General features: G+C 35.4%; 3 protein-coding genes across 10 annotated transcripts; all 3 read right to left on the minus strand.

Moving 5' to 3' along the window:
* Positions 1–17,047: 17,047 nt before the first annotated feature.
* Positions 17,048–23,721, minus strand: LOC110646639 (uncharacterized). 6 transcript variants are annotated; one of them, XM_021800140.2, is made up of 10 exons: positions 23,558–23,720; positions 23,374–23,442; positions 21,734–21,822; positions 20,916–21,108; positions 20,261–20,310; positions 19,964–20,054; positions 19,038–19,867; positions 18,394–18,621; positions 18,250–18,318; positions 17,048–17,436 (listed from the first exon to the last, which is right to left on the minus strand). In XM_021800140.2, the coding sequence occupies exons 2-10, from the start codon at positions 23,375–23,377 to the stop codon at positions 17,302–17,304; spliced, it is 1,689 nt and encodes a 562-aa protein (XP_021655832.2). In that variant the 5' UTR covers positions 23,378–23,442; positions 23,558–23,720; the 3' UTR covers positions 17,048–17,301. The 6 variants fall into 6 exon arrangements, with proteins under 6 accessions (XP_021655832.2, XP_021655836.2, XP_021655837.2 ...); XM_021800144.2 differs by having other exon boundaries at positions 23,369–23,442; XM_021800145.2 differs by having other exon boundaries at positions 21,734–21,858; positions 23,369–23,442.
* A 1,183-nt stretch (positions 23,722–24,904) lies between these two features.
* Positions 24,905–28,116, minus strand: LOC110646637 (uncharacterized). 3 transcript variants are annotated; one of them, XR_002493201.2, is made up of 9 exons: positions 27,642–28,114; positions 27,471–27,567; positions 27,256–27,371; positions 27,132–27,176; positions 26,556–26,581; positions 26,155–26,290; positions 25,902–26,014; positions 25,371–25,519; positions 24,905–25,277 (listed from the first exon to the last, which is right to left on the minus strand). XR_002493201.2 is itself a non-coding variant. In XM_021800139.2 (8 exons), exons 1-7 carry the CDS (start codon positions 28,012–28,014, stop codon positions 25,902–25,904), a joined length of 897 nt encoding a protein of 298 aa, XP_021655831.2. In that variant the 5' UTR covers positions 28,015–28,116; the 3' UTR covers positions 25,260–25,519. The 3 variants fall into 3 exon arrangements, 2 of the variants coding, with proteins under 2 accessions (XP_021655831.2, XP_021655830.2); XM_021800139.2 differs by having other exon boundaries at positions 25,260–25,519; positions 27,471–27,558; positions 27,642–28,116; XM_021800138.2 differs by having other exon boundaries at positions 25,260–25,519.
* Positions 28,117–28,610: 494 nt separating this feature from the next.
* LOC110646636 (putative white-brown complex homolog protein 30) lies at positions 28,611–39,565 on the minus strand. The gene is made up of 15 exons (XM_021800137.2): positions 39,392–39,565; positions 38,996–39,281; positions 38,832–38,908; positions 38,168–38,443; positions 36,701–36,764; positions 36,446–36,592; positions 36,219–36,253; positions 35,390–35,463; positions 33,910–34,787; positions 32,173–32,469; positions 30,794–31,279; positions 30,370–30,518; positions 29,777–30,066; positions 29,536–29,669; positions 28,611–29,129 (listed from the first exon to the last, which is right to left on the minus strand). The coding sequence occupies exons 2-15, from the start codon at positions 39,226–39,228 to the stop codon at positions 28,973–28,975; spliced, it is 3,297 nt and encodes a 1,098-aa protein (XP_021655829.2). The 5' UTR covers positions 39,229–39,281; positions 39,392–39,565; the 3' UTR covers positions 28,611–28,972.
* Between the last annotated feature and the right edge of the window lie 32,524 nt (positions 39,566–72,089).

Raw genomic sequence — 72,089 nt, forward strand, 5'->3', positions numbered from 1 at the left:
ATGAGTTTAGACACAAGACCCGGTCCGATTGGTGGCCGGATCGGCCGGATTTCGACCGGGAAGACGAAGCGGCGTGCTTGCGTGTCGCGTCGCTTCCGTTTTCCGGCGTTCCAAGAGGCGGCCGGTGGGCTGGGACGGCTGGGGATGGGCGCCGGTGAGCTGGGGTGGCAGGGGAGGCGGCGGTGCGGCAAGGGGAGGACGGAGGAGAGAGAAAATGGGAGAGGAATAGAGGAGGGTCGGGACGCGCGCGGGGAGAAGAAGGAAGAAAAAGAAAAGGCCGGTCCGATTCGACCGGTCCGATCCGGTCCAGTTCGATTCGGTCGGTTTGATTCAGAATATAAAATTTTGAATTTTTACTCTGCCTTGGGACTGAAAACAGGGTCCAAAATTTCTGAAAAAATTCTAGAAAACTCAGAAAAATTTGTAGACTCCAAATATATTTTTAGTTTTGCCACGTGGTTTTTAAATAAATTTTTAAAAATCATCAAAATTTATATTTTCGGAAAATCGAACCCCATTTTTAAAATCCGAAAAATCTCAAATAATTTCTTAAAATTTAAATAAAATTAAAATATCAATAATACTCATAAAATAATAAATTTAAAATTTTTTTGGGGTGTTACATTCTTCCCCCCTTACAGAAAATTCGTCCTCGAATTTTATAAAAAGCAGAATAAAGTACATGATTACACATGGAACAGATAAGGGTACTTGCTACGCATGTCACGTTCTGACTCCCAGGTGCACTCTTCCACTGACTGACTTCTCCACAAAACCTTAACCATAGGGATCTGTTTTGATCTCAGCTGTCTCACTTGGTAGTCCACTATGGCTACAGGTTGCTTCTCAAATGTCAAGTTCTCTTTTAGCTCTATTACATTCGGCTGTAGTACATGAGAAGGATCTGGAATGTATTTCCTGAGCATGGAGATGTGAAACACAAGATGAACATGAGAAAGTTTGGGTGGTAGCTCCAACCGGTAGGCAGCTGCTCCAACTTTATCAGTAACCTCAAAAGGTCCGATATACCGAGGTGCCAACTTGCTCTTCTTTCCAAATCTCATGACTCCTTTCATTGGAGAAACTTTCAGGAATACATAGTCGCCTACTACAAACTCCACATCCCTCCGTCTGGGGTTTGCATAACTCTTTTGCCTACTGAAAGCTGTTTTCAATCGTTCCCTGATTAAAGGAACTACCTCTGAAATGTACTGCACTAGGTCTACATCATGCACCTTCGCTTCTCCCATTTCCGTCCAACATAGAGGAGACCTACGCTTTCTTCCATATAGTGCCTCATAGGGTGCCATCCCTATGCTGGAATGGTAACTGTTGTTGTAGGTAAACTCCACCAAAGCTAGTTGATCATCCCATTGACCTCCAAAATCCAAAACCCTCATGCGAAGCATATCTTTCAGTGTTTGGATTGTCCTTTCGGACTGTCCATCTGTCTGAGGGTGGAAAGCCGTACTAAAGTTCAACTGTGTGCCAAGTGCCTCCTGCAACTTTCTCTAAAACCAAGAAGTGAACTGGGGCCCTCTGTCAGATATTATGGAAGCCGGAACTCCATGTAATCTGACTATTTCTTGAATGTAGAGTCGGGCGTACTGTGCCACAGAATATGTAGTCTTCACAGGCAAGAAGTGAGCTGATTTGGTTAGACGGTCTACAATTACCCATATCGAATCATATCCTTGCGTTTTACGAGGCAACCCAGTCACAAAATCTATAGTAATCATTTCCCACTTCCATTCTGCAATAGGGAGCTCTTGCAGCTTCCCTGACGGTCTCTGATGTTCAAACTTCACCTTCTGACAAGTAAAACACTTGGACACAAAGTCTGCTATGTCTCTCTTCATGCCATTCCACCAATAGCTATCCTTCACATCATGGTACATCTTGGTGGAGCCTGGGTGGACACTGTACAGTGTATAGTGTGCCTCTCGCATGATTTCATCTCTGAGATTGTCCACATCGGGCACACATATCCTAGAACCTTGCACTAGGGCGCCATCATTGGCAAATCCAAATTCACTACCTTCACCTTGCTGTACTCTTTCTATGATCTTCATCAATTGTTGGTCTCTATGCTGGGAAACTCTAACTCTGTCTCGCAAGTCTGGCCTCACTAAAAAATGAGCCAACAATACCCCCTCATCTGAAAGATCTAGAATTAAACCTTGATCCATCAACTCATGTATTTCCTGAATCAACGGTCTTTTCTCTGCTGAAATGTGCACCAAACTGCCAGAAGATTTTCTGCTCAAAGCATCTGCTACTACATTGGCCTTCGCAGGGTGGTACTGGATGGTGCAATCATAGTCTTTCAGAAGCTCCATCCATCTCCTCTGTCTCAAGTTTAAATCCCTCTGTTGGAAGATGTACTTCAAACTCTTGTGGTCGGTGTATATCTCGCACACTTCACCATACAGGTAGTGTCTCCAGATTTTTAGTGCAAAGACTACATCCGCCATTTTCAAATCATGGGTGGGATAGTTCTGCTCATGCCTCTTCAGCTGTCTTGAAGCATAAGCCACTACTTTTCCATTCGGCATCAAAACACACCCTAGGCCAACTCTGGAGGCGTCACAGTACACGGTGTATCCTTCACCACTCATAGGTAGTGTTAACACAGGGGCAGTGGTTAGACACTCCTGAAGCTTCTGGAAACTCTTCTCACAGTCATCTGTCCAAATGAATGGAACGTTCTTCCGAGTCAACTTAGTTAGGGGAGCCGCTATCCTGGAAAAATCTTGTACAAAACGCCTATAGTAGCCAACTAGACCCAGAAAACTTCGCACCTCAGTGACTGTTGTAGGCCTAAGCCAATCAGTTACAGCTTCAATTTTCCTGGGATCCACTTGAATACCTTCACTAGAAACCACGTGTCCCAAGAATGAGATGCTTTCTAGCCAAAATTCACATTTTGAAAATTTGGCATATAGCTGGTGCTCCCTCAAAGTATGCAACACCATCCTCAAGTGCCACACGTGTTCCTCCTCGGTCCGAGAGTATACCAAAATGTCATCTATGAATACGATGATAAAACGGTCCAAAAATGGCTTGAACACCCTGTTCATCAAGTCCATGAAGGCTGCTGGTGCATTAGTGAGTCCAAAAGACATCACCAAGAACTCGTAATGACCATATCTTGTCCTGAATGCCGTTTTGGACACATCCTCATCCCTGATTCTCAGCTGATGGTAGCCTGATCGTAGGTCTCTCTTGGCAAAGAATCTAGCCCCTTGGAGCTGATCAAACAAATCATCGATCCGAGGAAGTGGATACTTGTTCTTTACAGTCACCTTGTTCAGCTGTCTGTAGTCAATACACAACCTCAATGACCCATCTTTCTTTCTCACGAATAGAACAGGAGCACCCCAAGGCGAAGTGCTCGGACGTATAAAACCCTTGTCTAAAAGCTCCTGTAGTTGCTCCTTTAGCTCTTTCAATTCTGCTGGTGCCATCCTGTAAGGTGGCATGGATATGGGATTTGTACCTTGAACAACATCAATGCAGAACTCTATTTTCCTTTCTGGTGGCAACCCTGGAAGCTCCTCAGGGAAGACATCCATAAATTCTGTGACAACAGGAACATTTTTTATGTTCACACCTTCTACAAAGGTATCTCTTACCAATGCCAAATACCCTTGACATCCACACCTCAACATTTTTCTAGCACTAATTGCTGACACCAAATTATATGGAGCCACGCTCCTGTCACCATCAAAGCTAAACTCTTCAACACCAGGTATGTGGAAATACACCTTTTTGTTCCTGCAGTCTAAAGTGGCATAATGAGTTGCCAACCAATCCATCCCCAAGATTACATCAAAATCTATTACTGGTAGAGGAACCAAGTCTGCTGGGAGGATCTTTCCGTCCACTACTACTGGGCTACCCGGAAAAACCATATCTACATCTATGTTGTCACTAAGTGGGGTAGCTACCGACAAAGGGCATTCTAAAGTTGTAGGGTTTCTACCCAACCTCATGGCAAACACAAGGGAGACAAATGAGTGCGTAGCACTCGGATCTATTAAAACACGAGCCTCATAGGAACAGACCAGAAGAATACCTGCCACAACTGCATTTGAAGCCTGAGCATCCTGATGGGTCAGGGTGAAAACCCGAGCTTGACTCCTACCCTGAGTGGCAGAACCCTGATACTGACTTCTACCTCCTGATCTGCCTCCAAATCCACATCCCCCTTGTCCTCGGCCCTGTTGGCCACTGAACTGACTGCCTGTCATGCTGGAAGCACTCGGATACAACTGACGAGGAACATTTGCAACAGAACCCTGTGACCCCATCTGTGGCTCGCTGAACACGGGGTATTCCCTAGCAAAGTGACCTGGTTGGCCACACCTGAAGCATACTCCTGAACCCATCATACAAGGTCCTGAATGTCCTCTTCCACACTGTGCACAAGGTGCCAAGGAGGATCCTGAACCAGATCCAGAACTGCTGTACCCTGAACTGTGACCACTGCTGGATCCGTACCCTGGTCTGAACCCTCTGGATTTGTGTCTAAAACCACTCCTCTTATTTTTGCTTCTTCCTCTGTAATTAGTTTGGCCACCACTATCCGTAGTACCCATATGGGGAACACCTGAAGAACCTAATGTTCTGTTTTTCTTTGCTCTTCCGCTGTCATCCACAGCATAGCTAATCTCAATCTGTCTAGCCCGATCAACCACCACATCAAAAGACTGATCCGACATCATGGCCAGGTTTGCATACCTCCTGTCCAGCCCCTTTAGGAATCTCTTCACTTTCATAGTTTCTGTAGCTACTGCTGTAGGGGCATACCTGCTCTGTTCCAGAAATTCTGTAGTATATTCATCTACAGACCTGCCATTCTGTCTTAAGGCCTCAAAGGCCCACTGCTTTTGATCTCTGAAACTTTCTGGCACAAACCGGTAAATGAATAGTTCCATAAACTGAGTCCACGACAAACCCTCCATCCGAGGTAATATGTAGTCATTCATCCATTGTCTAGGCATAGGCCCCATGACATGCTGCATACACTCTATAAGTCTTCTATCAGTCAACTGCAATTATGTTCCTGCCTGTCTGCAGGAATCCAAAAATCGGTATGCATCGTTTGACACATCATAAGTACCAGGCACTAACTTCTTGAAATTGATTATTTGTTTGTAAGGTTCCCCTCTTGGTGCGGTGGACTGTTGCTGCTGTGGAGGGTGGACCATATACTGCGTCATCATGTTGATGGTTCTCTGTAACCCAGCTAGAGTAGCTGCCATGGAGTCCATGGGACCCTGTGCCATGAAAGACTGATCTTGAACTGTTGGCAGCTGCTCTTCTACTTGAGCAGCTCTAGGCCTCCTACCCCGCCTCCTCGGGGCAGGTGCCTCACCCTGTGCTGACACCTCGTCAAGCAAATGCAGTTACAGTGCGATGGCGCTCTCACCTTCTATGCATTTTCCTGAAATTCAGCAGCATTAGCCTACAAAATTCAAAACTACACATTACACAGCTCTATAGACTCATATTTACACACAATATATGAAGCAGAAACTAGAAGCAAGGATGACAATGTAAGACGAATGTGGACCCTATTTTCCGCATGTGACTCCTAGTAGACTCTTCCCAACACTTTAGATGAACATTCCCTAAGAATCTGGAGCCTAAGCTCTGATACCACATCTGTCACGACCCAACCTATGGGCCGAACCGGCACTAGGACCTGGGCCAGCCTAAAGCCCCCGAGGCCCGTAGTAAGCCTAACTATTCATTAACCCAACTCTAAGGCCCATTGGGCCCAATTTCAAAAAATCAACCGGATAGAGTCCGGGCATAAAATGGACCTTTTAACGGGGAGTTATTAACTCACCTGACCTGCAAACACAATATATATCAATTGGAGAGCTCAGTTCACCCTCCACATACTCATAACATCATAAAATAAATGGGAGCTCTGCTACCTCATCCAGTCCATCAACATGCATAGAATAATAAGTTTACAGGTCCAAAATAACAATTTATATTACAGACCCAATTCAAATGAATATTTCTAACACATGCGGAAATACTAGAAGTTTATAGAATTACAAAAACATAAATAGATGACCTGCGAGGGAGAAAAGCAGGTTAACCTCAAAAATATCCTCCTGTGGCCTGGAAAAATATTGAACAGGAGTGAGCGTTCGACTCAGAGAGTAAAATATCAATTTTAACCATAATCTCTATAACTATCTAAAACTAATGCAACCTGTAGAGTGAAATGCAACATCAACAATATTTTCACATCATAACAGCAAAAAGATAATTTAGTGCACTCACACACCCAGTAATATCAATCATAATATATATATGGGAGCTGATCCCCTATACAGCTCTCTTAAATCCAACCTGTGCCAACGAAGAACTCAGCTCGGACTTCCACTTAATAACCAAATCGGGGTCCCAGCGAAGAACTCAAGCCATGTCTACCCTGAAGGACCAGGTCCCAGCGAAGATCTCAAGCCGTGTCTACCCATCCTATCCATAGTCCACACCACATCACACGCACACTAACGTACGCACACTGCTCCAAATTACCACAACAACATTCATGGCACTTTAACAGTTGTGAATGCAACATAAAACGTGCCTAGAGTTTAACTACATAATTATATACATATAAGTGATGCATGGGCATGCTTGAACATATAATAATATCGAAATTACAATTAAAATTAATATTTTACTCACAGACTTGACAACGGTCACTGTGGCGGCTGAGCGGAGGAAGAAGGCTGTCTCGGCTCACTTGACAATTACATTACAATTATTTAATACAATTGACTCAATACAAATCATGAAAAGACCAAATATGTCCTAGGTCGTGCCGAAAATCCGGTAGAATCTCCCCTATACCTAGGACCTACCCAACCTATAAAAGGGCTCAAAACACACTTCTATATTCACAACCCATATATCCACAACTCAATCACATCACACAGCCCCTCCTGGGCCCATCAAATCATTCATCCATCACAAGATGTAAAATTTCAATTTAGTCCTTATAATTGATCATTTTTGCAAAATCTGCCCAAATAAGCTCCAAAAATTCTAAAACTTTGCCCCGCGATCCTTAGCAATATTTCTAGGCTATTGCAAAAAGAATCATAATTTTCTAAACTACCACGAATATTTTTTGGATTTTTAATCCTATTTAAGCACTAGAAAATTACGAAAAAGCAAGGTTCGGGTTTACCTTTGCCGATTCCAACTCCAGGGACGCGCTCGGAACGTCTGACAATGGTGGGGTAGCCAAGACCTTGATTCAATTCGGAGACTTTTTCTGATAGCCGGTCTGTCTGGCCGGAAATTCACAGACCCGGACAACTGTCGAATTTCTGCGAATTGAAGATACCTACACGAAGCCCACAACACGGGGGTTAGTATAAAATTTTTACGGAATGCTTGGAAAAACACTGCGAAGTTCCATGGGACCCACCGAAAAACAGTGTCAGAAAATTTTGAAATTTATATCCCTGCGAAGCTCTCGACGAGTGGAGTGCTCTGGTACTCTCGGTTTTCTCGTGGGGTTTACGGTTTGTGAGAAATCTAGCCCAAAAATCAAAATGGGCTAAAACTTTCCGGGCAAAAATTGGACAAATTGCTCGATGGATTTTGGTGTTCTTGGTGTCTATGGAAAGCTCTTGACGAGTAGATGAGTTTAGACACAAGAACCGGTCTGATTGGTGGCCGGATAGGTCGGATTTCGGCCGGGAAGACGAAGCGGCGCGCTTGAGCGTCGCGTCGCTTCGGGTGCCGTTTTCCGGCGTTCCAGGCTGTGGCCGGTGGGCTGGGACGGCTGGGGATGGGCGCCGGCGAGCTGAGGTGGCAGGGGAGGCGGCGGTGCGACAAGGGGAGGAGGGAGGAGAGAGAAAACGAGTGAGGAAGAGAGGAGGGTCGGGACGCGCGCCGAGAGAAGAAGGAAGAAAAAGAAAAGGCCGGTCCGATTCGACCGGTCCGATCCGAGCCGGTTCGATTTTATCGGTTCGATTCAGGATACAAAATTTTGAATTTTTACTCTGCCTTAGGACCGAAAACGAGATCCAAAAATTTCGAAAAAATTTTAGAAAACTCAGAAAAATTTGTAGACTCCAAATATATTTTTAGTTTTACCACGTGGTCTTTAAATAAATTTTTAAAAATCATCAATGTTTATATTTTGAAAAAATCGAACCCGATTTTTAAAATCCGAAAAATCTTAAATAATTTCTTAAAATTTAAATAAAATTAAAATATCAATAACACTCATAAAATAATAAATTTAAAATTTGTTTGGGGTGTTACAACTATGCTGATGTTTTCAAAGATCTTAAAACGTTACCACCCTCTTGAAGTCATGATCATAGAATTATATTGAAAGAAGGTGCAACACCTGTTAATGCTAAACCATACAGGTATCCTGTGATGCAGAAGAATGTGATAGAAAATATGATTGATGAAATGTTGCAGACTGGAGTTATACAGCATAGTCAGAGTCCATTTGCAAGTCCTGTGGTTCTAGTGAAGAAAAAGGATGGGTCTTGGCGTATGCGTATTGATTATAGGGCTCTAAATGATATTACTGTAAAGGATAAATTTCCTATACCTATCATTGAAGAACTTTTGGATGAATTGGGCAATGCTACAATCTTTTCGAAAATTGATTTGAAATCTGGGTATTGGCAAATCCAAATGCATGCTGATGATGTTCCAAAAACAGCTTTCAAGACTCATGAAGGGAATTATGAATTTCTTGTCATGCCCTTTGGCTTAACGAATGCTCCTTCCACCTTTCAAAGCCTTATGAACAACATTTTTAGACCATTTCTCAGGAAATTTGTTTTGGTCTTCTTTGATGATATTCTGATTTACAGTGCTACTAAAAGTGATCATATTTTGCATTTGCAACAAGTGTTGAATGCTATGAGAGCAAATCAATTAGTAGCCAAGGAAAGTAAATGCTCCTTTGGTTTTGCTCAGGTGGAGTATTTGGGACACTTGATTTCAGCACAGGGTGTTCATACTGATCCAAACAAAATTGCAGCAGTTAAGAATTGGAAGACACCGACTACTATCAAATAGCTCAGAGGGTTTTTAGGCCTTACTGGGTATTATAGAAGATTCATTAAGGGATATGGTCATATGGCTAAGCCTCTCACAGATCTTTTAAAGAAAAGCTCTTTTAATTGGACTGACCAAGCACAATTTTCTTTTCATGAATTGAAGGAAGCACTTATATCAGCACCTGTATTAGCTTTGCCTAATTTCCAAAAAGTGTTTGTTGTAGAAAAAGAAGCCTCAGGAGGGGGTATTGGTGTTGTTCTTATACAAGAGGGTCATCCAATAGCTTATATCAGTAAAGCTTTGTCTCCAAAGAATCAAGCTTTACCAGTATATGATAGGGAAATGCTTGCCATTTTGTTTGCAGTCAAGAAATGGGAGCATTATCTTCTTCCCAAGCACTTTATCATTAGAACGGACCATCAACCTCTCAAGTATTTAGTTGAGCAGAGGGTGACAACCCCAAGTTAGCAAGCATGGCTAGCAAAATTGCTTCAGTTTTATTATGAAATTGTTTACAAGAGAGGCCCAGAAAACACAGCTGCGGATGCTCTTTCTAGAATGGCTACTGAGGAAATTTATGCTATTACTACTATTGTATTACCTGCTGATTTACTACAGCAAATTCAACAAACATGGCAAACTGATCCTCATTTGCAGTCTCTAATCCTTGCCAAACAACAGGATTCTTCTTCTCACATTCAATATAATTGGATCAATGGTTGTTTAAGAAGAAAAGGGAAGTTGGTTGTAGGGGATAATGCTTCCTTGAGGTTGCAACTACTTAAATTTTTCCATGATTCTCCATTGGGTGGCCATTCTGGTGTTCATGCTACATTTAAAAGAATGAGTGCAGTAGTTTATTGGAAGGGGATGCTTAAGGCTGTGAGGCAGTACATTAGAGATTGTGCTATTTGTCAACAATACATGTATGAGGCTATAGCTACTTCGGGGCTTTTGCAACCATTACCACTTCCTCATAGTATTTTCACTGATTTGACTATGGACTTTATTGAAGGGTTGCCTAAATCCCAGGGGAAGTCTGTGATATTGGTGGTAGTTGATAGATTATCTAAATATAGCCACTTCCTAGCCTTACCTCACCCATACACTACTACTATAGTTGCCAAAGTTTTCTTTGATAATATTTACAAGTTGCATGGGTTGCCACACACAATTACAACTGATAGAGGTTCCCTTTTTCTCAGTATTTTTTGGAAGAAGCTATTTGCATTACAAGGGGTCGGATTACAATATTCAACAGCCTATCATCCTCAGACTGATGGCCAAACTGAGGTGGTCAACAAATGCCTTGAAACATACTTGCGGTGTATGGTGGGAGAGATGCCTCACAACTGGTCTTCATGGCTTTCCTTAGCGGAACTTTGGTACAACACTTCTTACCATACAACCATTAAAATGTCCCCTTTCCAGGCTTTGTATGGAATTCCTCCACCAGTGCATATTCCATACTTTCCTCATGATTCAACTGTAGAGGCTGTTGACATTTTATTATGGGATAGGGAGGCTACTATCAATTTGCTGAAGCATCATTTGGATCGGGCTAGTAATCGAATGCAGCAACAGGCCAACAAGCATAGAACTGACAAGGAATTTAATATTGGTGATATGGTTTTTGTTAAGTTGCATCCTTATAAGCAACAATCTCTTAATTCTAGTTTTGCCAAATTTCAACCTAAGTACTTTGGTCCATATCCTATTCTGGATCGTGTTGGTAAAGTTGCTTATAAAGTTCAATTGCCTCCTGAAGCTCTAATTCACAATATTTTCCATGTGTCCCTATTAAGACCAGCTTTTGCCACTGTTCATGCATCTTCACAATTACCTCCCTTACCATCACTGGTTTCAGCCTACCCTCAGGCTATTTTGGACAAGAGGATACTTAAACGCCAAAATGCTGCTGCTACGCAATTATTGATTCATTGGAAGGGACATTCTCCTGCTGATGCTACTTGGGAGTTTGCGGAAGAGATGAAGCTTCAATTTCCAGTTTTTTTCCTTGAGGACAAGGAAAGCTAAGAGGGGGGTATTGATGCGAAGTTGTTGTGTAAACAGAAGATACGATGGCGTTTTGATTGAAATGAACAAGTGAGATGTTGAAGATTTTAGTGAGTGTAGCATTCTAATAAAAGCAGGAAAGAAGTTATTCTGTTTAGGAATTGTATACGTGGCACGAGGAGAACAGATTAGTTAGTTTCTGTAGGGAATCAATTAGCTGTTCTGTTTTGTGTAAGCTCATATATTGAGCTTAACTCCTATAATTGGGGTGTGATTGAAATAATAACTGTCTTTTTCTTCTGGATCTATTTTTCTTCTGTTCTTCTTCTTCTCTTCTATTAAAAAAATTCTTTTCTTTGCAATAGCCATGAACCCGAAAGATGTACAATGAACATAGAGAAAACCTTGATGTAACAAGAAAAAGAATAATAAAGCACAAATGTACCGTAAGGAATGAGCTAAGCTGCCACTAGCATTAGCAAACAATCACCATGGTCTTCTGCCTTTAATCTAATTGGATATGTAAGCTTAATTTTGTAATATTTGTTCAAAATTATGATGAATTGAAGATTTCAGCAGCTTCTGTACTTTTCGTACAGTAGTGTTGGTTTAAACAGTAGTAACATAGTCTTTGACTCTTTGCCTTACATATGAATATGGGATGTGTTTTTGGTATCTCTGCATTCTGGTGGGCTATGGCTTATACTGGGAAGGAAATTCAATATATATATATATATTATCTTTGGTTGAAGAGCCAGAGAAGAGGAAAAGAGGAAAAGTATGGAAATCCACATTTTGAATCTTACAAGAATCATTCCAACCCCAAGATAGTCATAACAACATTCAGCCTATGTTTGGGAGCAAGAGAAAATGGGGTGGAGAAATGAAGGGGAGTGAAAGCTGGGGGAAAGAAGTTTATTTTCTCCTGATTGGGAGGTCAGATGAAAGAGAAGGGAAGGAGAAATCTGACACAAAATTTTCACCTGGGCCCACCTTTTGTATTCTTCCCAGTCAGGGAGAAAGGACAGGGAAAGTGGAGATTGAGTTCTCAATTAACCTTTTTAAGCTCTTTAAATCTGTGTCATATTAAGGTTATAACTGTGATTTTATTAAATTATAAAAATCTCTTCTACCTCCCCCCTTCTTTTCTATACACTCTTTTTCATTCTCCACCCCACTTTTTCTCCATACACAGGGTAAATGTTTATCTCTGACTCCATCTCCTTATCCTTACCAACCAAAACCAAGGGCTCTAGGTTCTTTCATAGTTATTGTAGGTTCAACTGTTATGTATCTTCTGCTAATACTTATTAAATAAACTTGTTTTTTTTTTGCCTATTTAAGTATTGAGCTACTCTATAAAGCAATTTTATCATTTTTGAATGGGTCTGCCGGTTCAATATAATTTAGTATTTGAGTTACGATGATATATATATATATATATATATATATAGAATTTATATTTTAGATTACATATGATCTGTGTTTGATGATTTTTTTTTCTCATTTATTTATTTTACTTTCAGATGGATTGATTTCCTTTCCTTTTCAGTAACAGGAAGAGACCTGGATTGACATCCTCTCAGTGCGTATGAAAAGGAAATGAGAGGGAAAGGGAATGTGAAAAATATGGAACTAGGAAAGTATCTTTTCTTTTTTGGTTTTTATTTTTGGGAAAAATTAATAAATTTTCAGTTTTAATTCGGTGATATTAGAGTTTTTTTTAATCATAAAATTTCAAATTTTAATCTCAATTAGGAAAAAAAAATCAAGATCCTAATAAAACCTACTCAAAAATGTATATTTGCAAGTACTTACTAACATTAATCTATATATATATATATATATATATATATATATATATATATATATATTCTCTTTAGAATTCTTTGTTCTTGGCAAGAATGGTCCGTTTTAATGTACAAAGAAAATTAGTCTTTGATATCACCTTATTGAAAAAAAAAAAAATCTTTCAAATCATTTTCACACAGCACTTTCTACTGAATGAACTCACATACATGTAGATTTCCGTCTTGTAGTGTGGAAAAGACAAATGGAAAAGTAGAAGGGAAGAAAGGGAACACATATTTCTCCATTTCCTGGGTAGGTTGTATGTGCTGAAGCAAATTTTGCGCAGAGACGTTCAAAAGCCAGCACATTGGGCTCATCCCCTGAAAACAATTTTGCTATACAGTGATCGACTCCAAGGTAAGAAAGTGACCCATTTCCCATTTTTTAAATAATAATCATAATAATAAGAGGCAGATATAACATTCGGATGTACTCTAGGTTCAGCTGTATCTTACACTGCTGTGAAGTCATGAGTTGTTTGTCTTCTGAACTTGCTATGATTCCAATGTGGCTCAAAATCATAAGATGAATTATTGGTCTGAACTCTCGAGTTGGACAAGAAAATGGGTTGGATTATAAATTGGTGAAGCTGGTTTTATTGCTTGACAAGTGGTACTTGCAGGAGGAGTCACTGGTGTATAGAAAAAGCCAGTGAAATCTATTAGGTTAGTCCAGAGGGTACTCATGGAACATTGCATGACTATAATAATCTTAAATATATCTATGTAAGAAAGTTAATCCTAGAACACATAAATTAACTCTGAGATATCTTAGAGATTTAATATTACTGAATTAAAACTGATTGATAAAATAGGTATGAAATAATGATATTTGGTATGGGCTGTAGTTTTTTGTTGCTTTCCCTCATTTGTTACCACAAAAAGAGAAGGTAACAGATTTAAACTTCAGAGTTGATTGATCATATCATAGTATGAGTAATGAATCCTATTTAACTGTTCCTTCTCTCCACTGACTGCTGATGTTGCCAATAGGCACTACTAGTGCAAGGCCGAGGCAGCAACCACCCCACCCTAAAATTCTTCCAAAGCCCGGAGGCCACCGTGTGCCACTCCAGTGATTGGACTCTCTCTCTCTCTCTCTCTCTTCTTCCCTGTGTCTTTAGAGGCTTGCACCTGCACTTCTCAGTTGTTATTAGCTGGCAATCTGGCAAGCCTGCAAGGATTTTAATATTCTTGAGTTGAACCCATATCTTCCTGTTAAACTCCTCCCCATGCCTCCTCTTGTGAAGCAATGGTTCTGGATTTTCATTAATGATTTCAAGTGTCAACTCTTGCTTCAGGACATTTTTCAATTTGGCTTCTTCTGAAGATTTTCTTCTCTTTGTGAACATAGAAATTATTATGCTAGATAAATTCGATGTATCATGTTTTTCTTGTCTAACACTGACATGTCATATCATTTCATTGGGAACAACAAGAGTGATAGCAAAAACAAAGAAAAGAAATCTATCACTAACAAATTTTATTTGCAAATGTGTTTGAAAATTCAATTAATTCGATTTTAAAATTTAATTTATTGATTTCAGTTTAAATAATGTTGAAATCAACTTTATATAAAATTAGAATGAATCCATTCAAATTGACCCATGTAAAATTTAATTATGATTTATAAGAGTTACATTTAATCTTTAATTTTTTAATATTTTATTAAATATATTATTAATTTTATTATTATTAATTAAATTATAAATATTGTCATAAATTTTTTAATGATAAAAAAATTAAATAAATAATTTCTAATTATAATGAACAATGAAAAGGTAGCTCAAAATTTTGGGATTTTAGATTGCATCAAAACAAATTTACAATCTTTAATGTAAATTTAGAGGCAAGAAGATTTTAGTTATTTTTACAAGGTAGGTATGTAGAAACTTGAAAGTGATTAGGGATGGAGGTAGGTTAGGATACTTAAGTGAAGAGCCACATGTCAGAAATTGACTTGACCCCAAAAGTTTTTAATTCCTAATTTGAATTTGTAAATAATTATCTTCTCCATTCACTTTGAACCAAGTATTGACTTGATCAAATATTAGTCTAGTTCAAAAGTGAAGGAGAGACTATGGATCTTATTCTATTTTAGTTTTCCTTATATTATGCTGTTTGAACGATAAGAGAAAGATAAGAAAAAGAATATATATATATATATATATATATATATATATATATATATATATATATATATCATTAATTTTAAGTTGATTGATTTTTTTTTAATAAGAGATTAAAGCTGTTGGACAATAACTTTTAAATTAGCATTTAGTATTTTAATTAGAGTCAAAATATTGATTTATTATTTATATTAATATTTAAATATCGAGAGAGTAGTTTATAAAAAATTATTACTTCTAACTTTTAAAAGTCTAGAAAGCATTTCGATCAAAATCAATAAGATTATATAATTATTTTTATATTTAATAGATAATCTAATATGTATTTTTATCCGACACTTCTACTTTAAATTATTATATAAATAGCTAACTATTAATTAATAAAATAATTGATAACTATTAAAATAATTAACAGTTAGTAAAATAACTAATAGCTACTAAAACAATTAACGATTACTAAATAGTTAATATTGCTAAATAGGCCTAAAAGAGTAGGAACGCAAATATAAATTTATAAAGTAAGTAATATATTTTTAATTATTAGATCAAATCAATCTATGCAGTTAATTAATTTATTCTTGAATATGTAACATCACATAGCAATTCCATTATACTTTTTAAGACTTTCTAGACTTCTAATAAGATTATTCATGCCACTCAAAAGATGGAGCTTCGCTTTAAAGTCTGGCACAATATGGACAAAGAAACAATCTCAGCCATCCTTTGTGTTCCTATTAATTAGATAAATAAATAAAAAAAAATCTAAGAATAAAACTTTTAAAAATCCCACTAAATCTCGTCCATTTTTGGTGGGGGCATTATATTTCTCTAATATTCTCAATTGATAGAGATTGCTTGTTTTGGTATTATAGAGATTGGAAAATTATAGATTGCTTGTTTGAAACTTTGCATGGTTTACTCCTATGTAAATTCACAAAGACAGATTGTTCAACTTAATTTAGTTTAGTAGCAAAAACATATATTATTCATTAGATAGATTCAAATTTAATGTTCAATCTCTCTACTCAAAAAAAAAAAAAAAAAAAATTCAATCACTGATATAAATTTGAAGAATACAAGAAAAAAATATATAATGTTGAATTATATCCCCATGTAGCACGCAGGAGATGAATGAGAGAGAAGATGGAAACAATAAATTCAGAAAAGGAAATTCGATCGTAAAGAGATGAACTGATTAAAAGTCTACAAAGCCGAGTGAAAACGAGATGGGAATTGACATTCGTCTTTGTCAGTATTTTCATTTCTCTAACTTTGAAAAATTTTATATTTTTACATTTTATCAACTGTATATATCCATATGTTAGTTTTTAATAGTTAGAACATTTTGAGAAAAAAAAATAGAAATACATATACAAGTAATATAAAAATATTATTTTACTACTTTTAATTTTTTATGCTTAAAATATATTAAATTTAAATAAAAAATCTTCAATATATATTTTAAAAATTTTTTACAATAACGTAAGAGTCTAAAATAAGGACAAATTGAGACCGCAAAGATGAATGTATTCGTCCCGTATGGGTCAAAATTTGTCATCCAAATTAGAGATAGTTAAATCCGACCCACACTCAAAATCTAAATTTTCTTTTTAAAAACAAAATAAAAAAAATTAAACTTTAAATTTTAATTATAACTAATCCTAATAAACGTTTAGAATATGGTGCCATCAAATTCAAAGGTACAACACACAATAATAGAAGGTCCCACTGCCAGATTGTAACATGTTTTCGACCTCATAAAATAAACTTTGGAGAAACATGTTTTTAACAAGAAAGTCGTGATACGCTCTGCATTTCATTGATATCATTGAACATATCAACTATGTGCAAATTTCTCATTGAATTGGTTGACAAGATTAAACATCCACAAAACCAAACCTGTGGCAGATTACAAGATTAGAAACCCATAACGTTGCAAGTGCTGTCAATTTATAAAGGGCAATAATATAAAACAACTCAGGCTTGTAAAAGGAAAGCTACACTTGTTTAAGCATCAGTTAGCCGCAACCCCGGCTATTACAATTGGCTATTTGGGGCCACTCCCTGTGCAACATTCACCGCATTCTGTGACCAGTATCTTTGAATATTTGAGAACATGATGCGTATGTGCATGGCCAAAAAGAAATAAGTGAAGAGAAGAAAGATGAAACATAGCTTTTTTACAACTAAATTTTGCTACTATGATCTTAGTGCTGACTGATAAATCGATCTTCAAGTCAATTCTTCTTCCTACGTATGTATCTCCCACCAGGAGTAAACCTAGGATATGGATGAACAGTGGCTAGTTCAAGAATTCGGTGTACCACAGTCTTAGGTAAAGGACGCATGGCATGCTTCAGCTTTTGTTCAACCTGCATTAATTACATTAAACTCGTCTTTTTGGCTATGCATTCAAATTAATATATAATGCATGCTGCATCCATAAGGGTGAACTTCCTGTGTCCTAAAGACAGAATGAAAGTATTCATTCATGCATTTACTCAACTACGTCTGACCGCTATTGTGCCCTTCCCATAGCAATCTATCCAAGTCATTTGAAAACTGGTATTTGACTGTTTGCATATATTTCCTAAATCTGCACTTTTAGTGCAAATATTGAGATGAAGCATAACTAGTTTGATTAAGATTTAGTTGAGTTGTATTGAGATTTACAAGCATCAAAAGAAGAAAGAATTGATACAAATGTAGGGTACAACAGCACCAGGATTGCCACAAGTCAAGTATGGAATCAGTTGTGTTCAATCTCTCAAAGTAGGCACCAAGCAAGGGAAGACAAGTGAGTGAGCTACTTTGCTAATCTAATGAGTGATGAAAGATCCATCAAGGTTTTCCAAAGCCAGTAGGAAATTAGATACACACTAACCCATGCACTAATACAGGTGGGCATACAAAAGGAGGAGGATTGAAAATATCCAAGAAACTTCTACTGAACTAGGGACAGTTTGGAGACAAGATCCCAAGCATTACAGCAAAGTGCACAAAGTTCAAGACAAGCATTTTTGGCAAAAAAATCTACCAGTGCCATGTTGAACTCACACTAATGCACTTAGGGAATTCTAATTTTAAAACTCAGTTGACTTCAGCATTCATTCAAATTAATTTATAATCCATGCTGCACCCATAAGAAGTAAAGTTCGGAGTAGCAAGATTCTAAGAAAGCTAACCTCTTTCTTGTTCTGTTTCAGTTTCTGCTTCTGCACAGAGCTAGCTCTTAGAAGATTTCTCCATTTATCCTGCAGAGTACGCCATTCATAAAAAGATTTCATCTTGAAAAAAACAGAATGACTGGATAAAGCAATGAAAGGTACCCTCAAATCTACAGGCGTGCGATAAGCAGTCGATGAAAACAAAAGCTTCTTTATATCAGTCCACCTCCCAGTTCCATATTGAGCAACACCATCAATCAACTTCATCACCTCAGAAAGAGTCCACATTCTTTGATGCTTCCTTCTGTCAGCACTCTTCTTAGATTTTCTTCTCTTTGCACGATCATCTTCAAACTCCGATGCAGTAGGCTCACCATCAGAGTCAAGGGCCTGAGTAGTAAATGATAACATGAAAATTGAAGTTAATGTCCTATAAAAAAAAACTATTGCAGGGTTAAAAAGAAATACTACTTGTACTAACAGAGGCAAAAAGAGAAAAATGCACTGTTCAACTCAATTCATAACTTTATGAATTGGTAGAATGCAGCAAGACAGTATAGCTTCAAAACAGTTAGATATAGAATTCCACAAGATATAGAAATTCCTTGGTGGGTAGGACCCCAGAAATGAAAACAGAAGCATGCAAGAACATGTGAGATCCTGTGTCCTATATAAATGCTGCAACCACCAATAGAACATAAAGTTGCAGCCAAATATAACACAACTCATTAGAATTTCGATCTTCATTTTTCTAAGAATAACCAAAAAAAAAAAAAGGCTAGAGTGAATAAGAACTGTTTTCCTACTGAAACACATGGGCGTTTCTTAGGACGTCCCCTCCGTGGTCGAGATTCAAATGATGCTTGAGTACTAGTTCCTGGTAAAGACTCCTCCCTGGGAGAAGATTTGAACCCTTTCACATGACGATGTTCATTCTGAGATCCAATCTTCAAATGTTTATCATTTGAACCAGGTGAAGAAATTTTTAGTCTTCTAGTCACACACTTCGATTTCAGATCTGAAAGTTTTTCATCATCTTCAATTGTTTCTTGTGTAACATTCTCACTTAATGACTCTTCCTTGGTCAATGTCAGTCCTCTCCCACGATGTAGTTCATTATGGGATCCAATATCCAGGCATTTATCCTTTGAGTCAGCAGCCAAAATTTTTTGTCTTTCCAGTGCATGTTTGGACTTTGGAACTGAAAATTCTTCAATGAACCTCTTGGTAGGCTTACGCAATCTCTTCTGTCTAAGAAGAGTACTCATTTTGCTTGCCTGGAGAGGTTTCTTTTCATTATCATCAGATGATATTCCACTTTCTAAAGGCTTTGCATCATCAAGCTCATCAAGATTTTCTAAATCACGTGAAGCAGTATAAACATTTTCCCCAGCCGGATAATCCCATTTGTCCCCAGATGAGTCATTTAACTCACATTTGACTGTTTTGTTCTCAACTGAACCATTCTTGCATTCAGAATCTAGAATAGTCGCTGTTGATGATTCTGACAACCCATTAGCACCATTGCTACTTCCACTAAATCCTGGAGATTGACTTTCTGAACTTGAGTTTCCCAAATGCAATCTTCCACGCGGTGCACAATCCAGGTCAGAAATCTTTTCAGCCAGTTCGACATCTGCATTAAAAAAATGTTAAAAGGAGGAAAAAGTTAAAATAAGTTCAATTTGATGGAACTGACCGAACTCATAACACAATATGACCACAGCATTACCCAAAAGAAAATCTTCACATGCCCCAGATATGTCATTTGCAGCATGAATATCATCTACTTCATCAAGTTCATCCAGCAGCCCATCGAGAACCTACTAAAACACCATTTATCAGATGTTGACGATGATTATAAAGCAAATAAAAACCAAGTGGCACAGATAAAACAAGTTGATGTGCATGAAGGGGAGGGGTTGTTAATTTTTAGATCAAGATAAAACTCGCTTTTTTTTTTTCTCAATGGAAAAGATTTCAATAATAAGAACCATGACAAGACAGATTGACAAGAAGAGATACATACTCCAAGCTCTAATTCATCTTGTCCTTGAGTATTATTACAATCCAGCCCACCTTAACACCAAGGGAAAAAAAGGTTAACAGAACACTTTGGGAAAGAATAGTTAACCAAAAATAAGAAGACCTAAAAGCATACATTGCTCTTAATATGTACCATATGTCTAGTTCCAGCCTGTTTCGAAGAATTCATGCATGATAAATAGTTCTGCTCAAAATCTAGGGCAGAAATTAATTCTATAACTCTAAACATCCTTAACTGAAGGATGAAAAGTGGAGATCTTGAAAACCACAGTCAAAGAAGATTTCTTTACAACAAAACTTGTTTCCCAAGCCTTTGGGGGATATTCAAAGGAAAAGAAAGGGAAGCTTGTCCACGAAATGTCTATTTTAAGCATGTGCTCATCATCTCCGTATTTTTGTTTTTTCATAACTTCTCACAGTTAGGACATTTTCATCCTACATAGAATAAGACATTTTCATCCTACATAGAATAAGGGACTTGGAGATTAAACTATACAAAAGGATGCATTTGGTTTCCAGTCATGGTTTTGGCACACTGAAGAATAAGAATTGATCTTTATTCTAATGAAATCTGAAAGTATGTACTTCCAAAAAAAAAAGGCATCAGTGACAAGAAAAATAAGCTATTTGAAAATTACCACAATTTCTTTTTAGGCCATACTCAAATCCATAGGAGATCTCCTCAATATCCAAGTGTTTCCATGCATTCTCCTTACCAAAACAAAATACACCATCTACTGAGGCATTATCAGGTTTAGGTTCTGCAAGTAAATGCTGAACTTCTATTGCTTCATCTTCCAATGGAGGAACAAAAGATTCATCTCCTTTTACCTAATAAAAGAAAACAGAAAATAACAAAATACCATTCAGGGCATAATTTCAAATCTGCAATTACTGTATAAGAATCCTGCCCAATGCAAGGCAATGTTGGCAAAATCATGAATTCAAGATCATATAAATCATATTTCAAAAAGATATATTCTTGAAAACATGCAATATATACATGATGTATGGAATGAGGCTGTAAATAAAAGCTTAAGCAACATGACTCATTTTTCTAATCATAAAAATAAAAGAATAACAAATCAATAATTGGTCCAATCAAACTTGGTTTGAAACAAAAGGCATCAGGAATGAAGGCACAATGGATATATTGAAAACACTCAAAAGCATTTTTCAAATGGAAATTAACAACCCTCAACACCTCTCCAACAAAAAAGCCCCTCCATTTTTGTATCAGTTAAAATTGGTGCCCATGCTTCAAAATAAAAAATCTCTCGTTGCATAACCATTTTTCATCTCCTGTAACATTTTGCATCTTTTACAGCGCATAAACTCCAACAAGGGGAAAAAAGAAAATAACCAGAAAAAAGATTACCATGCACAATATAATTCCAACAAATCTAGACAGTGGTAATATAATACAAGAAATCTCGAGCATTAACGGTTTCCTTACCCTTTGACATTTCATACTGGCAAACTTCTTATTCAAATTTGCTTCTCGATCCATTTCCAAATAAGCAACACTGCATGCATCATTCCCTACTACAAGAATGAAAAGGCAAAGTGACTAATCATTCCCTGTCATCCAGGCAAAAAGGCCAAAATAAATGAATAGTTAGACAATCAGCATGCAGAAATTGTCCAAATAACAGCACCATACAATTATTATAAAACTCAAAATTCGATGGAAATTTTTGTGACATCTTGCGATTGATTTCCTCACTAGATGAAAAAAGTCTAAATTTTGGGGAAAAATCAATATCTACTAAATAAGGTCCTTTCAACTGCGTAGAGCTCACAATCCATTTCATAGCTTATAGTATAGTAATACACACCACTCCACTTATAATGAGGAATCACACTTTGCATTATAGTTTTCCAATATTTTAAGCCAAAGAGTTTGTTCACGTCCTCATTTCTGTTTCTTAAAGTTTGATGCTTTCTTGAGAATCAAATCCCTTACCATAGTTCTCATTTTCAAATTCCAAAGAGAGTTTCCAGAAACTATTTCTTTTACCAGCATTGTACAATTAAATTAATCTAGAGGAACACAAGCAGCCAACTTGCTTACCCAAGGAAGCATTGAAGGCCACAAGAATAAAGAAGAAATAACAATCCACTCTTTCAATCATTTAATATCCTATCTCTCACCTTCGTTGGAATATTTTAAATGTCCTCACTCATTAATATTTTGCTATCACATTAATTTCGTATCACTCTACATTGCATCCACTAGGAAGACTAAATAATGAGAACTCAATACTAAGATTATTCATTCATTTAGCACCATGAATTAAAAGTCATTAACTCTCAAGCATAAATGAATAAATTCAAAGAGATTCTAACATAAAGCAGGCATTTTTATTTTTCATTTGATAATTAAATGGCCAATTGTTAACTGGTGGTGGAATGGAAGAACGGAAATTTGATTATGGGATTGCCTGGGTGAACAATGAAGTGGGTTACAACCTACAAGCTCCATGCAAAATGCAAACTCGCTATATGATGCAAGGTTGTTATAGTCAACCCATTGAAACCAAGTCAAGCACGCAAACACCTAAAAAGAATGCGAATGATAATACCACAAGAAACTAAGTAAACGAAGATGTAAACAACGTAATCACACTAGGAAAACCCCAAAAATACGGTAACGTCCAAATTTTCAACTCAATGTCTACTTACGACATCGGCAACTTAAAAAATTAAGGGGAAAAAGAAATAGACGCTCTGCTTGGATATAGAAAATGCAGGAAAAAAGAGAAAAATCCGATGCTTCGTTGGGATATTAAAAAATGCAGGTCCATTAAGTAATTACCAATTAATTTTTTACTTTAATTTTTTTTTGTACGAAATTAATTTAGTTTTTTTCTTTTCCATTTCCAGTGGGATAAAAAAATAATAAAAAAAAGACCACGCTGCCAGTTCAGCTAAGATGAGCTTACCTACTTAAAAAATAATGAGAAAAATAATAAAATTAAAATAAAATTCCGTACTTTCCATCTGTTTTCTCGGGAACCAAACAGATAAGAAAAGTAAAGCAACTTAAAAAATGTAATAAAAAATTAATTAAAAAAGTAAAAAAGAAAACCTCACTCATCGGCGGCGAAAAAACCCCTCACAAGCTCAAACCCGCCGATCTACCACAACATCACCTCACAGAATCTACAGATTTAAACAAAAGAAAAATCCACAAACAGAAAGAAATCAAAGATCCAGCAAGAGAAAAACAGGTAGAAGGAGAACCGGAGAATAATTGTATTTAGAAAGAAGATCTGACATCAGAGAGAGGGAGAGAGTGTGCGTGCATGTCAGAAAGAGAGAGAAATTGAAGCGAATGTTCGAAACCGAAAGGCTCAAAACCGCCAAAAAGCGATACGAAATGGAGAGGAATACAGGAAATGAAAAATAGAAAAAAAGAACGATAGGCTTTGTGTAGTGTAGTGTGTGTGTTATTTTTTTATTTATTCGACGGAATCCAAATGAATTTTATAATTTTTTTAGAAACATAATTTTCTTTTCACGTCCGCTGTGACCCAAGACAGGACAGGTGGATGACAATAAAAACTTATAAAAAATTATTAGTGTTCTGGTGGTCGTCCAGGTCAGTCCTGCATACAGCTTACACGGTTGGACTCGTTTGGTTCCAGTAACAGCAACGAATAGGATATCCTGAAAATCACCCCTATTTGGATTTAAATTTAATTAATATTATTAAAATTTAAATTTATTTTAAATTTAAATAAAATTTATTTTTAATTATTTAAATTTATTTTAACTTTATTATTATTATTATTTAAAAAATTAAAATTTATTTAATTTTATATATTTTAATTAATATTTTATATTAAAAATTATTTTGATTAATAATTTATATTTTGAAAATTTTAATAATTTTATAAAATATTTAAATTTCATTTTATATAAAATAAAATATAAAAAAATTTATAAATATTATTATAAAAAATATATATATTATATTTAATTAAATATTTATATAAACAGATTTAATAACAGATGCTCAATATATAAAATCTAAACCCGTGATGAATATTATTTTTTAAACTTGAACCCATTCTAAAATATATAATACTCAAGTCCGTCTTATTAGATTTTAGTGTGTATGACCCTTTGCTATCCCTATTTGGTCTGATTCAAATTAAAATCGAGTTAATCTACTACTGAATTGGAATAAAATTAGAATAAGTTAAATTTAAGTTCTTTAAAATTTAAATTAAATCAAACCATTTAAATTGATTTGATTTAAATTAAATTAATTTTTTTATCTAAACTAAATTATATTAAACCTAAAGTAAATTAAATTAAACTAAAATTCCTAGTTCCTGTCTAGAATTAGTCTGGACCAAAACGTTGACCAAATTTATTCATGGCATTGAAAAATTATAAAGTATTCTTCAAGTACTAAAAAGTAATACTTTTACATTCATAAAAAAAATTAATTATTCTTAAAATAAGAAAAATCAACTTTATATAATTATGAATAAATATGTATACATCAAGAACACTCAATAACTTCTTCATAATATTATTAAAATTAATGAAATTAATTAGGGATTTTTTTTTTTAATTTCTGTTAATGGAGTAAGAAAATTAATAACATGGTAAATTATATAATAATTATTTGATGTATAATGATTTCTTTTGCCTTTAAAAGATAAAAGTGATAAATCATATGCTATATTTGTTACTTATCTAAAATGATTTTTTTTGCGGGGATAAGATAAGAAAAAGAAAAGAAAAGAGGGGTCACAACGCTAGCTTCCATTGGACTAATTTGTTTGTTACTGTGGAGGTGCCCACAGGTTAACCAGAGATCGGCCTTGTAAATGCAAGCTGGCTACGCAGCATTAAAGGCTCGAGGTTGGGGCCAAGTGCACCGTGACCGCTACAATAGCCAATCTGTTGAAGCTAAGCGTAATGGAAACCCGGAGCCATGTATGACTGTGACATGTAGTGTACTCTTGGTGACAACTAGAAACCTTCACTCAAAAGCTAAGAGTTTTCAACTTAACAATATATAATAGTCTCCAAAATTATATAAAATGTAATCAAGAATTATAGTCCAGATCTACCCTGTCATAATTGTAAGATGGTCAATGATGACGAGGACATCCATCAGTGATGACCGCTATTTCTGAAAAGTTAGTTGGAAGCATTTGCTTCCAAGTTGCAACCCCCCAGAGTAGAAATTCTTCCTTGTCATTTATTGAATTCCAGCATGCTGTTATTCACACACCAAAAAAACACCGTTAAGATGACAAAACCTAAGTTCAGTCAATAGAAACTAGCTGCTTCACTTGTTGAACTCCTCAAAAGGATGTTCGTTAATGTATGTTAAGCCCTTCTAAAATCCCATGGCATGAGAAAATGATAAAAAATGTATAGAAAACTTTCTTTCCCGTGTTCTTTCATATGCGGCAACGCACACTTTCAATGAGGGGAAGAGAAAAGATGCAAAGAGTGTATTTTACTGACAAAGCTAACTCAGATTATCTTCCAGTATTAGGTTGACAAAGAAAGACTCTCTAGAACAATTTCCTTCAAACAAGGAATAAACAGAGGTACTCAAGATAACCAGAGATGTGACAGTTCAACTTTGTAACCTATGATTGATCTTCCACTCCTTGGTTTGCATTTGAATCACCGTTGGCTGCCAAACCTCGAATCTTAACATCATAGTACACTTCTTCAACCCTTCTTAGATCATACTTCATACCTGGGAAAAATGAGCAAGGAATTCGTGAACCAAATTCATACTACATAAGATTGAACTTCTTGGTTCAAGGACATGAACACATGAGGAGGGGGGTGGTGGGGAAGGAGAAAATCGACAGGAAGGGTAAAATGAATAGCTACCATCAAACTTCTTGCGCAGAAAATCATTCCGGAGATTAAGCATGCGGAAGGCTGCATGGAGGTCTGTCAAGAACTTCAACACCTTTCTCGGGCAATCATAGTCCCCAGCAGTCACTCGATTCACCACATATCTAGGCTGCAAAAATGCAATAGACAGCATAATGAGCTCTTTTGTACAGAATTTATCAATTGCTGGGATGCAATTAGAACACAACTCTATTCTCATGAATACTCCTTAAGCTTCGACCTAGAAATTTCATTTAAAAAGCACCACAAATTCTCCAGAAATCTCTAAACCAAAGTCTCCCTCACACAACAGTAACACCACAACAACAACATCATTTCTAGAATGTACAAACAAGATATGCTTGCTCCTAAAGTTTCAAAGAAATGGTTCTTACCATTTCATTTGACATGAAACAAACACCTGCAAATACATAGACTTCAAAATTAGTGTTCCTAGTAAGAGAACATCCATTTACAATATCGATAATATATCACACACCAATTACCAATATCATACCCTTTAATAGAAGAAATAAAACTATCTAGAAATAAATAATGCCTAACATCAGTTCATATTAAGCACAACTCATCACTCAAACAGACAACAGCTGCACCTATTCACTCAGCAGCTAACACCCGAGTTTGTAGAATTAGTTCATAAAAGCATGAACCATCAGCCCAACCAGCTAAGAATCACACATGTACATTGATTAAGCACAATCAAATGGTTGGATTTTTTTTAATGTTTAACTCCAGTTCCTGCATATCATTGACGTTTGGTTCATAAAGTATAGCCAAATCATATCCTGTACAAAATGGAATCCTCGCATTATTTTTCAAGCAAACCAACTTTTAGCCAAATGATAAAACCTAAATGCCTAATCCCCAGAAATTAAAACACATTATCGCCAAAACTACAGCATGAAAATGAATATCGTAGAGAAAATATCTACGAGACATAGATTACCAACCAATAAGATAGTCCTCAATGTCCAAAACAAACTCTGAACTGTTCACTGCACCAAACAACAAGAACATAAGATTTGATAACAGAAAAATCATATGTCAACGCAACTAAAATCCATGGAAGCATACACCCAAGTTTTTCCTCTGCTTCAGAATGTGTAAGTAGATTTCCTGTCTCTAACCAGTGCATAAAAGCAAGCAGAGAAACCAGGATCTGGGTTTCACTTCTCCAATCTCCATGATACCTTAAAAAACCCACAAATAAACGCAATCACTAACCAAACATACAAAATTCAAATACCCAATCCAAAGTAAAGCAAAACTGCCAAGACACTCACACTTACCTGTAATATTGCCCAGGGCAATCACGAATAATTTCTGCAAGTTGGCCGTAAAGTCCCTTCAGGACTCCAATTTGAGCCTTAGCCTCTTCTAAAACCTCTACGCCCATATTAGAATTAAATAATTAGAACCCACTCCACAAAACGAACTAATTTGATAAATTTTTTGAATACCTGGAATTGGGCGGGATTGGTGGACAAGGAGAAGGCTAACGTGCATGAGTCTAGTGGCGGACTCGATCTCCACCACGACTGCTCGAATTTTCTCGCGTAAGGCTCCGGACTCTTCAAGCTGCGCACGGAAATCCTTGAACTGCTTCTCGAGAGGAGGAGGAGAAAGGTTGGGGGCGTGAGAATCGTCGGCGCTCGCCATTGACGAGAAGGAGCAGAACGAGCGAAAAGGTAGGTGTTGCGGACGAAAAGGCAAGAAAGAGAGTGAAAGAGAGGTGGTGATGGAAGGGAGAGAGTGGGAAATGGTAGAGGGCTTGGGGATAGGGTTTAAGGAGCGAGAGAGGGAGAAGTAGGCGTTTCTAAACGCCGATTTCATTTTGCTTCTCCTTTTAACCGGATAATCTTGTGGTTTCTCCTTGACCCCTTGAGACACAACCGCAGAGGATCCGTGATTTCCTAGTTGACATTTGTCGCTATTAAACGACGGAGCTTTAGTACCTTTAATCGAAAAACCACACATTCTCGCTTGCTGGGGTCCGGTTCAAAACCGAAATTAATTCAATTAAAATGGATTAATAGTTCATAAATTCAAATCGTCCTTGATCACTTAGATTATTAATTAATGTTGGGTCTTACTACATAAAGACATAATCCATATCAATTGTGTTCGCTCATAAATGTGCTTAGTATTTTTATACAAAGAAAGATTATAGATTCAATTACTTTCAAATACTCTGATGTTATTTAGGAAGAATTTAGCGAGAAGAATTACAAAAGAAAAGAAAAAGAGAAAGAAGATTAGAGAATGAGATTTAAGGAGGAGAACAATTATTATTCAATCACAACACACATATTGTCAAATGTTCTATCTAACCTTTTAACAGCTTTACAATCATACTAGTCAACATTAGAGACTTACCATACTCATTAGGATTGGTGACCCTCTAATTGGAACTTTGCCAATGCAAATTAAAATTCAATCATCATACTAGAATTTATTGATAAATCTAGTCATTGTAGATAAAATGAGCATAGGTAGCAAGACACAAAACTAGACATAAAATGTCAATTTCCCTTTCATTCTTCCCCATAAGAGGGGTAAATGTACACAAGAAAATGATCACAAAACCTAAGTTGGGTCATTACACCTGACTCTACACTGAATAATTTGTTTTGTTAGCCAACTGTATCCTGTTGTGGGTCACTTGGAGGAGTTTGTGTTGTACTGTTCTATACCATGCTGGGTTCTTATAATACTAGTGTATGAAGACTGCACTTCTCTAATCTTCTATATAGCAAAATACTACATGAACATGAAGGGTTAAATTCCCAATTCACTTCTTTTGGAAGGTGACTAGCAGAAAGTAAGCTACAAAACGGCTGAGTATGCCGGTAAGAATGAGAAGTTGTAGAGAAAGATTCCAGTGACCAATATTATAGCTGTTTGACAACAACGAGTGGCAGCGAGTTAAAAGCCAGACCCCAGAATACCTAGATAGCCAAACAAAAAACCAAAAAGGAAAATGTTAATCAGGGTATGGGTTACACACTTCTTCTTGCACACACTTCTTTTATGCTTCATGAATTGTTCAATGGTTTAGAAAATTTTATTTAATCTAAAATGAGACACTTTAAAGCATTGTATCCAAAATTAAGTAGTAATAAATCAAGGATTTCTATGAAATATGAAGCAACCAGATTTTCAAAACACTTTGAGCTAAAATCACCCAAAAACAAAGGTTAATTTTGCATGGGAATGCGCTTTCACATGAGTGTGTCTGTGCGTTTGCGTTTATGTCCTTCAGGTTGCATTATGCGCGTAGTTGAATGACTGTGTCCATAAATTATTTTGATAGGCAAAGCAAAAGGAAAAAAGAGGGAAAAGACTACAACAAACCTTTCAGCATTTGCAATGATAAAGGCTTCCATTGCCCATTTTGGGTAGCACAAATTTCCCAAAAACTTCACAAATACACTTTGTTGCTCCTGAGTTGCAACGAGAGTCAGGACAACGGGGATAAGTACTGACCACTGCTTGTAGTAGAAAATGAGGAAGAAATTCATTGGCTAGATAACTAACAAACTATATAAATAAATGAGCTATGATTATTGATCAGTAAAATCTTCCAAGCACATACCAGTTGGGCAGGACTAGGTGCAAGATAGATCGCAAGTACATAAGCTATGCCAGTCACACAGTACACAAGGCAGACCAAAACAACGTAATTGTCAGTAAAAGTTGATCTAGGGTTGTTGAAGAAATAGAACATGGATAAATAAACCAAAGGTTTGACAATTGTATTAAAATGGTCAAGTGTATCTCTAGATAGAAAATAGGCAAGACTGCTGATTCCAGATGCACTCTCTCTCCAGTAGTGCAATTTGTCCAAAGAAAATGATCTTAATGCTGCAATCTTGCAAAGCAATGCTGCAAATTAGGAATGAAGACTGTAATTATGAGAAAGAACGCAACTCAAAATACAAGATATTAAGGCCTATATGCATTTAACACCTTGTGATGTTTTATTAGTTGTTTGATTAGCAGCTATTATAATGGGTTAGAGAAGAAATAATTCCTTGTATAAAATGGTTGAGATTAAAAATGAAATTATAGTGGTTTGTGGAGCAAAATGACACTCCCCTCCCTAATTGTTAATAGTAAAAGGCAAGTAAAATTTAATAATATAATGACATGGCTACCAAGATTTTTTTTTTTTTTTTCATAACTTACAAACAGCAATGACAGTAAAAGTATAGCCCGTGGTCCCAAATGTTTCATCATCCACTTTTGTAAGAGTTCCTAAACATGCTCCAGCTAGTAATAGAATCACATAATCAACTGCATGTAGTCTAGCTTCTCGTAGTCGTTGCTTGCCAATCCTGAAAATAATCATACAATAAAATTGATATGAAACATACTTGAAAGGTCATTAAACTGCACAGCCAAGGAATGAAACCAATCCTAATGACTCCAAATAAGTTTTACATTCTTCAAAAGTACCAGTTTTCATCTTCTAGAAATATTAACCAAGCCTGTTATTCTTGTATAAGTAAATATAAAAATATAGGGTATAAAAATTGATAAGTTACTTAAAAATAGATACTTCTCTAAAAGTATTTATTTCTAATAAGTAAAATAGTAACGGATACAATACCTCCCAAGGAAATATCTTAACTGGCGGGTTACACCAGGAGTTCTTCTGTTGGATAAGTCCTTAGACTTCAAAAAGATGTGTTGTATATGATCTTTCTGTAGCTCAACATTAGATTTCATGTCCTCCCACAAATCTCCAGCGAAAGACTGTTCAATAGCTGCACCGCTAGTATCTTCTATATCATCTGTATTTGAGTCTGTTGAGGCTGTACCAAGTGTATCTGCATAATGCAGCATATCGGGGGGCACTGGATACCCATTATGTAGCATCCATCTGATAGGCAGCTGTTCATGAGTTACATTTGAGTTTGGTTTTACTATACCCTCCAGAATGTCAATGAAGTGGTCTGGCGGAGTAACACGCTCTGGTACAATAATCCCAAGGCCAGCAAAGTATTCTTCAACTTTCTTTACAGGACCATGATACACAGTAAGACCACCTTTTGCCAGAAGTATTAAATCGTCAAACATCTTGAACAGGGCATAGCTGGATCAGAAGAAACTAAACATTAAAGTTTACCTTTTGTGTATTTTATGACATTTCAATTATAATTATTGATATTCAGAACAATTCCTTGAGTGACAAGTCATGGTATCGAGTAAAATCTTTGTCATGATTTTTATAGCAAGCCATGATTGAATGACATTGATATCTATGATTTATCTTCATTGAACTTGTTAGATAATAATGTCACAACCCCATTCTTGGTCTCTTCCTTTACCTTTTATTTGTTTCACAATTCATCTTCTTTCCTCAGATTAGAAAGTACAGGGTTTCATTGTACTCTCAAGTGCATAATATTCTTTCTAATGATCCATGTTTTTTTACACTTCCTGATTAATTGTCATTACTAACAAGAGGGTGGACTTCCTGTATTGATAAAATTAAACATAGGCAAATGAACACCATTTAACAAGCCCTTTCTTCATCTCAGACACAGACTTGTAAAACTAAGCATCAAGATACAAATTTTCTTTCACACAATACACTTTCATAAGCATTCAGTTTGAAAATGCATTAGTGGAAAAGTTGGGGAAATTCACTAATCTGATGAGCTGGGTATAAATTATAAATGTATTTGTAGCGTAGGAGCATTATAGAGTTGTCAACCTATGCTTCTTACTTCTCATCTTTCTCAGATTGCTTGTACTATACTCTCAATTGCAAGGAGATTCAATAACTAGCTAAAAGCAATGCAGTTAAGAGATGTTATATTATAAATCAAGATTTAATTCTATTCCCCAAATTTCTTGCTTTTCCTGCTTATACTAGAGTACTATACTAGTCACCACACCAATTATATTACTCTAGAATTCAATACTAAATAGAAAGAGCATATATCTCTACAGCATTTTGGATTAACCAGAGAGAGGAGATACCTAGGCTGATGGATTACCATGCTGATGTTTACCCCTTCAAGAGCTTCACGTCGTAGTGCTTTTAGAAGCAACAGAGAAGATGCGCTGTCCAAACCTGATGTGGGCTCATCCAAAATCAATAGCGAAGGTTCCATGACCATTTCAAGTCCAACATTCACACGTTTCCTCTGGCCTCCAGAAATTCCTCGCTTCTCCACTGTCCCAACCAAAGAATCTCTTACTGCCTGTAATCCCAAGGACTCGATAACTCTTTCAATTACCAGAACCTTGTCAGCTTTAGGCATATCAGCAGATAATCTTCAGTATGAAGGAAGCCAACAAAAGAAATGAAATATAAGTCAGAACAAAAAAGATTGAAACATGATATATCAATCATACATTGTAAATTAACATTTGAAGCAACACAAAGTTTGAAGAATACTTTAAGCAATTGTGAAGGGAAGTTTCCATATAAACAGTATTTGAAGGGCAGAATTTCAGTGGGAAAAACAACTATGATTGGTGAATCCAAATCACATTAGATATATAGTAGACCGGAACAATAGAAAAGGCAATAAAACTTGAGCATACTCTCCAAGAATATGTTGTGTCCATAAATCTAGATTTGAGAGGCAGAATATCTAACAGTCCATAAATACTGCCACATTGGTTTAGGAGCTTGAATTAAGACTTTTAAAAAAACTTATATTATTTCCTTCACTGCTTAGCAGAACAGTGCCAGCTATTTATGGTTTCTTTTTTACATCATCATAAATTGGAGGTGGTTAATTGCTGTCTATGAGATGAGTGTGTAGCATGAAGAATAAGGTAACAGAGATAAAGAGTAGAGAAAGGAATCAGAGTAAAATATCCATTCAAGAGTTATAATTTACTAATAATAGATTGTTGGCATTTGTAGAAACAAACAATTCAAAGGTGGAAGGACAAATATGTGAGAAAAATACATTTTGTTCAAACATGGCTCAACAAACTATCATCTAAATGATTAAGTAAAATCCATCATATCCAAATATAAATAAAATAGTTTCTCAACCTGTGTAAGACTATATATATAAACTTTGTGGCTTGGATACCATAATGTATCTTGTTGACAATTTAGTGTAAATGGAGTTCAAGTCCATGAACTTTGAAACTTTACAGGTAGAGTGATGTGATATTCATCATGGTTTTCTACTGGCTAATCTTATTTGGTATTTATAACACACATGAGATTGAAGTTTTTGTTATTAAAAACTTATCAGCACAATTCTAAGTGATACATGGTATCCCAACTAATGTCTTATCATGCAAAGAGCAAAAGCATTAAATTATTTCTGACAAGTTAGTCTAAGTTATTTCTTACAAGTGAGAGTGTGCTATCAAAAATTATTGTAAGAACTATTTTATTCAAATCTTTGCTGTCTATTTGTTTATGTTTTCAAATTCCGGCTTACAAGCACTCGGTATATGTTTAGAAAAAATCTAAGTTATATCTTTTCTACAAGTCAAAAAGGCACACTAGGATCATTCTTCAGACCGCATTAAATAAGTAAATAGAATAATTGAGTTAAGCTAAAGTTATTGACCTACAAGCACTGTGTTATCCATTATCATTTTCTATAATTCTTCATATGAAATTAGCATTTTCCAACACATAAAAGCAAATCATGAAATGTGATTTTTCTGACTGAAGTGTTCAAGAACCAAATATGAAAGTGAATGAGGGTATTGCAGCAAAACAAGTTAGGTATTGCTTACCTGCATCTTGCACTGAATCGGAGATTCTCTTCCACTGTCAAGTTTCCATGCACGATATCATCTTGTGGCACAAAACCAGTAATTTTCTTATAGGAATGAATGGATTCATTTTTACCGTTTATGAGAATTACACCTTTCATGGTGCATCCAGTTACTTTTCCTGCCAAAGCAGAAAGAAATGTTGTCTTGCCAGCTCCTGATGGACCCATGATAGCGGAAACTCGGCCTGGCATGAGTTTCCCAGTGACACATCTAAGAAGATGTTTTTTTTTACCTTTCAAAGTAAGGGTTAAATCTTTGAAAGCAACCTCTATCACTGGTTTTGTCTTGATATCATTATCAGTAGCCATTGAGATTACCCCTGAGAAGGTCAGGTTCTTTTGCTCCTGCTGCATAGCCTTCTCCTTCTCGAGTTGACCATATGCATACTTGAAAATTTGGCTGTGAGTATGCAACTGTTTACCTTTTGGCATTTGCTTTTTTACATTTTTATCTCCAATCTCCAAATTAAAGCCTTCATTGCTATGTGGATCATCCTCAAGGGCTTGCATCATTTTTGTTAGGCTACTTGATTCTTTTTTCTTTGTTTTTACAGCTGCAGATGATTGGTTAGATGCACTTGAAGGCATAGGCGGTAATAAATTATCCTCTGACCTCGGTTTAGCTTGACGAGAAAATGTTCGGGAGAACTGTTCTTGCAATCCAAATCCACGTTTCTTGGCACCATCTTTTGCAGATTTCCACCTTTCACGTGCTTGTGCAGTTTCTCTCGCGTGCCTTGCTGCAGCTTCTCTGGATTTTGCTGCTTTTCTTTCTCGTGTAGACAGAGCTTGGTCTGAGCAGTTAACAATAATGAGAAGCAGAGTAGTCAATGAAGCCTACACAAGAATACGAAGAATGTTAAATACCAATGAATTCAATTAACAAAGTGAATAATCCATGATTATTCAGCAGCGTGATTGTATGCGGCTTAGCCTATGTCCCATATGGGCGATGTTGGATATCTTACTCTTAGGTCAAACTGAGCTGCCAAAGCAATTTTGTGAAGCCGCAAATGCAAGTTTGGGTGGTCTTATCAGGGTTAGTGCAAATGCAGTCGGGTGTGTTCCCTAATCCCTATACCTCCCATGTAGACACACAATCCCTGTATCTAGTCTTATCAGGATTAAGCAGAAATGCAGTCAGGCGTGTTCCCTAATCCCTATATCTCCCATGTGGACGCACAATCCCTGAATCACTAGGTAATGACATAGATAACAATTTCTTTTAAAGGAAATTTCAGTTAAATCTTAAAAATGTATTCTTCTTTTCAATAGAAATTTTTCAAAAATTATGTTTTGTCGAAGAAAAATGCTAAAGAATCCTTCAAGAAAAATCTCAATATAGACTGAGGGAAATTTCATTTATATGATGCAACAGAGAAAAGTTTCATTTTACGATAATTTTTTTTTAATTCCAGCACTAGACATTGATAACTTACAATAAGGATGACCCCATAAGCATGGAGATTTTGGTTCGCAGTATTTGGTTTACAGGTAGTCAACTTGAAGCATGCTGCAAAATGATTGATAACAATTCCATAGTCACATATGCATCCTTTGCCAATCAAAGCAAAGGAAAAGTAATAAGCAATTTTCTGAAACATACAGCCTCATGAAAAGAAACAAGCAACTACAAGGGTAGGGGATGATCTACGGAAAGACTGTATGCAGTTACTAATAAAGGGTGAGGTGACCATTTAGTTGCAATAGTTTCCTTCATCTTTCTGATGTTTATTGTCTTTATGTAGAAAACTAACAATAAAAAGAACAAGTTGTGGTAAAAAGGAAATGGCAACTTCATTCGTTTTCTAAAGTTCAAAATGGTACATCTATATATTATTTGTTTTTATCCCTATGATCAGTTCCTCTTAGTGCAATTTGATTCTCTTAAGAAACTTGTCAAACAGATTGCATGAGATGGAAGATTTTCAAAATGGCAATCTAGAGAAAACCAGAAATGCTGAAATACACTAAAATTTAGTCAATTTGACACCCATTTGAATTCACTTTGCTCTAAGGATTGTCTTACTCTACACAATCTGAGTTGTTCCTTCCTGTACGTCTTGAGACTTGACAGGTCACTTCTATTAGTTTCCGTACACAATAGTACAAAGTCCAGGTGACTCTTTTTCTTTCCCTTTCCCATTAAAATTAGGAATGTCATATTAACAGACTAAGACAGATTCTGAATCTTTAAGAGTGGTGTGAAGAAATGAGATTTAAAGCCAGATAATCTGCCATACATCGATGAACAAGCTAAAAGCTTACATTTTTGAGAGGTGGAACCCATCATGCAGTAATGTCTGTATCCATAAAAGTATAAAGTTAGTAAATACAATTGATAATCACCAATCTGTTGCACTATCAAATTTGCACATAGGTGGATTAAACAAGTTATTGTTACTAATTCAGATTTTTGTACAAAAATATCTAACAAGAATGCATGTTACAAGCAATTAGAAAAGTACAATAAGTTTCGGGATGAAAAGCAATACCCACTACTGCAAGGAATTTTGACTGTTGTACTTGGGCAGTACGATCCTGGAGGACAAAATATTTCGCTGGCACTACCAACATCAGACCATGTATCCGCACTACCACAACCATGATTTGGTTGTCCGGGAGGTATTTGATAACCATAGCTGCAATTTATTTTCTACCAATGAATATTAATTTATAGCATAAACTATGAGGGTATTGGAACAGGAAAACAAACAAAAATTCAAAGAAAAAGATATATATGAACTTACGGTTCACATACTCCGGTTGTTTTATTGAGTTTTGCAGCTGGACAATAGGAACCTAATGGGCAAGCTTCATTTACAAGAACATAAAAAATAAATAATGAAGGTATCAGTTGCACTTCCACTTTCATCAGTTATTGCATTAGCTATCAAATAATAAATAACTTGAAGTTTTTGTTTAAAGTTTAGAACATAGTCCTTAACATACCCCTCAATATTTAGAATACATCGAAATTCAGGATGACGTCTCTCTACAATAATGCAGAAACATCATATTTCCCAAGATTAAACAAGCAACTGATACAGTTTTATTATCATAAATGTTGGGTGTGCTTCAATTTTAAATTCAAAATAAGCTCAAAAATTGTACACTGTTAGAACAGTCATGGTCATATAGTATATATATTCCTCCTCATAGGTGTAGCCTGAGTTCTAATCATGAATTAAGTCTGTCCTGAAGAGAAAGATCTATTCGCAACTATCTTGCTTCTTTTAGCTACTCTAATAATAGGAAACTGAATAAGTACTTCTATATTTTTCTATTGTCATTTGGCAATTTCTATTGCATTGATTTGTATAAGGTTGTCGCCTCCATAAGCATGTTTGTTTTTGGTTGCATTATGGTAGTTTGGGTGTGAGAAGTTAAGGTTCTACATTATATAGCTTCCCAGTCATGAAAATGAAAAGACTCCAAACCAAGAACAGGATCTATCGAAGTTCCAAAATTGTAAGAAAGAAAATATATTAAGTAATATGAATGGAGAGCAATTTTAATGCTAGAGGGCAAACAAAATATGTTGATCATTGTGCTGCAGGATGTATTAGGTAAAGATGGTATTTCCTAATCATTGCTTTTTTAAATTTTATGATTCAGCTAGCGTATAAGATTTTTCATTTTTCTTGTTCTTGCAGGAGTTTAGGGATGTTAATGAGGTGAAATAGAGTAACTCATTCACCTATCTGCTTTTCCTTCTAGCCCCTTGCCCTTTAAGATTATCATCAATGTTATATTGCTTCTTCCATGTAGAATTGTAGGTAATCAATGCTGAACCAGGTAATCTCAAAATATTCATTGGCTACGCCATTGCTGTCAGCATAAAGTCATAGGTGCATTTATCTAGACTTCTATAATTACTTATTCCATATAATCCTTTTCATTTCTTTCATGTTATGTCAAGGGCATGAGAAACTAAGAATGATTATTCAATCATGCTTTTGTGAAAAAAAAAAGGTGAAGTCATCTTATGAGAAGAATGCAGCAGGTCTTTCTCATATACTCTCCACCTCCTTCTAAATAATAGTGTCATCCCATCATTATTGAAAAATAGCATAACAGAAAAGCTGAAAGATTCAGTCAGAGACAGTAAGAAAAAGGAAAGCATTAACCATTTAAAATGTTGTGGGGAAAAAGAAAATAAACAAAGCAGCGTTAGATCTTGAACAGTCTAAGGTGTTGTGATATCAAGTACTCACGTATCATGCAAGTGAGACCCTGAGGACAGAAGAACCCCTCACAACAAGGTTGACAGTCACGAGTCCTTGCAGGCATGTCCTTCGAATTTTCAATAACAACTTTCTCATTCTGGTTATTAAGACAACCCCATCCTGGTTCACATCCAGAAGGCCAAGAGGTCAAATTGCAGTTCTTATTAGGTTTTAAGTAATTGGCATCTGTTGCCCCCTTTTGAAAGTGACTAATGAAATAGAATTTGATTTCTGCTGCTGTACATAATCGGTGTGTGATATCCCCTGCTTATTGAATTACAACCATAATGAGTAACTAAGTGAAAAAAAAGTATGAGCATACATATGAATTTGTTGGCACAGAAAAGGAATCCTAAGAAATAAGTTTGAAATGTGAGGCGGTGAACAATATATGTTATGGTGATAGCAAAAGAAAAAGGAAGCGATCATAACAGTTAAAAAACAAAAAGCGGCTGTTATGGCAAGCAAATATAGATAAGTGCATGGTCTTCTTGTGAACTTCTATGAATTCCAATAGAAAAATGTGTCGTCTTTTCTTTCTTATACAAAAGGATAGCATTGAGCCCTTGAGCGCGTCAAAAGTATAGCAGTTATTGTCCACGTTATGTTCAAATGGAAATATTTCAAACAATGAATTGTCTAAAGCTCATACCTTTAGTCTTCTTTATACAATTGCTTATGAAATCCAACTTTCCTTTAAAATTGAATGCCCTATCCCAGTCTGATTTCCTGAAAGACGTGAAGATTAACTGTTTACAAAAATGTGCGAAAAATATATGTATGAACCAGTAAAGAAGACTTGCAAAAACTACTCACACATCCTTTACGCAAAAAGCAGATGTCTCCAATATAGCATCACTAAATATTCTGCTGAGATTTGAAAGTCGGTTATAGATCATCTCTGTGATAACAGGAAGCAAGGCTGGGTTTCCGGTTTGACTATAATCATCCTCATCCACACAATGTGCACAAGGCAATAAGCATAAAACGAACATAAGAAGAAATAGAACATGATGCAGCCAGCAAATTCTAATCTTCACTCCACACATTTCCACAACTTGAAGCTCTCCGATAACTAATTAAGAACAAACATAACCAAATCCTTGAACAAAATAAACCCAAATTAGCAAAAGACCAGTGGGGATCAACCATGGCATACTCGATGATGAAAAGCTTCAATCATTCAATGAAATATAACAGCAAAAACACTACCTTTGAAACAAATTATGAATCTAATAGGCCAAAGGATCTGTAACTTGGTAATGGGTCCTTGAACATGGCAATAGAAAATTGAAAGATTGATTTTGAGAGAGTCATGGAGAGAAGTGAGAAACAGAAGATTTTGGGTCCAAACAGAGGAGTCGATTGCCTGGGTTTGGAAGGAAGTCCTTGATTTTGGGATGAAGAAATGGCGGGGAGAAATGTATGCCTACATTGGAGGGAAATGCGCGCATGCGTGGCACGTGAGATAACTGCATGATTTCATTCCTATGTGTGTGCCTCTCCAGTTTTTTTATTGTCATTATTATCATTATTATTATTATTGAAATTCAATAGGCTGTGATAAAAACTATGAGTTGCATATTTAGGTAGGCATTTTCCTTTTTCAGCGATAAATTTTATATTATACAAATAAATTTAAAAAATATCGATTATATTGACTATCTTTATCAATAAAATAAAATCCATTTTTATTAAACAAACTAACTAAATATTTATATTATGCATAAATTTAATAAAAATTAATTCTTTATATATTTAATTTAAATTTTATTATACATCTTTTTATTAAAATTCTTTTTAATATTTTATATCTAATGTTATTATTAAAATTTATAGTTTTAATACTTTATTTTTAACCTCTATATATCAAATTTAGATTTTCAATTTTCAATCACTTTAATAATTAGCAAATCAAATTCTTTATATATATATAGAGAGAGATATGTATTTGAGATGTTTCAAAATGTATTTTAAAAATGTTGATTTATTGGGTTAATTCTATTAAAACAATTTAAAAATAATAATTATGAATTTAGACAATAAAAATATTTGAGAATGAAACTTTAAACTTGTTTTGTTGAATTGTTGCAATTATTTGTTCACATTGAATGATGACAACTAGGAGGCATTTAATAGGAGATTAATAAATGGTAATTATTAATTTTGTGATTATTAATTTTTTATTAGTGTCTGTTTGACATTACGTTTTAAGGTCTAAAATTACCTTTCTGAATAAAAAAACAATTTTCGATGTCGTTGAAAAAACAGTTTGAAAAAAATTATTTTATTATTTCAGTATTTTTATGACTAAAACTTATCAAATTTAATTTTAAATTATTTTTTAATACTCTCTTATTAGTACATCTAAAAAAATGATTTTCTTAACAGCAATTCTACCAGTAATATCAAACAGGCTCTTAATATTATTTAGATACTTAAAGAGATGAGATTAACTTTTTATCTTATTAATATTTATGTCTTTTAGGGGTTAAATGTTAATATTAGGGAGTTAAATGTTAATCTTTGAGGACTAAATTAATAATTATCCCTTTAAAAGTTAAAATTTATAAGAGTAACATTTAATTTTTATAGCATTTCTTTGAACTTTACCATGTGTTTACATATGTTCCTTAACTTTAATTTATTACTAAAAAATTTATAAACTATAATTTTATTTTACAAAAGATCTCTCTAATCTGTAATAGTAGATTTTCATATTAAAAAATTTGTCTAAAATACAGTATGACATATATAAATATAGTTTTAGCATTTTTCGGTGAAAGGTAAATCCTCCTCTTTACAAGAAGTAAATGGTTGTGCTCTGTCACACATTATCCTTCTGTAAGATATAACATGATCCCGTGGTATACCTAATGAATTACTGAATTTCGCCTACCAATAATCCATTAAATATATTACAAGATATTTTAAACTAATTTGCATCCATTTTAAAATAGCAGGTGATTTTGAATAATTATTAAAAACCTTTAATTTAAATATATGTTATGAACTCAAATTTTGATTAATTTGATATTTTAAAAATTTTACAAAAATTTCGACAGAATACCAGCTATAAATTGAGAAAACAATTTTTCAAAACCAGTTAAAACACTTTCAATATGCATATAATACCCACAACTCCATTTATGGTCAACACAATCCAAGTCAATCAACACAAATTCAAGCAATTTTAACAGCATTTCATTCGATTCAACTTAAATATAAAACTTTGCAATTCTAGAAAAGAGAACAAAATATTAATATTATAATTTTGATTTTATAACTGCTTATCTAGTTCAATAGATACATATGTACAAAAATTTACATAAAAAAAATATATACAAGGGTATAAAATATTATACCCGTAAAAGATCCAAAAATAGATTTTCCCTGCAGCTATAGCAGCTCACTCTTCTGTTTTATCCTTCTCCTTATCTGCGACAGCAAGAAAAAGTCATCGCTGAATAATTTACTCAATGGTGCACAATAATAATTTCTAAAATCATCAAAAATATAATCATTTATTACTAATAGGAATTTAAAAATTTTCACAATTACAGTTCTCAAAGTTGATGTCAAGATTTTTAATAACAATTTATCAAAATAAATTGTAACCAATGGTGTTGCTAATTAATACATAACTTAGGTCATGACACAAAATTTCACGATCAATGCCGTATTGTACACCATGACAAAGCAATCTATAACCTCACTAATCGAAATTAATAAAGGAGGTGGCTAGCTAGCTATATGAGTACTCATCCGATCTCAACCTCAACTGACAAGCCAAAGAGGAAATAATATAATCAATCTCAACTCCATAGATGGAGGAGGAACACGATAATATTGTCATGCCAAGTGTGATTTCAAAGTCCAATTTAAAACCAAATCATTCAAATATTTCATACAATTCACAAATCATATTTCATTCCAAGTTTTTCATTTATAAAGTAGGCAACATACTATTTTTTCAAATAAGATTTTCAAAGCCATAACAATCAAAATTATTCACAACATTTATTTTAAGAATTGTCAAGTAGAATAAAAAAATTTTAGTTTATTATGTACAAACCTCTTATGTTGTTTTGACTTAGTCTACTATTCTTCCTTCCTTAGAGGGCTCCTTTCCAACTAAAACATAAAATTTAAAGTGTTTCAATACCCATCCAATTCATTTCTACTAATTAATCCAACCATTAAATTTTGCATACTTAATTTTACTTATAAGTTCTCCTAAGGGTTGAGTTCTTCATATTTGATAATATTGTGATTACTATTCATGTAAATTTTTTACTTTTTCATAATTAATTGGTATACCATTTCTAAACACATGGTCATACCACATTTTGGGTCACAAATTTATTGGCATTAGTTGCCAATTATAATTCAAGGCCTATTAGATGAAGTTCCAAAATTTCAGATTTGATCACTTAGGTTTACTATTCTATTGGACCAATGTACAGTGAAAATTTGGCTAAACTTTCTTCATCAAAGTTGTTCCTTAATGTATCTAGTTTAATTCCCTTTTTGAATCACTCCATTTTGAGTTCTGTAGCTCAAGTTATGGCATTTTTACCATAACTGGCCGGATTGGTCATTTCTAGATTTTCTGGGCAAGTTTTTGGTTCTGACAGTTTTGGTGACCTAATTTTAGTTAGCAATTTGACTAGGTTATTGTCAGAATTTAGGTTTCCGTTCTTCATAAAAGTTGTTCTACTATGTCTAAGCTTTCCAATGGTTTAAAAATCAGGTCATTTGGACCTCTCTATACAAAATTATGACAATTTGAACATGTACTATTTATTTGGTCAACTCTGCCCAAAATTAGGGCACTAATTCCAGATTCAACCTAATTTTAAACTAACTTATAGTAAGTTTTTAAGCAAGGTTTCTTTATAAAAAAATGTAGAATTATGACCTTAATTCATCTCCAATTGGCCTCACACCAATTGGAGTAATAAAATTCAACTTATGGCTTGTTAACCTAGTTGGACTCATTAGTCCAGAATTCCACAATTCCATATCCACAACTCAACTCAATTCCAATCATTAATTCACAATTCAAAACACCCTAAATGACCAAAATTGAGCATCATACACATCAATTGGTCAATAATTTTCAAAATCTCCAATTTTCCCCAAACCTCTAATCACCATAAACCCTAATTTTTCCAATTATCACCAATCATGTATACTAACTATCTCAATCATGTATAGTACTCCTAACAAGTTCAAATTCATGTTTAATTAGATTGAAACACTTCAAAACCCTAGAATTTCATAGCTGGCTGAAATTTCACCTCTCCCCACATGCATGATTTTTATGTTTCTTTACATAGTTCAATCAATTTCCACTTATAATCATGCATATACATTTAGTTAAGTAGAGAAAGAACTCACCTCAAAGATGCTCTTCTCAACTTCTATTCTTTCACTTTTCTCCCAATTTTCTTGATTTAATTCTTCTCTTCTAGGGTCAATTAGGAGTTTTCCATGGTTTATGGTTAGGGTTTATGGTAAGAAATCAAGCTTTGGAAGCTTGAATTGGCTTGTTAATGGAGGAATTTAGAGAGAGATTTTGAGAGAGAGTGGGACAGCCAAACAAGAGGAAGAAGACCCAATTTTTTTTTTCTTTTAATGTTTGTCTTTTAATTATATCATTATCCCCAAATTTTCAAAATTTAAAAATTATAAATTTTTATTGTGTCATTGATGATGTCATAAAGTATTTAATTTGAATTTTTCTTTTCCTTTTCCTTTCTTCCATTTACCTCTTCACTTTTTAATTTATTTTTCATAATTTTAATTTCCTACATTTTAACAGACATTTAGGCCAAGAGTCACCTCTAAGAGTGAATTGACCAAATTGCCCCTTATCGTTCTGATCAATTTTTCTAGTAGCACTGAGTTACTTCCTAAACTCTGATTCAATTATTTGAGCTTGTTCTCTATTCTTTTCTGTAGTTTTCATAATACCATTAGCTTCGCAATTATTCTTAGGCCTGGGGTGTCCTAGGGTTCCACATGAAATTAGGGCAGCAATTGAGCTCACAGTCACTTCCCAGTTCGATCACCCATTGTCGGGACCTCGGCTCATTTAACTTATTATGCTTTATTTTTCTTATTTCCATTTCACCTTTATATAATTTCTATTGATTTTTATTTATGACTTTTCCAGATGGCATAAATATAGTTCTAAACATCCTGACTGTCCCGGCGGACACTAGTCACTAGAACAGTAGAATGTATAGATTACTTAGTATGGGGGTGTTACAATTCCCAAACAAAAAAAAAATTTGTCTCAAAATGTTACCTGGTTTTAGTCTTTGAATAGCTGTGGGTGCTGTCTCCTCATATCCTCCTCGCTCTCCCAAGTAGCTTTCTGGCCTGAATGATGGTTCCACAATACCTTAACCAGTGGTATCTGCTTGTTCCTCAGCTACTTCACTTCATATGCCAGAATCTCTATGGGCTCTTCCTCATAAGTGAGGTCTGGATTCACTTCAATTTCTTCTACTGGTAGAATATGAGATGGGTCGGATCTATACCTCCTCAACATAGAAACATGGAAAGACATTATGTATCCTTTCTAACTCTGGAGGTAGTGCCAGTCTATATGCCAAAGGACCCACTCTTTCCAGAACCTTATACGGCCCAATAAAGCGAAGACTCAATTTTCTCTTTTTGCCAAATCTCATAATTTTCTTCCAAGGAGAAACCTTGAGGAATACCTTATCACCCACTGCAAAGTCAATATCTCTTTTTTTAGATCAATGTAGGACTTTTGACGATCTGATGCAACCTTGAGTTTATCTCTGATAAGTTTAACCTTCTCCTCTGTCTGTTGAACAATTTATGGGCCAATCAGTTTCCTTTCACCCACTTCATCCCAACACAAAGGAGTTCTACACTTTCTGCTAAACAAAGTTTCATATAGAGGCATCTCAATACTTGATTGATAGCTATTATTGTAAGCAAATTCAATCAAAGGCAAGTGTATATCCCAACTACCTTCAAACTCAATCACACAAGCCCGTAGCATATCCTTCAAAATTTGAATTACCCTTTCAGACTGGTTGTCTGTCTGTAGATGGAATATAGTGCTAAAGTTCAATCTAGTTCCCCGGGCTTTTTGCAAACTATCCCAGAATCTAGAAGTAAACCTTGGATCTCTATCTGACACAATCGATACTAGCACTCCATGAAGTCTCATTATCTCATCAATGTATAGTTTAGCCAATATGTCCAGGCTATAGTCCATTCTCACTGTCAGAAAGTGAGCAGACTTGGTTAATCTATCTACAATGACTCATACTGCATCATAATTCTTCTGTGTTCTAGGAAGTCCCATCACAAAGTCCATCGTGATCCATTCCCATTTCCACTCAGGAATTAGCAATGGCTGTAGCAAACTAGCTGGCACTTGGTGTTCGGCCTTTACTTGCTGACAAGTTAGGCATTTGGATACATACTCAGCTATACCTTTCTTCATGCCCATCCACAAATAGTGCTCTTTTACCATTCTATACATTTTAGTCCTACCAGGGTCCATAACAAAAAGAGAGTCATATGCTGTCTTCATAATGATTTACCTTAATTCCTCATCATTTGGAACGCACACTCTGTCCTGGTGTAACAGTAAGCCATCATCATTCACTGAAAATCTAGGTTTCTTGCCATCCCAAGCTTCCTCTATCAATTTCACATATTTTTCATCATTCAATGCTGCCATTTTTATCTGATCAGTCAACATTGGCTTCACTTGCCAGGTAGCTATTATCTATCCCTCATTATCTATCTCCAGATTAGCACGCAATGCCCTCAACTTGTGTACCATGGACAAAGGAGAAAACCTTAAACTAGCCATAGTCTTGCGACTTATGGCATCAGCTACCACATTTGCTTTCTCTGGCTGATAATCTATCAAGCAATCGTAGTCTTTAATCAGTTATAACCATCTCCTCTACCTCAAATTCAGCTCTTTTTGTGTGCTCAAATACTTCAAGCTCTTGTGATCTGTGTAAATATAACATTTCTCTCCATACAAATAATGTCTCCAGATCTTCAGAGCAAATATAATGGCAGCAAACTCCAAGTCATGTGTAGGATAGTTTCTCTCATGGGTTTTCAGCTGATGAGATTATTAGTATTATGCCCTAGAGCATATCGTTTAGTATGTATCTTGTATATGTTTTATTAATAAAAGGCATTTTCACTTTTTCGTTTACACAATATATTAATGTTTAATAGAAAAGGTCCGTTGATATTTTGTTAGAAATTCTATTGTTAAGTTGTTAAGAATATGAGTGACAGTATTTCTAGCACAAAGTATCATAAATTGGTTCACAATCGAGGATACTTCACAATAAGGACATGACTTATCCAGAAAGATTGTAATCATGTTTGTTCTCAAGTTATTTATATGAGATGTAAATAAGATGGAATGGTGAGTCTCATACCATATAACAAATATGATAGATACTTATACATGATAAGTAGGCCGAACCAGTGACATTTATGACAAGCACATGGAGTTTACTCTTGTTAATGTATTATCATAAATCATATCAGTGCATATAATCTTTAGACCTGAGATAGCATAATTATCTTGTATATAGGTGGTTTGAGTTTGATACTGCTTTCATACTTATACTGTATATGGGTATATGAGCATGTGTTGGCTCCTACTAGTTATATATGGAGGTAGGTGCTGATCAATATAGAATCTGTTACCCTAAGTAAATAGGGATAAAATCCTATGTTCATTTAATTGTTCTTGATGTTTCAAGTTCCTGGTCAGGACAGATAGATTTAATCAGAAAAAGAGTTTTTAATGAGAAAATCTTTTTAATCAAGAACTGGAATTAAAAGAGAACATAATATTCATAGCAAATGGGGTTTGACATAAACCATGACTCCAGCTCAAATTGGGATTTTGTAATAGAGAGATTCTAGTGCATGGTAACAAATGATTATAGGTTCATTTAAGATAAACCTTATTACTAATTGGGTGGCCATGGCATGCTATGCTAGGTGTTAACCATGGTCTATGAGGTGCATAAAATGATTTAGAGAAATCATTTATGGTAAGAAAGAGTTCTGATGATATTAAGAGTTGATATCATGTCTCATTGCCAATTAGTGATGAGCCTAGTAAGTCACACATATACACAAGTAATCACCAAATTAAATATGATTTAATTAATTAATTAAAGAGTTTAATTGATTAATTAAATAGGTTTGGTTTACAATTAGATTGCAAAGTCCCTAGCATGGCTTGAAACCAAATCTAAGTTAATGGATGTATAGTATAAGTTAAATTTATATTTAAAGTGTTTAAATATGAATTTAATTATGAGAAATTAATTAATAGAGATTAATTAATTAATTTATATTTGATATAAATTGATTAGAAGAATGAAAATAATTATTTTAGATTGAGAACTGAAAATTAAGACACAGGGGTATTTTGGTCATTTCACAGGGTGACATATAGCACCATGAGATGGTAACACATGGCATTACACATAAACTTGTCATTTGTCTTTTAATCATGTAAGATGATCAAAGTCAAGATTAAATCTAGGTTTGACACTTGGCACAATGTGATTGGGTCAATTAAACTAAGAGCCAATCAAAATGTAACATGTGGCAAGGGTTTTAAGTGGTGACCTAGCTATATAATGTGTTGTTATGAAAGAGTAAAATAACAAGGCTACTGTTCTTCTTTGGTGCCACCACCCAAAGGAGCCTCTCCCTCTCTTCTTCTTCATCTCTCAACAATTCAAAAAGAATTGCCAATATTCTCTTGAATTAAAATTGCTAGAAATCGTTTCAGTGTCCTGTATACATCTGTAATCTCTCAAAAGGCAAAACCTGATTTTCTAATTGATTGGAAAGGCTTGAGAAGCTGTTCAAGGGGCTGCCATTGGTGATCTTAGTGTGGACAAGCTAGAGGGACAATATTTGGTGTCCTAGGGGCATCCCAAAGGTGCCAAACACATTACAGTGCATCAAAAAGGTTAGTACACTTGTTCTTGATCTAATCTAGGGTTCTAATGAATTAATATGTTAATTCTAAAATCTTAAATGGCAAATGTAGATCCAAAAACATATTAAAAGAGTTTTAATATGTTGTTTATCATTGAAATCAAATAGATAAAAATGAATTTTGCATGATGCATGTGACCCTAGATGAAAAATTTTTGAATTCAAAGATCTAAACTTATGTTTTTCATGCTTCCACTCCTTCAGAGATGCATAAGCAATGACATTTCGGTCTTGCATCAGTACACAGCCTAGCCCATTATGAGAAGCATCACTATAAATAGTATATTCTTTACCCGGTGTAGGTAAAGTCAGGACTGGAGCTTCAGTCAAATATTTCTTCAACTCATCAAAGCTCTGTTGGCATTTATCAGTCCATTGAAATTTTACATCTTTCCGAAGCAGCTTGGTTAGTGGAGATGCTAACATAGAAAATCCCTTTACAAAATGGCGGTAGTAACCGGCTAAACCCAGAAAACTGTGAACTTCTGTAATATTTCTGAGTGGCTTTCAATTAAAGATAGCTTTTACTTTACTGGAATCTACCTTAATGCCTTTAGCTGATATAATGTGCCTCAAGAAAGAAATTTTTTTCAGCCAAAATTCACACTTTGACAACTTAGCATACAACTATTTCTCCCTTAGGGTCTGTAGTACAATCCTTAGGTGCCTATCATGCTCCTCTGCATTCTTTGAATACACCAAGATGTCGTCAATGTACACTATGACAAACTGATCTAAATATGATCTAAATGTATTGTTCATTAGATCCATAAAAGCAGCTGGAGTATTAGTTAACCCGAATGGCATAACAGAAACTCATAGTGACCATATCGAGTTCTGAAAGCAGTTTTTGGAATGCTCTGCTCTTAGAATTTCAACTGATAATAGCCCGTTCTTAAATCAATTTTGAAAAACACAGCTGTACCCTTCAACTAATCAAACAAGATATCTATTCTTTATAGTCACCTTATTCAATTATCTATAGTCGATACACAAACGGAGAGTACCATTTTTCTTCTTGACAAAAAGAACTAGTGCTCCTCAAGGTGACACACTAGGGCGAATGAAGCCTTTGTCAAGCAATTCTTGCAGTTTCACCTTCAACTCCTTCAACTCAGTAGGTGTCATTCTATAAGGTGTAATGGAGATTGGGTCCACACCAAGCATAACCTCTATTTCAAACTACACTTTTCTTTCTGGAGGTAACCCTGGTAATTCTTCAGGAAACACATCCGGAAAGTCACATACTATAGGAATGTCTCTCAATGCTGGACTCCCTACTTGGGTGTCTATCACGTGCGCCAAATATGCTTCACACCCCTTCCGAATCATTTTTCTAGCAAGTGTAGCTGAAATGAGATTTGATGGCAATAATTGTCTCTCCCCATGTATTACCACATCACTATACTGAGGAAGACTAAAAATGACTGTCTTTAGTCTATAGTCAATCATAGCATGATGCCTGGCTAACCAATCTATGTCTAAGATGATGTCATAATCTCTGAAGGGCATTTCAATCAAATTGGATAGGAAAGTGTATCTTTGGATCACCAAAGGACAATCCTTATACATTCTATTGACCCTAAATTCTTGTCCTGATGGATTAGTCACTAACACCTCAAAATACATTTTTACATAAGGAACAGTAATAAAACAAGTAATGCTGGTACTAACATAGGAGTGAGTAGACTCGAGATCAAATAACACAAGTACATCTTGTTCAAAGAAAGAGAATGTACCAGCTATAATATCAGATGTCTCTGCCTCCTCTCTCTGCCACATAGTGTATACTCTGGCTGGTGCACTACTCGACTCTAGATGATTTTTTATTGTACTCTGGCTATCAGGTGTACTACCCCTACCTCTACCTCTACCTTTGCCAACTGAGGATGAACTTCTGGGGGTAGAGACTTGAGCTGATCCCTCTGAAGTAGTAGGTGGCCCAGAACGACGTGCACTTGTACAATCCTTGGCAAAATAACCAATGCTGCCACAGTTATAACATGCCCCTATGGCTTTTTAGCATATCCCACCATGCACCTTTCCATATGTTTCACAGGTGTGGACTGACAATGTCCCCTTGGATGTCTATTGGGTATGTAACACCCCTATATGTATAGCCTGGTATATTTCACTGTTCCGGTGATCGGTATCGGTCCGGACAATTAAGGGGATTAGAACCACATCTAAGACACCTAGATAAATCCTGAATACAAATAATTAGTAATTGCCAAATAGTTAAGTATAAAGAAGAAAAAAAAACATAAAATGTAACCCTAATTCTGAATTAGAAAATGTGACGCCGCGGTCCTTAGGACTATGGCAAACCTAGTGGAAAAGAGAAAATCACAGAAAAGAATTGTTAAGCAGGTCAAATAATTAAGTCAGAGATTCGGAAGAAATATCGAATAACTTACAAACCGGATTAAGCCGAAAAGGGGCAAATTGGTAAATTCACCCCTAGAGCGAACTCCTGACCTAACTGTTCAATGAAATCGAAAAAACAAAAATTTCATAATCGAGAATTAAATTAAAGAACTAATAGAAAAATAAATGCAAAAGAAAAAGAAAATTTAAAAAGTTATTACATCATGCTTATCTCACCTTTATGACATCATAATTGATTTTTTTTTTATTACCCACCAATATTGACCAAGTCAAAAATTGTTTAAAGAAGACAAATACATAAAAATTAAAAGAAAAAAAGTCACTCTTCTTCCTTCATGAAATCGGCAGTCCCTCTCTCTCTTGAAGATCTCCATAGCCAACCTCCGTTAACAAGCTTTTAAAACTTGAATTTCTTGATTGTATCTCATAAATTCCAACCCTAAACCTTAAAAAGCTTTTAATCTACACTAGAGAAGGTGATTGAGCAAGAAAGAAAGAAGAAAAGAGGAGTAGAATTGAAGATTGAACTTCAAAGTAATTTACCCCTAGAGCGAACTCCTGACCTAACTGTTCAATAAAATCGAAAAAATGAAAATTTCATAATCGAGAATTAAATTAAAAAACTAATAGAAAAATAAATGCAAAAGAAAAAGAAAATTTAAAAAGTTATTACATCATGCTTATCTCACCTTTATGACATCATAATTGATTTTTTTTTATTACCCACCAATATTGACCAAGTCAAAAATTGTTTAAAGAAGACAAATACATAAAAATTAAAAGAAAAAAAGTCACTCTTCTTCCTTCATGAAATCGGCAGTCCCTCTCTCTCTTGAAGATCTCCATAGCCAACCTCCATTAACAAGCTTTTAAAACTTGAATTTCTTGATTGTGTCTCATAAATTCCAACCCTAAACCTTAAAAAGCTTTTAATCTACACTAGAGAAGGTGATTGAGCAAGAAAGAAAGAAGAAAAGAGGAGTAGAATTGAAGATTGAACTTCAAAGTTTAAGGTTAGTGAGTTAAATTGAAGCTTTTAGTTTAATTATTGTGTTCTTAGCTCAATGAACCTAGAAATTAACTTAAAAACAAAAGAAAGTTATTATGGGGGATCAAAGAGGATTTTCGGCCAGCTTATGGTAGGGTTTTGATTGAATGATTTTGATGTATTTGAATGGTTGTTTAGGTTGAGTTATGTATATAGACCATGGAAATATACTTTGATTGCATTGGATTTTAAATTTGTGTAATTAGGGTTCTTGAGCATGGGAAAGATTTGAGAATTAATCAATTGATGTAATTAACCTTACTTGAGTTGAGAAATGGTCAATTGTGACCATTTGTGGTGTGTGTGAATTGCTAGAACCAAGTTACAATTTGGATTGGTTAGTGATCAGATTCTGGCAGCTTGACCTAGTTCCCTTTCAGGGATCAAAACTGAAAATTTAGCAACCCAATTGGCATGAGGCCAATTGAGAATAAAACTAGACGCATAATGGACCATTTTTCATTTGGGAAGCATGCCCAGAACATAACCATAGCCTAGTGAACAATTAGGTCAAACTCGGGTGTAGTACACTGCCAGTATACCAAAATGACCAAATAAATAGTGTTTGTTCATTTGGCTATAACTTGGGCTATACAGGTTCAAATGATCTGATTTTTGTGGCATTGGAAAGATATGACATAGCACTACAACTTTCATGAAGAACACCGATCCAAATTCTGTCCATAACCTAGTCATTTTGCCACCCAAATTTAGTAGTCCAAAACTATGAGAACCAAATTAGGTGCCCAGAAATTCTGGGTACACCAATCCGGCCAGCCCTGTTCAAATGGCCATAACTTGGGCTATAAAACTCCAAATGGAGTGATTCAAAAAGGAATTAAAGTTAAGACAATAAGGAACAAGTTTTATGAAGAATACTTTGCCAAATTCTAATAGCAACATAACCAATGGAACAGTACAAAATAGGACACCAAATCTGGAAAATTTGAAATTGTACCTAGGAAACCTAAAAATCTAAGGAGCAACTAAAACCAACAAAATTGGTAACCAAAATATGGTATGTGGGTAAAATTGAAATCCCTATACCTATTAAGCATAATAAAGTCAACAAATTGACTTGAATAGTGTAGTGCATAGTAACCCCGAAATGTAAATTTTAAAGAACGTCAATTTAAGTATATTTGGGCTAGAAATAAATAGATTTGAATTTGTTTTTGGATTTATTATAAGTTGTAAAACTGAAACACTGTGAAATTTTGTGTTTCAGTTGAAACGAATACCGGGAAAGAACCCGAGACGTCGAGTCAAGGCCTAGAGGCGACTCGCATGAGGTTTGTGCATAACATAAAATATTCTTTAAATTTCCTTTGCAAAGTGCATGAAATGAATTGTGATTTATTTATATTGTAAAATGGTGATTGAAATGTATATTATACTATTGATCTAAATTGTTGAAAATTTAATTGCATGTGTGTTAATTGTCATTAAATGTTTGGAAAATTATTGAGATAGTTTTGAAACCACAGTGTCATGAACATATATTTGAATGCCTCACTAGCATGACTAGTAAGAAGAATTAGTTTTGAATTTTGATTCCCTCTCTAGCTGAAGTGTTGAGGTGTGTGCCAGTAGAGAAAGAAATTGAATGGGTAACCATAGGTTTAGATATTTTATCGGGTATAAATTTAATACCCTGATTGTATATATTTATTTTGATATATGTAACTGTATATACATGTGTAAAATGGTATTGAGCAGTTTGTACAGATTTTGTAATAATATTATTTTGAATTTTCTTATCTAATTTTTGGACTGATGAATGTAAATTAATTTTCCTTTAATACAATGTGTATGAAATTAATTATTACTAATTTTGGAAATAAACGAATTGAAATTTTGAGTTATGACCTATTTAATAATGTGGAGTTGAGCTAAATTGGTGTTGCTTGAGTTGAATTGGTGGTTGATTTGGTTGAAGTGCTATATTGGGAGTGTTTTCCACATGTAAAATTTTTCAGTTTTCTCAAATACAGTCGGCACTCTGCCAAAATTTTTCTAAAATTTGCGGAAAAATGAAATTGGATAAAAAATTTTACATGACTTTTAAACCTTAATTAAATGTTTTTAATTCCTACCAAAAATACTTACCACTTTCAAAAGTAAGAAAATTGTTTTAAAATCCCTTGTAGTGTATTTAATGGGTTATCGGTAGACGGAGTTGGTAATTCAATAGATATACTATGGGATCATGTTACGCCTTACAGAGGGGTAAGGTGTGACAGTTTTAGTGGTATCATAGCAAATTTTTAAAGTATATTTTGACTTATGAATTTGTCTATTTCTTTGATAAGTACAACTGCTCAATGTCCTTATTTGTTACATACAGTGTATTACATTATAAATATGAACTAATGGAGATAAATCTCCTGGTGTTATTTGTCCAGGAGATATCCTACCCCCAATTTGAAATGGAAGAAGGGGATCGCTCAGTTGAGCAATCTGTAGAGGCTGAGGCACAAGAGAAAGCCCCAGCTCTTCAAAATGCCAGTGGCTCAGTGCCACCCGCCCCACAAATGCCACAGTTTCCTGCATAATTCGCACAGCAGATGGCTGCAATATTTCAACAGATGGCTAAAAGTATGCCTGCTCAAGCTCCACTCCGGACACTGGTGGTGCAACCTCAAGCTCCAGCCAGGCAATATGATAAGCTATTGAAATATGGGGCTACAGAATTTAAAGGTACAGTAGACCCTCTAGAGGCAGAGCAGTGGTTAGAGAGAATGGACTGAGTATTCAAGAAACTGCACTGCCTGGATGAATTAAAGTTTGAGTATTCAGTGTCTTTGCTGCAAGGGAATGCCTATGATTGGTGGAAGACCATCCCCCACAGCTTGGTGGAACCTCCAGTATTGACCTGGGATTACTTCATCAGAGAGTTCAGACAGAAATATGTCCCAGATGCATATGTGGATCAGAAATTAAAAGAATTTTTAAGTCTGAAGCAAGGGAATCGATCTGTGGTAGAGTATGAAAGGGAGTTCTCCCACTTAAGCCACTATGCAGGGAGTCTCCTATCTACCAGCAGAGAAGGTGCAAGAGGTTTGAAACCAGCCTGAAGCCCAGTATGAGGATGCAAGTGGTTGGATTCAGACATAATAATTTCTCTGAGCTCATCTCTCAAGCACTTGAGTTAGAAAGAATTGAGTCAGAAGGGGCACCAGTGAAAGAGAAAACAGAGAATACAGAGAAATTAGGAAAAAAAAAATGAAAAATCAGTTGTGCAAAGTTCCAGTGGCTATACTGGAAAAAGAAAGAAATTTAGGGGATCAGGCAGAGGTGGAAGGTCTGGTAGAGGTAGATTTTGTAGGCAGAGACCCCCTTGGTCTGGTCAGTAGACATCTAGGAGTTCTCACCCTCTCTGCCCTTGTGAGACATGTGGCAAGACCCATAGTGGTGTTTGTTACTGGGCTACAGGAGCTTGTTTTAACTGTAGAGGCACGGGTCATCTTGCTAAGGACTACACCAGTGCCCGTAGATTTAGGCCAGCTCCTACCACTGTAGAAGGGTCTATTCAGAGTTCTGCTACCAAAGGTTCACAACCAGTTAGCAGAGGTAGAGGCAGAGGTCGGGGCAGCACTTCAAGCGGTCAGGGTATAGTAAACCAGTCAGAACAAGGTAGTGCTTCAGCCAGAGTCTACACTATGAGACAGTGGGAAGAAGCTAAAACTTCTGACATTGTGGCCGATACATTCTCTATCTCTGATTAAGAAGTATTTGTGTTGTTTGATCCTAGTTCTACCTACTCCTATGTTAGTGCTAGCATCATTAGTTCCCTTGCTGTTTCGTGTGCCAAAATGGATTTTGAAGTGCCAGTAACAAGTCCGTTAGGACAAGAGGTCAGAGTCAACAGAATGTATAGAGATTGTCCTTTGGTGATCAAAGGACACACTTTTCTATCAGATTTGATTAAAATGCCCTTTAGAGATTATGATATCATCTTGGGCATGGATTGGTTAGCCAGGCATCATGCAATGATTGACTGTAGACTGAAAATAGTCACTTTTGGTCTCCCTCTATACGGTGGTGTGGTAATACACGGGGAGAGGCAGTTATTGCCATCCAACATCATTTCGGCTGCACTAGCCAAGAAGATGATCAAAAAAGGGTGTGAAGCATACTTGGCATATGTGATAGACACCCAAGTTGGGAGTCCAGCACTGAGGGACATCCCTACGGTATGTGACTTTCCGGATGTGTTCCCTGATGAGTTTCCAGGATTACTTCCAGAAAGAAAGGTGCAGTTTGAGATTGATGTCATGCCTGGTGTAGATCCAATCTCCATAACGCCATACAGAATGGCACCAGTAGAACTGAAAGAATTGAAAGTGCAGTTGTAAGAGCTACTTGACAAGGGCTTTATCCGCCCTAGTGTGTCACCTTGGGGAGTGCCAGTGTTGTTTGTTAAGAAGAAAGATGGCACTCTCCGTTTATGTATTGACTATCGGCAGTTGAATAAGGTGACAATAAAGAACAAATATCCATTGCCCCACATTGATGACTTGTTTGATCAGTTGAGGGGTGCAGCTGTGTTCTCCAAGATTGACCTGAGATCGAGTTATTATCAACTGAAAGTGCAAGAGCAGAGTATCCCTAAAACTACATTTAGAACCCGATATGGCCATTATGAGTTTCTGGTCATGCCATTCGGGTTAACAAATGCTCCAGCTGCTTTTATGGATCTGATGAATACTATTTTCAGACAATACCTCGACCAGTTTGTGGTGGTATTCATAGATGATATATTGGTTTACTCGAGGAGTACAGAGGAGCATGATAGACATTTATGGATTGTACTATAGACTTTGAGGGAGAAACAACTATACATAAAATTGTCAAAGTGTAAATTTTGGCTGAAAGAAGTTTCCTTTTTGGGGCACATAGTATCTGAAGAAGGTATTAAGGTAGATCCCAGCAAGATAGAAGCTATCCTTAATTAGAAGCCACCCAGGAATGTCATAGAAATTCACAGTTTTTTGGGTTTAGCTAGATACTACTGCCGATTTGTGAAGGGGTTCTCTATGTTAGCTTCTCCACTGATCAAGCTGCTTAGGAAAGATGTGAAATTTCAGTGGACGGATAGATGTCAATAGAGCTTTGATGAGTTAAAGAGGTGTTTGACTGAAGCTCTAGTCCTAACTTTACCTACACCGGGTAAAGAATATACAGTTTATAGTGATGCTTCTCACAATGGGTTAGGCTGTGTACTGATGCAAGATTAAAATGTCATTGCATATGCATCACACTAGCTGAAACCGCAGAAGAGGAACTATCCGACACATGACTTGGAGCTTGCAGCTATTGTATTTGCTCTTAAGATCTAGAGACACTACTTATATGGGGAGAAGTGATACATCTACACAGATCATAAGAATTTGAAGTATTTAGGCACTCAGAAAGAGTTGAATTTGAGACAGAGGAGATGGTTATAGTTGATAAAAGACTATGATTGTCTGATAGACTATCAGTCAGAAAAAGCTAATGTTGTGGCTAACGCCTTAAGTCGCAAGACTATGGCAAGTCTACAGGTTTCTCCTTTGTCTATGGTACATGAGTTGAGAGTATTGCATGCCAGCTTAGAGATTAATGATGAGAGGCAGACAGCAGTTGTATGGCATGTATAGCTAGTGTTGATTAATCAGATCAGAATGGTTATTCAGAATGATCAAAAATATCAAAAACTATGAAAAGAAGTCAAAAAGGGCAAGAAACTAGAATTCTTAGTAAGAAATGATGGTCTATTGCTACACCAGGGCAGAATATGCGTTCCTAATGACGTTGACTTAAGACAGATCATTATGAAGGAAACACATGAAGCACCTTTTGCTATGCACCCCGGTGGAACTAAAATATACAGAGTACTGAAAGAACATTACTGGTGAATGGGTATGAAAAAAGATGTAGCATAATTTATTTCCAAATACCTAACTTGTCAGCAAGTGAAGGCAGAGCATCAAGTACCAGCTGGTTTGTTACATCCACTACCAGTACTAGAATGGAAATGGGAACGAATAACTATGGATTTTGTAATGGGACTTTCGAGGACACAGAAAAGTCATGATGCAGTATAAGTCATTGTTGACAGACTGACTAAGTCTGCTCATTTTCTGCCTGTCCGGATAGACTATAGCCTGGAAAGATTAGCCAAGTTGTATATTGATGAGATAGTGAGACTACACGGAGTGCCAGTATCAATTGTATCAGACAGAGACCCTAGGTTTACTTCTAGATTCTGGGGTAGTCTTCAAAGAGCCCTAGGAACTAGATTGAACTTCAGTACGACATTTCACCCACAGACAGATGGTCAGTCTGATAGGGTAATTCAGATCTTGGAGGACATGCTACTGGCTTGTGTGATTGAGTTTGAGGATAGTTGGGACACACACTTGCCTCTGATTGAGTTTGCTTATAACAACAGCTACCAATCAAGCATTGGGATGCCTCCATATGAAGCTTTGTATGGCAAGAAGTGCAGAACTCTCCTGTGTTGGGATGAAGTGGGTGAAAGAAAGATGATTGGGCCCGAAATTGTTCAGCAGACTAAGGAGAAAATCAGATTAATCAGAGATCAACTCAAAGCTGCATCAGATCATTAGAAGTCCTATATTGATATGAAGAGAATGGATATTGAGTATACAGTGGGTGAGAAAGTATTCCTCAAGGTTTCCCCTTGGAAGAAAATTATGAGATTTGGCAGAAAGGAGAAACTGAGTCCTCGTTTCATCGGGCCATATGAGGTTCTAGAAAGAGTGAGTCCTTTGGCATACCGTTTGACACTACCTCCAGAGTTGGAGAAGATACATAACATCTTCCATGTGTCTATGTTGAGGAGGTACAGATCTGACCCATCTCATGTGTTACCAGTGGAAGAAATTGAAGTAAATCCAGACCTTACATATGAAGAAGAACCCATAGAGATTCTGGCTTATGAGGTGAAGCAGCTACGGAATAAGGAGATACCATTGATAAAAGTGCTGTGGAACCATCATTCGGGCCAAGAAGCTACTTGGGAATGTGAGGAGGACATGAGGAGGCAGCACCCACAGCTGTTAAGAGACTAATGCCTGGTAAAATTTTGAGACAAAATTTATTTTAAGGGGGTGAGAATTGTAACACCCCTATATGTATAGCCAGTTATATTTAACTGTTTCGGTGATTGGTATCAGTCCAGACAATTAAGGGGATTAGAACCACATCTAAGACACCTAGATAAGCCCTAAATATAAATAATTAGTAATTGTCAAATAGTTAAGTATAAAGAAGAAAAACATAATATAAAAGGTTAAATGAGCCGAGAGTCACAGCAATAGGTGACTTTCCCTGGAAGTGACTACGAAGGCCATCGTAACCCTAATTCTGAACCAAAAAATATGACGCCATGGTCCTTAGGACTATTGCGAACCTAGTGGAAAAGAGAAAATCACATAAAAGAATTTTTAAGTAGGTCAAATAATTAGGTCAGGGATTCAGAAGAAATATCAAATAACTTACAAACCGGATTGAGCCGGTGAAGGGCAAATTGGTCAATTCACCCCCAGAGCTGACTCCTGACCTAACTGTTCAATGAAATTGGAAAAATAAAAATTTCAGAATCAAAAATTAAATTAAAGAACTAATGAAAAAATAAATGCAAAAGAAAAAGAAAATTTAAAAAGTTATTACATCATGCTTATCTCACCTTTATGACATCATAATTAATTTTTTTTATTACCCACCAATATTGACCAAGTCAAAAATTGTTTAAAGAAGACAAATACATAAAAATTAAAAGAAAAAAAGTCACTCTTCTTCCTTCATGAAATTGGCAGCCCCTCTCTCTCTTGAAGATCTCCATAACCAACCTCCATTAACAAGCTTTTAAAGCTTGAATTTCTTGATTGTGTCCCATAAATTCCAATCTTAAACCTTAAAAAGCTTTTAATCTACACTAGAGAAGGTGATTGAGCAAGAAAGAAAGAAGAAAAGAGGAGTAGAATTGAAGATTGAACTTCAAAGTTTAAGGTTAGTGAGTTAAATTGAAACTTTTAGTTTAATTCTTGTGTTCTTAGCTCAATAAACCTAGAAATTAACTTAAAAACAAAAGAAAATTATTATGGGGGATCAAAGAGGATTTTCGACCAGCTTATGTTAGGGTTAAGATTGAATAATTTTGATGTATTTGAATGGTTGTTTAGGTTGAGTTATGTATTTAGACCATGGAAATATACTTTGATTGTATTGGATTTTAAATTTGTGTAATTAGGGTTCTTGAGCATAGGAAAAATTGGGCAAAATTTTGAGAATTGGTTAATTGATGTAATTGACCTTAATTGAGTTGAGAAATAGTCAATTGTGACCATTTGTTGTGTGTATGAATTGCTAGAACCAAGTTACAATTCGGATTAGTTAGTGATCAGATTCTAGCAGCTTGACCTAGGTCCATTTCAGGGACCAAAACTGAAAATTTACCAACCCAATTGGTGTGAGGCTAATTGAGAATGAAACTAGACACATAATGGACCATTTTTTATTCAGGAAGCATGCCCAGAAAATAACCATAGCCTAGTGAACAATTAGGTTAAACTTGGGTGTAGTGCACTGCCACTGTACCAAAATGACTAAATAAATAGTGTTTATTTATTTGGCCATAACTTGGGTTATACAGGTCCAAATGATCTGATTTTGTGGCATTGGAAAGGTATGACATAGCACTACAACTTTTATGAAGAACACCAACCCAAATTCTGTCCATAACCCAGTCATTTTGCCACCTAAATTTAGTGGTCCAAAACTGCCAGAACCAAATTAGGTGCCCATAAATTCTGGGTCGACCAATCCAGCTAGCCCTATTCAAATGGCCATAACTTGGGCTACAAAACTTCAAATGGAGTGATTCAAAAAGGAAATTAAAGTTAAGACAATAAGGAATAAGTTTTATGAAGAACATTTTGCCAAATTCTAACAGCAACATAATCAATGGAACAGTACAAAATAGGACATTAAATCTGGAAATTTTGAAATTGTGCCTAGGAAACCTAAAAATCTAAGGAGCAACAAAAACCAACAAAATTGGTAATCAAAATATGGTATGTGGGTGAAATTGAAATCCCTATACCTATTAAGCATAAGAAAGTCAACAAATTAACTTGAATAGTATCATGAATAGTAACCCCAAAATGCAAATTTTAAAGAACGTCAATTTAAGTATATTAGAGCTAGAAATAAATATATTTAAATTTGTTTTCGGATTTATTATAAGTTGTGAAACTGAAACACTGTGAAATTTTGTGTTTCAGTTGAAAGAAATATCGAGAAAGAACTCGAGACGTCGAGTCAAGGCCTAGAGGCAACTCGCACGAGGTTTGTGTACAACATAAAATATTCTTTAAATTTCCTTTGCAAAGTGCATGAAATGAATTGTGTTTTATTTATATTACAAAATGGTGATTGAAATGTATATTATGCTATTGATATAAATTGTTGAAAATTTAATTGCATGTGTGTTAATTGTCATTAAATGTTTGGAAAATTATTGAGATAGTTTTGAAACCATAGTGTCATGACCATATATTTGAATGCTTCACTAGCATGACTAGTGGGAGGAATTAGTTTTGAATTTTGATTCCCTCTCTGGCTGAAGTGTTGAGGTGTGTGCCAGTAGAGGAAGAAATTGAATGGGTACCCATAGATTAAGCTAGCTAGCCTTGAGATTCCTCATAAGCCTCTGACTATTGAGATGAACATTGTTCTGATGGCATGATATAACTGTGTGTTTTTATAAAATCTGTTTTGAGACTTCCTAAATGAGATTGTTTGGACTAAAAATTTATAAATTATATTTTGTATCTGTTTTTCATGTTCAGTACCACATTTGAATAAATGTTATTTGACTTATGCATAAAATGTTATTTTAGTATGTTGTGTACCACTGAATCATAGTACTCAGCGATAGCTTTTTATTGTTGTTGCAGGTAAAGAGATTGGTAGAGCAGCTGAGTGAGCTACTAAGGACTGCTGTACTACTTTTGGATATTTTGTCGAGTATAAATTTTATATACTGATTGTATATATTTATTTTGATATATGTAACTGTATGTACATGTGTAAAATGGTCTTGAACAGTTTATACAGATTTTGTAATAATATTATTTTGAATTTTCTGATGTAATTTTTAGACTTATGAATGTAAATTAATTTTCCTCTAATACAATGTGTATAAAATTAATTATTACTAATTTTGAAAATAAACGAATTGAAATTTTGAGTTATGACCTATTTAATTGAAATGTGGAGTTGAGCTAAATTTGTGTTGATTGAGTTGAATTGGTGGTTGATTTGGTTGAAGTGTTATATTGGGAGTGTTTTCCACGGGTAAAATTTTTCTGTTTTCTCAAATACAGCCGGCACTCTGCCGATACTTTTCTAAAATTTTCAGAAAAATGAAAATGGATAAAAAATTTTACATGACTTTTAAACCTTAATTAAATGTTTTTAATTCCTACCAAAAATACTCACCACTTTCAAAAAGTAAGAAAATTATTTTAAAATCTATTGTAGTGTATTTAATGGGTTATCGGTAGACGAAGTTGGTAATTCATTAAGTATACTACGGGATCATGTTACGCCTTACAGAGAGGTAAGGTGTGACAGGGTAGACTTGGGTGGCCTCTGTCTTGAGGATCTACCTCTACCAGACTTTCGAGATCTGGATCCTTCAAAAATTTTCCTCTTTCCTGATTCACTATCAGAAGCTTGACCAGTAGCCTTTTCACCCTTCTCCTTTTCCTCTAATCCCTTTTTAGGTGTCCCTTCCATTTTAATTCTCTCCAGCTCCAGGGCTTGTGAAATCAGCTCTGAAAGGTTCTGATGTCTGAACCCCACAACTTACATTCTCAAACTACGCTTTAACCTGGCCTCAAAGCGTTTACGTCTGTCTCTAGCAGTGGTAAGTAGGCTTTCAGTATAGTGGCTCAGCCTGGAGAAATCTCTCTCATATTCTGCTACTATTATGTCCCCTTGCTTCAAACTCAGAAATTCTTGCAGTTTCATGTCGACATACGTATCAGGGACCCAGTTCTATCTGAACTCTCTCTGAAAGTCTGATCATGTTAAGACTGGGGGCTCCACTAAACTATGTGGGATGGTCTTTCACCACTCATATACATCCCCTTGTAGTAGAGAGACAGAGTATTCAAACTTTAGTTCTTCTATGAAGTGTAGCTTTTTAAATATCCTTTCCACTCTTTCAACTCACTACTTTGCCTCTAGTGGATCCACAGTACCATTAAATTCAGTAGCCCCAAATTTCATCAACTTATCATACTGTCTGGCTGGAGGCTGTAGTTGCACTACTAATGCTTGGGTTGGGGCTTGTGTTAGCATGTTTTCAGCCATATGTTAGAATAAGGCAGCCATCTGCTAAGCGAACTGAGCAGGAAACTGCGGCATGGGTGGGGCTGGTGCAGCTGACCCACTAACATTTTGAAAAGCTGGGGCTTCCTCTTATGCCTCAGCCTCAACTGATTACTCAACTGAGTGATCCCCTTCTTCCATTTTAGTTTACAAAAATTCTACTCTCTGGCAACCAACACAAGGAGAATTATCCCCATTAGTTCATATTTATGATGTAAATGCATCATATGTATCAATTAAGGACATGAAGGAACAGAAGCGTGAAAAACACAAGTTTATACCATTGAATTCAAAAATTTTCACTTAGGGTCATATGCATCATGCAAGATTTATTTTTATCTATTTGATTTCAATGATAAACAACATATTAAAACTCTTTTAATATGTTTTTTGGATCTGTATTTTCCATTTAAAATTTTAAAATTAATCAGATTAATTTTAGAACCCTAGATTAAATCAAGAGCGATTACACTAACCTCTTGATGCACTGCAACGTGTCTGCGCCTTTGAGATTCGTCTTCAGGACACCAGATGTTATCCCTCTAGCTTGTCCACACCAAGAACACCTATGGCAGCCCTTGAACAGCTTTTAAAACCTTTTCTATTAATTAGAAATTCAAGTTCTGCCTTTTAAGAGATTAGAGATGTAAACAGGACACTAGAAACAATTTCTAGTGTTCTTAATTCAAGAGATTGATGGCTAATCTCTTTGAATTGATGAGAGATGAAGAAGAATAGAGGGAGGGCTGCAAAATGGCGTGACCAAGGAGTGTGGCTGCTGGTTGTATTTTATTATCTCATAACAACACTTAAATAGCTAGGTTAACACATTAAACCCTTGCCACATGTCACCCTTTGATTAGCTCTAGGTTTAAGTGACCCAATCACATTGTGCCAAGTGTCAAACCTATATGTAATCTTGATTTTAATCATCTTACATGATTAAAAAAACATTTGGCAAGCTTATGTGTTATGCCATGTGTCACCATCTCATGGTGCCACGTGTCACCATCTCATGGTGCCACGTGTCACACTGCAAAATGACCAAAATGCCCCTGTGTCTTAATTTTGAGTTCTCAACCCAAAATAATTATTTTTCTTCTTCTAATTAATTTATATCAAATATAAATTAATTAATTAATCTCTATTAATTAATTTCTCATTAATTAAATTCATATTTAAACACTTTAAATATAAATTTAACTATATTATACATCCAATAATCTAGATTTGGTTTCAAGTCATGCTAGGGACTTTGCAAACCAATTGCAAACCAAACCTATTTAATTAATCAATTAAACTCTTTAATTAATTAATTAAATCATATTTAATTAGGTGATAACTTGTGTATGTGTGTGACTTACTAGGCTCATCACTAATTGGCAATGAGACATGATATCAACTCTTAATATCATCAGAACTCTTTCTTACCATAAATGATTTCTCTAAATCATTTTATGAACCTCATAGACCATGGTTAACACCTAGCATAGCATGCCATGGCCACCCAATTAGTAATAAGGTTTACCTTAAATGAACCTATAATCATATGTTACCATGCACTAGAATCTCTCTGTTACAAAATCCCAACTCAAGCTGGAGTCATGGTTTATGTCAATCTCCATTTGCTATGAATATTATGTTCTCTTTTAATTCCAGTTCTTGATTAAAAAGATTTTCTCATCGTAAACTCTTTTACGAATAAATCTATCTGTCTGGCCAGAACTTGAAACATCAAGAACAATTAAATGAACATAGGATTTTATCTCTATTTACTTAGAGGAACAGATTCCATCTTGATCAACACCTACCTCCATATATAACTAGTAGGAGCCAACACATGCCCATATATCCATACACAGTACAAGTATGAAAGCAGTATCAAACTCAAACTACCTATATACAAGATAACTGTGCTATCTCAGGTCTAAAGATTATATGCACTGATATGATTTATTACAAAACATTGACAAGAGTAAACTCCATGTGCTTGTCATAAGTGTCACTCGTTCGGCCTACTTATCATTTATAAGTGCCTCTCATGTTTGTTATATGGCATGAGACTCACCATTCCATCTTATTTATATCTCATATAAATAACTTGGGAACAAACATGAATACAATCTTTCTGGATAAGTCATATCCTTATTATGAAGTATCCTCGATTGTGAACCTATTTATGATACTTCGTGCTAGAAATATTGTCACTCATATTCTTAACAACTTAAGAATAATATTTCTAATAAAATATCAATGGACCTTTTCTATTAGACATAAATATATTATGTAAACGGAAAAGTGGAAATGCCTTTTATTAATAAAAATATGTACAAGATACATACTAAATGATATGCTCTAGGGCATACTACTAACAATCTCCCACTAGCACTAGAGCCATTCATTACAATATCTTAGACCTATCTTCTCAAGATGTCGGTCTAACTGAGTCTGTGACATAGGCTTAGTGAATGGATCAGCTGAATTTTCAGCTGATGCTATTTTCTGCATGGCTACATCGCCTCGCCCAACTATTTCTCTGATAATGTGGTAGCGCCTTTCTATGTGTTTGGATTTCTGGTGAGACCTTGGTTCCTTAGCTCAGTATGATCGCTCCATTATTGTCACGGTGTAGTGGTACTGGTGACTCAATGGAAGGTACTACTGTAAGTTCTTTCACGATCTTCTTTATCCAAAGCGACTTCCTTTGCAGATCTCGATGCAAGAATATACTTAGCCTCTGTAGTGGAATCTGCAATCGTGCTCGCTTGGAACTCTTCCAACCGATCGCACCTCCATTACAAATGAACACATATCCAGAGGTAGACTTTCTATCATCGATATCCGATTGGAAATCGTAATCGTGATAACCATCCAATTGCAAGTCTCCACCCCATAAATCAAGAATAAATCCTTAGTTCTTCTCAAGTACTTAAGAATATTCTTGTGACTATCCATGTTCCAAACCTGGATTGGATTGATACCGCTAGTCAAACTAACAAGATATGCGATATCCAGGCCTAGTACACAACATTGCATACATTAAACTTCCAATAGCCAAGCATATGGAATCCTGGCCATCTTATCTCTTTCTTCAGGTGTCTTTGGAGACATCTCTTTAGAAAGATGGATACCATGTCTCACTGGTAACAATCCTCTCTTGGAATCAAGCATGTTAAACCTCTTTAACACCTTTTCCAAGTATAGACTTTGGGATAAACCAATTATTCTTTTCGCTCTATCTCTATAGATGCGAATTCCAAGAATATAGGTTGCCTCCCCTAAGTCTTTCATGGAGAATGTATTTGACAACCATACCTTTATAGTCGTCAACATACCTGTGTCATTACCCATCAACAGTATGTCATCCACATATAAGACAAGGAAAGTGATAGCACTGTCACTAACCTTCTTATATACACATGGCTCATCCTCATTTTTGATAAAATCAAAGGATTTAATGGCTTCATCAAAACGGATGTTCCAACTCCTCGAAGCTTATTTCAACCCATAAATGGATCGCTTTAGCTTGCATACCTTGGAACCATCTTGGGATTCAAATCCCCTAGGTTGTTCCATGAAAATGTTTTCTTCAATGTATCCATTGAGAAAAGCTGCTTTGACATCCATCCGCCAAATCTCATAATCATAGTATGCACTATTGCTAATAAAATCCTAATTGATTTAAGCATGGCAACAAAGTAGAAAGTCTCCTCATAGTCGATTCCTTGCCTTTGGCGAAACCCTTCGCTACTAGCCTTGCCTTATAGGTTTCTACCTTTCCATCGTAACCAAGTTTCTTCTTGAAAACCCATTTGTTCCTATAGGTATAATACCTTCTGTGGGTCAACAAGATCCCAAACTTGATTCTTATACATGGAATCAATCTCGGATTTCATAGCTTCAATCCATTTTGAAGAGTCTATATCTGATATAGCTTCTTCATAGGTAAGTGGATCATCTCCATGATCTACTTCTTCATGAGTAGACAACTCTTGTTCTTCTTCATGAAGAAAACCATATCTCATTGGTGGGTGAGATACCCTGGTTGTTCTACGAGGAACAGCTGTAGATGTTTCATCAACGGGTATTGGTTGACTAGATGGATCTATATCCATCGATGCATTGGTTGGTCGAATTCTCCAATTCTAACTCTATTTGCCTTCCTTTGCCTCCTTCTTGAACAAACTGTTGTTCAAGAAATGTGGCATCTCTACTTATCACAACCTTTTGTGAAGTAGGCAAATAAAAATAATATCCAAAACTATTTTTTGGATATCCAACAAATCGATCTTTTTCTGATCTGGTCTCCAATTTATCAGTGTTCAGCTTTTTGATATAAGCTGGACAACCCCAAATCTTAACATGCTTAAGACTTGGTTTTCTTCCATGCCATATCTCATAAGGTGTGGAAGAAACTGATTTTGATGGAATCCTATTCAGAATCAACAAAGCTGATTCTAATGCAAATCCCCAAAAGAAGATTGGCATATCAAGATAGCTCATCATACTACGTACCATATCCAATAGGGTACGATTTCTCCTTCAGATACACCATTCACCGTATGGCGTTCTGGAGGAGTCACCGAGAAACAATGCCATGCTCTCTCAAGTATTCATCAAATTCGATTTCAAATATTCACCTCCACGATCCGATCGAAGAGCTTTAATATTCTTTCTGTTTGATTTTCTACTTGATTTAAATTCTTTGAACTTTTCAAAGATTCATGTTTGTATTTCATCAAATACAAATACCCAAACCTTGATTTATCATCAGTAAAGGTAATAAAATAATGAAAACCCCCTCTAGCCATTTCTTTAAATGGACCACATACATCACTATGTATTAGCTCCAAAATATTTTCAGCTCTTAGCCCTTGTCCAATAAAGGGTGATCTAGTCATTTTACCCTGAAGGCATGATTCACAAGTTGGAGTAGGCTCAGAGCCCAATGAGGATAGAATCCCCATTTTCTCCAGTTTTGCAATCCTATCTTCTGCAACATGACATAACCTTAAGTGCCAAATATATTTTGAACTTGAGTTGGTTTTCACCATGGCATTGCATTCTTTTAGATCACTTGCATTCAATATGTGTTTGTCATTATTATCCAAATAATAAAGACCATCATTCATATAACCCGAACCAACATATTTATTTCCAAAATAAATATTGCAAACATCATCAGTGAACTGGAATTCATAGCCATTTCTAGTCAAACTAGATATAGAAATGATGTTCTTAAAAGCATCAGGTACATATAAAATATTATCTAAACACAAAACATGTCTAAACATGTAAAAAGATTTAGATCCTATGGCTAAAGCTTCAACAGTTGAGCCATTGCCAATCCGGACTCTAATATCTTGAGAACACAAGTCGCCATCGTTTGCTAGTTCCTGCATATCATTAGAAATGTGAGAACTGGCACCAGTATCTAAAATCCAAGCTGTAGATGAACTATGAGTATCATCAGAATCTAAATAACAAGATATGGACATACCTTCCGAAGGTGTATCCTTCTTGTCCTTCAGAGAAGCAAGATACTCTGGGCAGTTCCTTTTCCAGTGCCCATCCTTTTGGCAGTGGAAACACTTTCCTTTGCCTCCATCAGCTTTAGTCTTCCTTTCTGCTTAGCTATTTTCTTGGAAGGACCAGAATCGAGGTTTCCTTTTCTTATTGCCCTTCTTCTTGTTGGACTTTCTAGCGTAAGAAGATGCAACCAAAGCTACCTCTTTCCCTTTATTGCACGGCATATTCTTTTGGGCAATAACCAGCATGTTGAGTAAACCACTAAGGTGCATTCTGTTTAGTCATATGGAAATTTGTCACAAAATTTCCAAAAGACTCGTGAAGGGATCAAGGATCAAATCCATCCGTAGTTGGAAATCCATGTTGAAGTCAAGATGTTCTAACCGCTCAATCAGAATCATCTTGTGGACATGATCCCCAACATTCATCCCTCGGACATCCTCATACGGAATAATTGTCTAGATATCTCATACCTAGCATTCGTGCTGTGCTCACCATACAACTATTGCAGGTGAAGGAGGATCTCACTCGCACTCTGCATGTTCTCATGTTGCTTCTGTAACTCATTACTCATGGAAGCAAGCATGTAACACTTAGCTCTCATATCATGCTCCTTCCACTTGTCCAAAGTATCATGTTCCTCTTGTGTGGCCTCTGGAGGTAAGAGACCAGGAATATTTGAATCTAGAACATATCCTATATGTTCAAGGTTCAGGACAAGCTTCAAATTTCTTAGCCAATCGCATGATTTGGTCCTGTCAACCTATTGTGATCAAGTATGCTTGCAAGGATATTGGATGGTGGTGGTTGTTTTGTGCTCATTTTTATCAGAAAATTAACTGCAGAAAATAACCAGATTAATTAGTGAATGTATCATATAATTAACTAAAATGATTATGGTCTTTTAATCAAATTGGCCCTCCCACTAACTTAGCGAATCCTACACTTCCAAAGTAGAAAACGGAAATCCTAGTTGGATGGATTTCTAGTGGGTGATTGAATTCTTATAATTCTATTGATCATCCTCAGGTACATCCATTATTGGAATTACAATAAACTATAAGTGAGCAACTCCTTGCCAATCACATCTCATGTGAGGTTCAATCCTTTACCTAGCCCCTAATGCTCAAAATCTCAGGTACATCCATTATTGACTTATCTTGCATTAGTTAAGTTGACCCCATTGAGCCAGTAATTATGTAAATAATTTTAATGTTCTCAGGTACATCCAATATTGGCCACCAAACCATTTACATATTTACAACATCTCATGCTTAACAATTATTCTTAAGAAAATCTCTTAAATTAATTGCATCTCATGCAACTATTTAAAATTTCTTAAAATAATTGCCCCAATGGAGGGCCTATGTTATAATTACTTTAATTATAGCATATCCAACTTAATCATTTATTTGGAAGATTTTATGGTCATTCTAATTACTATTAAGGTCTCACTTTGCACATTATCCATTTAGCATGCATATATCATATAATTGCATACATTCTCATACATCTCATGCATTCATGGATAAGCAGTAAATATGGTATGATCATGGACTTTCTAAGGGATTCAATTCTGAGCCACCAAGAATTGAATCAGGGCATTCCTAGGTGCATTTCATTCATTCATTTTACAAGAGTTGCTGAAGGAGTACATAATCAACACTTGATCTTGAATTCCTCCCACTGGTCCCACCAATGCTCTTGACCTCCTTGAACTTCTTGCAATCCAATATTACATAGTAATCCTTGGCATACCAAGGCGAATTTACAAGAACTTAAATAAATGAAATTACAACCCAAAAATTATTACAAACTTAATAATACATGCCCAAAATAAATTAAAATAAATTAATTAATTTACAATCCCAAAGAAACATAAAAGAAATAAATCCAATCACATTGGTCTTTTATAGTCCACGATCATCCATCATGCATATCACTATTTAACAATTAAATAAAACATACATAAATTAAATTGAATATCTCATATTCAACTTAAAAATCCAGATTTGAATATGATTCAAATAAATTTAAAAATTCAGATTTGAATCTCATTCAAACAAAATTAAAAATTCAGATTTGAATCACATTCAAACAACTTTAAAAATTCAGATTTGAATCACATTCAAACATTTTTTTAAAAATCAAATTTGAATCACATTCAAACATTTTTTAAAAAATCAGATCTGAATTTTATTCAATCAAATTTAAAAAATCAGATTTAAATATGATTCAAACAACTTTAAAAATTCAGATTTGAATCACATTCAAACAACTTTTAAAATTCAGATTTGAATCATATTCAAACAATTTTTAAAATTCTGATTTGAATCATAATTTAATTGTGTGATTAAAACTACTAATTAAACACTTTAATTAGTCAAAGAATAGGCCTTAGATCATACAACAATTGCAGAATTAAAAGCTAAACCTTGAACCACCCATGGTAGCCAAGCCATGCGCACCATTGATGGTCTTTTTTCAAGTATGCCGCCACCTTACTTTGCAACCAGCAATAATCTTTTGATCTCATGATCAAACACACAATTAAATTATATAATCAATAATCTAAATGGCAAATATAGTGGCTCTGATACCAATTAAAAGAACGGAAGCGTGAAAAACACAAGTTTATACCATTGAATTCAAAAATTTTCACCTAGGGTCACATGCATCATGCAAGATTTATTTTTATCTATTTGATTTCAATGATAAACAACATATTAAAACTCTTTTAATATGTTTTTGGATCTGTATTTTCCATTTAAGATTTTAAAATTAATCAGATTAATTTTAGAACCCTATATTAAACCAAGAGCGATTACACTAACCTCTTGATGCACTGCAGCGTGTCTGCGCCTTTGAGATTCGTCTTCAGGATACCAGATGTTGTCCCTCTAGCTTGTCCACACCAAGAACACCTATGGCAGCCCTTGAACAGCTTCTAAAGCCTTTTCTATTAATTAGAAATTCAAGTTCTGCCTTTTAAGAGATTAGAGATGTAAACAGGACACTAGAAACAATTTCTAGTTTTCTTAATTCAAGAGATTGATGGCTAATCTCTTTGAATTGATGAGAGATGAAGAAGAATAGAGGGAAGGCTGCAAAATGGCGTGACCAAGGAGTGTGGCTATTGGTTGTATTTTATTTTCTCATAACAACACTTAAATAGCTAGGTTAACACATTAAACCCTTGCCACATGTCACCCTTTGATTAGCTCTAGGTTTAAGTGACCCAATCACATTGTGCCAAGTATCAAACCTATATGTAATCTTGATTTTAATCATCTTACATGATTAAAAAAACATTTGGCAAGCTTATGTGTTATGCCATGTGTCACCATCTCATGGTGCCACGTGTCACACTGCAAAATGACCAAAATGCCCATGTGTCTTAATTTTGAGTTCTCAACCCAAAATAATTATTTTTCTTCTTCTAATTAATTTATATCAAATATAAATTAATTAATTAATCTCTAT

The sequence above is a fragment of the Hevea brasiliensis genome, chromosome 3 (genome assembly GCF_030052815.1).
Source record: "Hevea brasiliensis isolate MT/VB/25A 57/8 chromosome 3, ASM3005281v1, whole genome shotgun sequence".
Lineage (NCBI taxonomy): Eukaryota > Viridiplantae > Streptophyta > Magnoliopsida > Malpighiales > Euphorbiaceae > Hevea > Hevea brasiliensis.

What these genes read in the sequence shown, in the direction of transcription:
- LOC110646639 (XM_058143571.1), bottom strand. An exon ending in AGAAACGCCCATGTGTTTCA is followed by an intron (nt 18,622 to 19,037) that starts GTAGGAAAACAG and finishes TTTACTACTCAG; the next exon opens with GCCCTTGACTCTGATGGTGA. An exon ending in TGAAACAGAACAAGAAAGAG is followed by an intron (nt 17,437 to 18,249) that starts GTTAGCTTTCTT and finishes TAATTAATGCAG; the next exon opens with GTTGAACAAAAGCTGAAGCA.
- LOC110646637 (XM_021800138.2), bottom strand. Translation starts at nt 28,014, where the DNA reads ATGAAATCGGCGTTTAGAAACGCCTACTTCTCCCTCTCTCGCTCCTTA. An exon ending in CATTGAGGACTATCTTATTG is followed by an intron (nt 26,582 to 27,131) that starts GTTGGTAATCTA and finishes ATGTATTTGCAG; the next exon opens with GTGTTTGTTTCATGTCAAAT. An exon ending in GTTTCATGTCAAATGAAATG is followed by an intron (nt 26,291 to 26,555) that starts GTAAGAACCATT and finishes GCATTTTTGCAG; the next exon opens with CCTAGATATGTGGTGAATCG.
- LOC110646636 (XM_021800137.2), bottom strand. Translation starts at nt 39,228, where the DNA reads ATGTGTGGAGTGAAGATTAGAATTTGCTGGCTGCATCATGTTCTATTT. An exon ending in CACCTAGTCCTGCCCAACTG is followed by an intron (nt 29,670 to 29,776) that starts GTATGTGCTTGG and finishes TACTACAAGCAG; the next exon opens with TGGTCAGTACTTATCCCCGT. An exon ending in ATCATTGCAAATGCTGAAAG is followed by an intron (nt 29,130 to 29,535) that starts GTTTGTTGTAGT and finishes TTGGCTATCTAG; the next exon opens with GTATTCTGGGGTCTGGCTTT.